General features: G+C 43.3%; 1 protein-coding gene across 4 annotated transcripts; it reads right to left on the bottom strand.

Moving 5' to 3' along the window:
* Positions 1-25046: 25046 nt before the first annotated feature.
* On the bottom strand, positions 25047-49622 carry Dctd (dCMP deaminase). Of its 4 annotated transcripts, none has more exons than XM_070016432.1 (7): positions 49514-49622; positions 48481-48690; positions 47322-47436; positions 46961-47096; positions 28085-28201; positions 26550-26646; positions 25047-25206 (listed from the first exon to the last, which is right to left on the bottom strand). In XM_070016432.1, the coding sequence occupies exons 3-7, from the start codon at positions 47427-47429 to the stop codon at positions 25140-25142; spliced, it is 525 nt and encodes a 174-aa protein (XP_069872533.1). In that variant the 5' UTR covers positions 47430-47436; positions 48481-48690; positions 49514-49622; the 3' UTR covers positions 25047-25139. The 4 variants fall into 4 exon arrangements, with proteins under 4 accessions (XP_069872533.1, XP_069872535.1, XP_069872534.1 ...); XM_070016434.1 differs by having other exon boundaries at positions 48564-48690; XM_070016433.1 differs by having other exon boundaries at positions 48568-48690.
* Between the last annotated feature and the right edge of the window lie 22467 nt (positions 49623-72089).

Here is a 72089-nt window from a genome sequence, read left to right as displayed (position 1 = left end):
AACTCAGGAGACTGAGATCTGAGGATTGTAGTTTGATACCAGCCCAGGCAGAAATATCCAGGTGGCACTTACCTACAATTAACCAGGAAAAATGTCAAAATTGAGATATGGCTCAAAGGGTAGAGCACCAGCCATGAGTGAAAAAGTTAAGCCAAGTGTGGAAGGCCCTGAGTTCAACCTCTGGTAATCATCACAAAAAAGGAGAGGAGGGAACAGGAAGAGAAAGTGTTAGGAAGATCAAGAAAGGAATCTTGGACCAGAGAGGGGATGAACAAGAGAAATGTAACTAGGAAATTTGAATAACTAAAAAAATGTAGCGCAACAAGAACAGCCATAATAAATTACTCATTTCTCTAAAATACCTTTTGAGAAGAATGCTAGCATTGACTTTTACAGGAATCCAGAAGCTATGTCAATTGAGATGGAGGCTAAACTTTGATAGGAATTGTTACTTCATCTTTATTTCCCTTAACCTCTTGCTGTAATCTAGCATTTCTTTAATTATAAATGTGAGCACAGAACCATGGTTGTGTTAGCAGTTCCTATGGTTCACTTATAGAGGAAATCATAGGCATTTTTCAAATCCCATTACCAAGTGCTACAAACATCATTTACCCTTCTTGCTACTTCAGAATGATAATGACTAAGGAGCTTTAAAAATATTTAGATAACTATATGTCAATATAATTGATTTCTATTATAATTTATGTACTTGATTCTACGCATTTAAGAGTATTATTCTGAGCTGGGTATGGTCACTCACACCTGTAAATCCAGTTACTTAGATGATACAAGTAGGAGGTTCCTGGCCAGTCTCTACAAGGTTAGTGAGGAGCTGTCTCAAAAAAATACCAAAAAGGGTCTTAGGGTTTAGCATCAGTGATAGAACAAGTGCAATGATCTGGATTCAATCCCTAATGTCTTTAAAAAAAAAAAAAAAAAGTCTGGGAAGGTGGCTCAGTAGTAGAGTGTGCTTGCCTTGCATGCATGAGGCCCTAGATTCAATTCTTCAGCACCACATACACAGAAAAACCTGGAAGTGGTGCTGTGGCTCAAGGGGTAGAGTGCTAGCCTTGAGCACAGAGAGGCTCAGGGACAGTGCCCACGCTCTGAGTTCAAGCCCCAGGACCAGCAAAAAAAAAAAAAAAAAGTTACATTCTAAAGAACATCATGTTTCTATGAGGACAGCAGGGCATAATGGCTAAAATAACATCATATGAGGTACGCTGGACCCAACCAACACACCCGGAGACACCGCAGACTACATGGTTTGGATCTTAGAGGTGAAACAGCCCTTCCTAGGTTTCACAAATGAACCTGCCACACCTTACCTTCTTAGAACTCAAGACACGCAAGTCCCAGAAAGGCCAAATCCTGCCCTTCTGGAAGAAGCTCAAGTACCGCCCGATGTCATGTCCCAGAAAGGACCTTGGGTAGCAGAAGGGTGTCTGAATGCCACCACACAGATACTGCCTCCTATCAGCCCTGTGACCTAACCAAACACAACTGTCAGCAATTTTACTCTCAACTTGGACCAGAAAAAAAAAAAATAGAGGCATACATGGAAGTGTAGAAGTCAGAAAGCTTGGTCCTTGCCAAACAACCCAATGTAGTCAGCCAGTGCATGAATTATCTACTAAACATAGCAATGCTGTATTAGTCTTATTCCATTTTCCCTCTTGAGGGAATAAGGGACATTTGTTGTTTGGGGAGGAGAGGGATGAGAAGCCTTTCCTCCCCCCCTCAGGGGGAGGTGGAAAGTCTTGGAAAGATGATAAACTTGGAAGAGAGACCCAGGCACTCCCTCCCTACAGGGATCTAGGGAGAGAGAATAAACATTCCAAATCCAGTGCCCTCAGCTGAGCAATAATGCGTGGCCTGGCAGAGGACAAAGTGTAACACAGCCCAGCAGAATTGGTCTCCTTGGCTTCTTTTATGATAAAACACTGGAATTCTTCAAGGAAGGCAATGAGAAATGACTTCTGAAGAGGGGAAAAAAAACCCTATAGAACTCATAAAAAATCAGGTGCTTGTTAGCAATGAAGCTGTTTTGTTTTTTCCCCTCCTTTGTCTGGCTTTTGTCAAATTTAAAGTTCCTGTTCAGACTGCCTGTGGCTCTCCTCATCCTGAAGCCTTTCACATTTTCTTGCGTTCAAATCAGTCAGTCCTTGGCGAACTGCTCTGTATTTGGCAACACCACAAGTAGAAAATGCATTGAACAAGCCTGAAGCAAGCAGGGATTCTGGTCTGAGTTCAGACACCAGAGTCCAAAGCAGGGCGAAGCCCAAAACCCTGGGTACTTTGCCATGCAGGGTGTGGACAAGCAAAAGTCCCCCCCAAAAAACTTAAGGCATCAGTGTGTGTGTGTGCACACACTGAGACAAAGACTCACCATCCCGACTCAGCCTCCTGAATTCTGGGAGTCAGGCAGGTCCCACTATGCCTGGTTAATGATGTGTTCTGAATTAATCATTCTGAACTCAGTTTTCTCATTATCTTCTCAAAGTATGAATTCATGGTAAGTATTTGAAAGGCCCTTAGCCTTCTTTATGTTTGTTTCTCATGCTCCATTGAAATGAAAATAATTTTCACAAACCTAATCGTTATCTCTCATCAGAAACCACTTGGCACTTTTCAAAATCCGTTTTCATTCCAAGGCTCTGATGGCATCTGTTCATCTCAGCTCAACTGTTCTGTATTTGTATTGGAAGAGCTGTTCTCAAATATCTAAAGCTCTGCCCGTGGAGCAGCAAGTCAACTGTTCCTAACACAGTTGTAGATGCTGATGAACTGTTCTGAGTCTCCTCTCAGTCTTGATGCTGATGAGTCCATGTTTCTTTACATTGCAGATCCTTGTAAAGCATCTTTGGTTGGTTTTATTTCCAACATATTTTTCCAAAAAGGACCTAGGGCCTCCTTGAATCTTGGTGGCATTGGTCCTTGGTCAGCTATCTATTGATGTTCATATTTCTACTCTGTCTGGGGAAAAAAAGCTTTGTTGCCCTATGGAACCCAGAGTCATTACCCTCTTTATGAATCAGGTTCTGGGTTTACTTAGACTTGAAGATGCTTGCGCTTTCGTGGGGAGCCTGTCATTTTGCTTCCCTCTGAGTTGCTAGAAGGAATGAAAATGATCAATCAGACTCAGTTGCTTCATCTTATCACTTTCTTATTTGATTATTTCTTACATTTTCTCCTTTTAAAAAGTCTTATCGAGATAGAAACTCCCATACCACAGACCTCCCTGACTTAAAGCACATAACCCAAAGCTTCTATTATATTTACGGAGTTGTATAATCATTGCAACCTTTAGTATCAGAACACTGTCCTCACTCGCTCCAGAAAGTTCTAACTGTTTTCCTTTCCACTCCTCCCTCCAGGCAAACACCCATCTACTTCAGTATCTGCAGATTTGAATATCTGGGGTTTTCATCTAAATGAAATCATTCCACAGAGGACTTTTCATACCTGGTTTCACTTGGTAAGATGTTTTTAAGGTTCATCCATAGCATAGCATATATCAGAACATCATTCCTTTTGGTTGCAGGGTAATATTTTAATGGACATATCACAATGTATTGACCCACTCATCAGTGATGGGCAGTTGAGTGCCCAACCTTTGGGCTGTTAGGTATAATGCTGAGGCAACATTCATAGACAACTTTTGTGTAGCCATACATTTTCCTTTGTCTTGAACATCTATGTAGGAATAGAACCGTTTCTAGAAATTATATTTCTCTGCAATCTTCATAAAGTTGTTTTTTACACCCATTGAGTAACCCCATTCAGTTTTTCTCAGGTCTTCTTTTTTTATTAAACAAGTACCTAAAGGTGGTTAAGAGATTATTAATTCACTATAGTAACAAATAAGCTCCAACATTTCAATGGTATGACATATTCAAAGTTGATCGCTCCCTGACTTAGCTGTGGATGGGGACTGGTTGGCAAGCAGTTTCCCAACAGGCAACTCAGAGTCCAAGCTTCTAGGGGGCCTAGGTTTTCTCATTAGTGAGAATTAGTCACCTGGCTCCAGCTCAATACAAGGGGGTCCTAGAAAATATTGTCTCTTATTTTTGCCAGTAACAGGACTTGAATTCAGGAGCTAGGTGCAGTCCTTTAGCTTCTTCTCCCAACACTGGTGCTCTACTACTTGAACCATAGTTCCAGTTCCAGCTTTTTGCTGGTAAATTAGAGATTACTAGTCTCACAAACTTTCCTGCCTGGGCTGGCTTAGAATTGGGATCTTTAGACCTCAGCCTCTTGAGTAGCTAGGATTACAGGTGTGAGCCACCGGCGCCTGGCAGAAAAGCCATCTCTGATGGGCACTAGTTTCCAGAAACAGCATCATGGTATAATAGAGAAATTACAGAATCCTGGCTGACTGCCACATGGGGGTTCAATAAATGTTGTGTGTTTACAGCTGGAGAGCAAAGAGTTAAAGGGATTTATGCCCGAAGCCCCACAAAGCCAAGAAAAGGGAAGTTCTGTCATTTTTCACATTTCTTCTTTTTTTGAAAGGCATTAGCCCTGTGTTCAAAGACTGAAATGCAAGTAAAGAACTGTTAAATATGGGAAGCAGTGAACCTGTGAGCACTGGACCACCCCACTTGACCCAAATAGTCCATCTCCTCCATGAATACTGCCTCCCAGGGGAAATCCAGCTGTGTAATTTTACATGCTTGTAAATTATCCAAATGCTCTTCTACTTGTAACCATATAGATCCTCCCCTTTCTCAGTAGGACTGCCAATCAAAGTGTTCTGTATGTACCCACGGGATGGACTCAGAATAGACCAGACTGACCCTTCTTCCCGGAGTTTGAGCCTAGAGCAAAATGACACAAAAACAAACATATACTGTCCAATTCCTTTTGGCCTCCCACATCTTTAAAGAAAGCAGCTCCTGGTGTTTCTGGAGGGTGGTGCCTTCGCTGTGACTTTGCAAGTCACCCCATATCCTTACAATAACGCCCTGTCTAATTAAGTCAGTATTGGCCTCTTATCACTTGCATAAAGAATCAATAAAGCTGAGCACTGGTGGCTCGTGCCTATCATCCTAGCTGTTCAGGAGGCTGAGATCTGAGGGTTGAGATTTATAGCCAGTCTCAGTCCATGAGACTCTTATTTCCAATTAATCACCAAAGAGCCGGAGTGGAGGTATGGCTCAAGTGATAGAGCGTGGGCCTTGAATGAAAAGGCTGGGCTCTCAGTTTCAAGCCCCAGCCCTGACACCAAAACAAAACCAAAATCCTAACCAATACACTTGCCTAGGGCAGAAACCTGAGTATGATTCTAATATGTCTTTCTACCTTTTGTTTGCAAATTCTCTTCTATGAATTGGACATCCGATATAGCTCTCAGCTCAGTCTTCCTTCTTTTCTTTTATAATAACGCCAGTGCTATAGTTCAGGCTCTTAGCATTGTGTACCTGAACTTCACAAGACCCCTTAACTGCTACCTCCCTGTCCCCATGGTAACTTTTCTAAAATGCAAATGCAGGCTTTAGAAATTACAATACCAACCCTGGTGCAGTGGAACTATGCACTCACATATTGCTGGCAGTTATCATTTTTACCACCTTTTTCAAAGGCAATTTGGCCATTCACATGGAGAGTCATTAGAAATACAATATAGCCTTTGACTCAACACTAGTCACCTAAAAGAATGTTTTTTCCTAAAGAAATAATCAGACATGCATACAAAGAGTAATGACTGACACATTTTCTGAAATTGATTTATTTACTCATTCAACAAATACCAAATGCCTACTATATCAGGTACTCCCATGATTAATTATAATAAAAAATTGGAGGGGCATAAAGTGGTATTTAGAGAGAATTTTAGTGGACTAAAGACCACAGATTTATTCTTTTACAATTCTGAAGTCAGAAGTCCCAAATGATCTTGCAAAACCTCAGAAGGGCTGGTGGGCACCAGTGGTTCGTGCCATTTGAACCCAGCAGCTCAAGAGGCTAAGACCCAGACGACTATGGTTCAAATCCAATCCAGGCAGAAATGTCCATGAGAATTGTCTCCCAAATAAACGCCAGGCTGATGAGGATCGTTTTACAAAAGACAATGAAATATCACATAATGTCTGTATTTCACTGTTTATTTGAGTACACCTTAGAAAACTGAATGTAACACAAACCCTGGACATTTGGGGGGGGGGGAATTATATACCCTCTAACAACTCTGTGAATTTTTACACAAGCATTGTTTTATGAGTTATTATGAAACATTGTAAAAAGTAGAAGGAAAAAAAAGCCAGGCTGGAAGCGTGGCTCAAGTGATAGAATACAAGTTGAAAAAGCAAGCTGAAGCAAGTATGGGACTGGATTCAAACACTATTACTGAATTAAAAAAAAGAAAGAAAGAAAAGTCATTGGGGAGGTGGGGAGGAAAGGAATGGTAGGGGAAAGGCTGTTTGGTATCCTCTCTTCAGCACGCATCCTGTGGTTGGGTCAAGCCTGTCCAGATAATACAGGGTGACACTCAGGAAATCTCAAGGTCTTTAACCATGTCGGTAAAGTCCATTTTGTCATACAAGGTAACAGAGGCACAGATTCGAGGGTTTGGACCATGGACCATGGCCACTCCTCAGCCTGCCCAGTGAGATGTCACCAGCAATATGCACTGTGGCCAAGGGAGAATCGATTGTCTGTTTCATGTGAGCCAGTCAGAGGAGGCCATACTGATCAGGTGACATTTGAGGGCAGATTCATCATGAAGTTATCCTGGGCTGGGAGGGAAGTGTTCATTGTCCAGCAGTTGGATCGGGTTTCCCTTCTCAGCAAAACCTGCTGTCTCTACCACACCCGGTGTTAGTATTGCTGTGGCCAAGACAATAACTATATGTCCCGTTGGCCTCACACTGGGTATCCTATGTGGTAATATTTTCCTTTCATATGGATTTTTCCCTGCTATTCATGAATTTCTTCTGGGCCAAATCAATGTATTTGTACTCCTCCCGCCCTTCCACACAATGCCAGGCATAGTAAATTCCCAGTGAATAGAGGCTAAGCATGTGAATAAATGAATGAGAGCTGGACGTAGAATCAGATGTAAAACTGACTTTACCCTTCCCACTTAGCAGTTACAGAATAACTGGCAAATTTTCAAATCCCTCCATGACTCTTTTCCCATCTATGAATGGGATGACAATAATGTCACTTGCCTTCTAGGATTAATTTGGGAATCTAATAAGGATAAAAATATGTAAAACTTCTAGCGTTTGGCTTACAGTGGGAATTTCATTAAATTACATAAAGTCATGTTTTGTAATATTGGGGGTGAAGAACAGTTCATAAAAAGGGAAGTTATTGAAAATGTGTCCCTCGTTACTTAAAATTAAGCTGAGGCTCAGGGCTGAGTGTGTACAAAATGTAGGCTCTGCTGCCCTGGCTTAGGCCCTGGGATCTTATTTGGCAGGAGTCCTGTCTTACTCTGCATCCCTGTGGGGTCTAAAACATATTTGTTTCACTCAACAAATATACATTGAATGCCTACTGTGTCCTAGAAACTGTACTGGGAGTTAGGGGTACACAATGGAAGAGACAGACTCAGAAAAGCTCCTCAGCCACAAATGCCTGCATTTCAAGTTTGGAGAGATGTTGAAAGAACACAGTACTCTTGTAATGCATTCCATGTTTTCCATGCAATGCCACTGTGAAATCTGCTAATGCTCTTTGTTAAAGAACATTCTTACCCTTCCCAGTGTGTGTGTGTGTGTGTGTGTGTGTGTGTGTGTGTGTGTGTGTGTGTGTGTGTGTGTGTGTGTGTGTGTGTGTTTAGGGGGAAGGGGTTGGGGAGAGATACAACTACACAGGAAAAGAGCAGTGAGATCCTTGAAATTTCCATTTGCTCTTCACTTGGTACTGCTAAGCATCAGGCTTGGTATCACCTGACTCCAAGATGCTATCCCAGCTGAGATTTCTCCTCTTCCTCCTTCTTTTGTTGGTACTGGGTGTTTGAACTCCTGTCCTTATTCTTACTACCACTGAGCTCCACCTCTAGCACTGGTTTTTGTTTTTTGGGGTTGTTTGTTTTCACTGGCTATTCTTAGGATAGGGTCTCCATTCTTGCCCAGGTGTACACCTGAAATGTGATCCACCTACTTTTCACAGGCACATGCCACTGTGGTCAGCTAACTTCTGTGGAGACAGAGTATCCTTCAACTTTGCCACCCCAGCTGGTCTGAAACTACAGTCCTGCCAATGCCAGCGTCCCATGTGCCTTAATGACAGGCATGTCACTGCACCCAGCCATGGGTTGAGGATGGGGGGGTCTCACAAGCATTTCTTCCAGGCTGTCCTGATACCACAGTCCTCCAGATCTCAGCATTCCAAGATCACAAGCATGAATACCAACGACCAGCCTAGTAAGAGACCACTGACAGGGCTGTGGCGCGCACACACACACACACACACACACACACACACACACACACACACACACACACACTGTCCTTCACTGTGAAGGCAGCAGAGACGGCTCTAGCACATACAGCACTGGTCAGGTGGCCACGGCAATGGGTGTGAGTGCCGGGAGCGCACCTGACAAATGCAAGCTCCGTCACTTCCTGGTCTTAGCTGCCTCTTTCCACCTGTTCTTGCCCTGAAGCTCAGAGGTTGGCTTTTCCACACGTACCTCTGGCCTCCTGCTTAAATATATCTTCTTTTCCTGCTATCAGCACATTTTCTCTGACATGCAGCTTGATTCTTCTTTCCTGCCTGTTTGTCCTGCATTGTGGGAAGAGTTCAGGATATGGTGGGAGGAGGAGATTCAGCCATGAGGTCAGTGAGGGCCAATTGGACCTATTTCGAATTTAAATTTGGTTTTAAGTCATAAAAGGGCCATAAAAACCTTCCACTAAGTAAGGGAAACGGTCCCATCCGGGGGCCTAAATCCATGTCCAGTTCTGCTTGACTTCTCTCGCTCATTACACTTGTATAATATAGTATGGTTTCTATTGAGTGTTTCCTTCCTGTTTTTACACTTATTCTTGCTTCACTGACTTTATTATGGGCAGAATTTTGTAGCTTTTTTTTTGCACCGCCATAAATACTATTCAATTCAACAAACGCGTACAAATGGTTTCCATTAGAATTTTAATCTACTCTCAAAATGAAAGAAAAGCTTCATATAAATCTTTTTTAAATTACCAGAACATAAATTCAGACAGGGACAGCTCCACCTGGATGACACCCAAGGGGTCACATCCCGCTGTCCCCGCTCATAAATTAATTGAGGTCTCTCGCCATTGTAAACGAACAGTACATCCCAGAAAGATCATATCTGTCAAGATTGCAGATTGGTTTCCCTCGGACTTTGTAAAAGTCACAGCTTACAATACCTTCATAATGCCGATGAGAATGCTGTCTCCCCAACTGGAAAGAAATAGGTGTTTTTGTTCTGTTGGACCAAGATTTACAGAAAGCAATTTTCCTCCATGTAGGAGATAGGACAAACCTGCTGGAAAAAAAAATGTCATTTCACAACTTCTTTCATTTTATCACCTTTTTTCCCCCCTGCTAGATGTAGATTCTCTCCCCTGTACAAACAGGCGGGCTGTAGTGACATTTAATGGCTAAGTGAGGCAGCACTAGTGGGCCAATGCACCTTTCGAAGACACTAAGCTGTAAAGAGTTCACATCCCTCTCTCTCTTGCCCACCCCCTACCTCTGAGAGAGTCTAGAAAGTTCCCAGCTTCTTCCAAATGAGGGAATGAGTCACGAACAGGAGAATGCACGGGACACTTCACAGTCATCCGCCATCATCTGAAAGTGGCCTCAGTTTCCCCCCTCGACTTCTGATCCCACAAACCCCAGGATACCCTCTCCGTCCTTGGTTGACAGCAGCAGACATTCTCAGGAGGACAACTGAAGGGCAGAGTCGGGGCTTATTTTTTTTTCCCATTTCCTCGTGTCATAACCTAATGCTGTTGTAGCAAAGATTCTGCATATTAAATCGCCTCTTAGCAACTGGGAAGCGGGTGGCGTGATCTATGGAGAAAGGGCCCTCATGTAAATGTATGATGGTTGACACTACCCCACTGAGGACAAAGGGCAAGAGAAACACAGAGAACGGGGCCAGCAAACCCCGGGAAACGTCACTCTTTGCTGTGACTTCGCTCTCCTTGAGTCAAGAGCCAGCGTTCTGGGCTCTTCACCCCCAGCTGCCCCATCCCAGACCTGTCACTGCCTGGTCTCAGGGTCTTGGTTGGCAAGGAGACTCAGGAAATCTAGGAGGGGCGCCTGGAGAGAGCATCTCTGAGCTCTGCATAGCAGAGAGAAACCCGCAGCAAAGACAGAAGGGAATTTTCTCCTGCCCAGGGGAGAGGCTGGCCTTAGACAGAAATGCCTGGGGCAGGAAGGCCTCCCACCTGAGTAATCCCTTAGCTGAGCCAGGCAGGGAAGGTGGGATAAGCCAGTGGAGCATTGATTCTACAGGCCACTGACATCTTTGTCTATCTTTCTCCAAATGATCATCTCGAGCCATGTAAAGTGGCATAATAGCATCTTGGCTTCACTGAGTGGTGCTGGCTGTTCAAGAGCCACTTTCTTGATTCTTAGCGCATTTATTTTCCATTAGCAGTAATCCCATGCCTGTAAAATTCCAATTACTAAGTGATAATAGAAAGACTGTTCTGCCTGGGATGCTCAGGTGCACAGGGTCCAGAGCAGGCCCTGTACCATGCACAGCCACAAACCATCATGTTCAGACCACAAGAGCCAGACACGTGGCCAGGCCCTGCATAAGACCCGTGGGAGCTGAATAGGCTTCCTCAAAGTGTGTCCTAAGAGACCAGAGGCTCCTGAGACAGTAAAAGGAGCTCATGGAGATCAGAACACAGGAATTTCTTTTGCCCATCCTGGGGCTTGAACTCAGAGCCTGGACACTGCCCCGGAGCTTTTGTTGTGTGACGCTAGCACTCTACCACTTGAGCCACAGCTCTAGCTTTTAAGGTTAATTGGAGGTAAGAGTCTCACAGAATTACCTGCCAGGGCTGCCTTGGAACCACCATCCTCAGATCTGGGTTTCCTGAGTAGTTAGGATTACAGATGTGGGCCACAGCACTCAGCAGTTTTGGTGGGAGGAAAGGATCTACCAAGTCCAGAGTCTAGAACTTCATGATCTGGCCCTGCTGCCACTAGTCTGTCCACAGCCCTACTCTAAGACAAGCTCTCAGAGGGCCACCCTGCGGTTCAACTAAAGGGTCATCCTGCACAGAGTATGCCATGAAATGATGTGCGCAGATGTTGTACAATTTGGCCTCCTGCCACACAGGTTTAGAGTGCCGCAGGTGGGCTCATAAGTGCCCTCTCCAGGAAGCACCTTGTAGATGAGCAGTCAGTTTGTATGCAGTTTGTCAATTAAGTCACTTAATATGTATTCATTGTTTAAGCACTAGGGAGTCCAGAGAGAATAAGACAGGCTTCTCTCCTGTTGTTTTGCGGGGGTGGAGGCATGTGAGCTATGGTTTGAATGTGTCCCCTAAAGTTTGTTGGAAATTTAATCCTCAAAGCAATAGCATTGAGAGACGGTTAGTGATTAACATCATGAGCAGTCCTCTCTTTTGATTGGATTACTGTCACTGTAGTGAAAGTAGGTTAATTTATACTGGTAAAATAATTTATCTTAATAAAAAGGAAGCTTTCAATTCACTTGCCAGTGGTCCAAATCCATAATCCTGGCTTCTCCAGAGGCTGAGATCTGGAGGATCAAGATTCAAAGCGCAGCTTGGATAGAAAAGTCTGCTAGACTCCAGCTCCAACATAAACCAACAAAAACCCAGGCTGGAGGCACTGCTTAAGTGGTAGAGCACCAGCCAAATTAGTGCTAGACCCTGAGTTCTTATTCTAATACTAGTGGAAAAAATAAAAAGGATGAGTTCAGCCTCTTTCTCTTATTGATCGCTTCTGCCCTCTCCTGCCCTTTGCCCTCTCACTGAGGAATGGTCCAGCCAGACGGTGCTCACCACAGGATGTCACCTTGCTCCAATCCCTGACCTACAGAATCATTACTTTTCCTCCTTCAAAAATGACAGAAAATGTGGTATATATACACAATGGAATTCTATGCCTCCATCAGAAAGAATGACATTGCCCCATTTGTTAGGAAATGGAAAGACTTGGAAAAAATTATATTAAGTGAAGTAAGCCAGGCCCAAAGAAACATAGGTCCCATGGGTTCCCTTATTTGCAATATCTAGTATATATCTGAGACAAGCAGAAAAGGTCAGATAATGTGATGTTAGGCGAAACGAACCCCAAGATAAGGACTCAAATGTTTTTTCTTTCATGCGATTGTTTCTAACACATTTATAAGATGATTTCTTTGTGGTTTTGTATGTCCCTCCCCCAGGGTATAACCCCTGCTTTCACTGTATTTGATGTTGGTTTAATTTGTGGAGGGGAAGGGGGAAAAAAAACAAATCGTTTACATAGGGATACAGCTGTACCCATTGCAACAATGAGATGTACAAGTCGTTATGTCGAAAACGAAGTTTACAACTTTGGCGCTGGGGTGAGGAGGGAAGGACGGGGGGAGGGGGGAGATGGGAAGGGATGGGAAGGGGAAACAAAGCAGGAGGCAACAATGCTTGACAAGAAATGTACTCATTACCTTGCCCATGTAATTGTAACCCCTCTGTACGGTATTTTCACAGTAATAGTAAAATAATGACTCTGTCTATGGTATTTTGATATGGCCACATAAAATGGGCTGTGACAGGAGAAATAGAAAATAAAGCAAAAACAAATGAAGGAGAAAGGCAAGGAAAAAGATTGGATGATATAATGGCCTCTGGGAGATGGACACTGAAGGGTAGGTAGTTAAGTATTCAGCCATGTGGGCCTCTGGAAAGAGTAAGCCTTGAGTTGAAATGGAGTTGTGAAGGAGTCAACTGTAGGACCAGCTGGGAAGGACTTTTTTTTTTAAATCCAGGAATGTGAAATCAAATCACAGCAGCCTTGATGTGAGAAGGAAATGTGGAGAAGTCCAACAGACCAGCCAGAGCAGAGTGTCAAAACCTGGAGGGTAAGGGGCTGGAAATGTTGCAATGAGTGGAAAGCTGCCAAACATGGCACCCTCCTGCCTGGTAATGTCAAGACGTGTCCCTCTGCTAAGGCTGCTCAGCGCAAGGTCCTGCTGTGGACATTAGCTTCAGAATGCAGAAGCCTGAGTTTCCAACTGGTTCTATCTGAAAGCTGCCACGGCCCAGGAAGTCCCTTACCTGCAAATCCTAAAACACAAGGTGAGAATTCAAGGCAGGGCACTAAACTGTAATATTCTCCTGGAATCGCCAGGAAGTACAGACTCACAGAGAACTCTGGGGGCCTAGATGCCAAGGTGCCTCGCTTTCCATTTCAAGAGCCTGGGATCTTCTTCCCCTGCTAGCCGGCTGCTGCTCCTCTGAGAGTGGAAACCTGCCAAGTCGCAGCCCAGGGATATAACAACTCACTTGGCCAGTGAACAATGTCACGGTCCTGTCCAAGAGAGGAGAGAGAGGCAGGAGGAGAGAGGTAACAGGCAGAGAGCCCACTCTGGGACAATGAGGCTCTTGAGTCCTGACTGAGCAGCCGTCTAAATTGAAACATCATCCCCACCGCACAGTGGAGTGATTGCACTGAAGTGAGTTGGCAAAACATCAGACAGCAGGTAACCCGGCTGCCTGCGCCCAGAGGCTTCAGCTGACTCTGTAATCGGGCCACAGCTCCTCCAGTGTTCTGAACTTCGCTGGCACCCCCACCAGCGGTTAGAACCACTAATCTTGACTCAATTAAACCATGTTTCCCAGGCAGCACTCCACCCCTCCCTGGAGCCCTGGACTTAGTCTTGTGATCAGTGCTGGCTCTGAGACTCACGGTCCAGGCTGTGACCCCAGGCAACTTGGAACCTGTACCCCAGCTCTGTGGGTGTGGCTAGCACAGTTGCCCCTCTCTACTTACAGCCTAACAGGACCTTGAACCTAAAGGGCTTTATCTTCTCTGTACCTATTCTGGCCTTTTACTCTGTGAGAATTCACTGTTGTCATGCTGGTTGATAAAAAGACTCATCAAGGGGCTGGGAAGGTGGCTCAGTGATAGAGTGCTTGCCTTGCATGCATGAGGCTGTGGGTTCGATTCCCCAGAACCACATAAGAAGAAAAAGCCAGAAGTAGACTGTGGCTTAAGTGATAGAGCACTAGCCTTGAGCCGAAGAGCTGAGGGACAGTGCCCAGGCCCAGAGTTCAGACTCCACAACCGACCAAAAAAAATAAAAAAGATCTAATAGTAGCTATTTAAATCAAATATGTTGGGGGAACTGATGTTCATATTAGGCAGAACAGGGCTGACTGATCTGTATGTGAATTTTTGTCAAACTTTTAAATTTATTTTTATTTTTTTGTCGGTCGTGGGGCTTGAACTCTGGGCTTGGGCGATATCCCTGGGTTCTTCAGCTCAAGTGCTCTACCACTTGAGCCACAGCGCCACTTCCGGTTTACTAGTGGTTTATTGGAGATAAGAGTCTCATGGACTTTACTGCCCGGGCTGGCTTTGAACCTCGATCCTCAGATCTCGGCCTCCTGTATAGTTAGGATTACAGGCGTGAGCCACCAGTGCCCGGCTATTTTTTTTTTTTTTTTTTTTTTTTTTTTGGTGGCTCTAGAGAATCCCCTTCCTCCCCTATATAGTAAATAGCTTTCCTTGCATTAAGTAGTTTTCAGATAAGTCTTGAGGTTTTGCTCCTAGCCATGCAGCCTCTGACCTTCATACCTATTGCTTTATTTTGCAGATAGGGTCTCATGCTTTTGCTCCAAACTGACTTCTAACCAGGATCTCCCAGTACCCGGGGGTGCAGATGAGCCACCGTGCCTGCCTGGACTGTTGGGAACTTTTCTTAAGTCAGTTTGTACCTTCCACCTGTGTGTCCTATGTGAGACTTGGGACCAGAGGGCTTCAGCCACCAATAGCAGGAAGAGAGGACAGACTTAAGTAGTTATTAGTTTGTGATGTTTGTGGAACTAAATGCAAACTCAGTTGAGCCCCTTCCTCATCCCCACCCTCTTTGAAGTTAACACTGCCCAGAAAGGCTGAAATCAGCCCCATTCCTCCTCCATCTCCATCCCCTCTAATGATTCAAAACTATGGTCACAAAACACACAGAGAACATGCTCACAACAGGGAGTTTCTTCTAAATAATACTTTTGATTCATTTTATTAAGAAATTAAACCATTAATCCATTTGAACTCTCAATAGATAATAAATGTTGCCTATTATAAAAGTGCTAATGAATCATTAGTTGTTTTTTTTTAATTAACCACCAAATACTAACAAATTAAATTTAAATCATTAAGTCTGATAGTCCTAGAAAGAGATCACAGGGGGTGGTGCACTAGAGAACATGGTTTTATTTTGTTTGGTTTAAAACACGAAGAGCCCCATGCTGACTCCTTTCCAGGCATCAGCGAGCATCTTTGAGCTTTGTGGCAACTGAAGGGTAGGGGCTGAAGTAGAGGGTGGTGAGCTACCTGGACTGCAGCTGAGTCTATGTCCACAGCTCACAGTCCTTGCTCTAATGAGCACTTACAGGTATTGCTCAAGTGTTGACTATTGTCTTGCTCATCACCTCTTTCAGGGCTGCCAATGGTAATTTAAAAGCTCTACCATAAGTTGGGAGCAGGTGGCTCATCCTCGTGATCGTAGGCACTCACGAGGTTGAGATCTAAGGATCAAGGTCTGAAGACATGTAGGGCAGAAAGGTCCAATTATCACAATTAACTAGCAAAAAGCCAGAAGTGAAGCTGTAGCTCAAATGGCAGGATGCTAGCCTTAAGCAAAAAAGCTAAGGGTCAGTATTGGCACATAAAAGAACCAAAGATAAGGATGAACATTATCAGTTGTATCTGTGCATAAGGAAAAAAAATAAAACTGTTGCTCACCCTCGCTCACCTTTCAATGAGAAGGAGGCAAGAAATACAGAACCCCATATATGGACATAGTTTTCATTAGAACCCAGGGCCCATCATTATGACAGTGTGCCCGGCTGAATATTTCATCCTCTTGAAATATACTGTGTAACTTGGCTCACTCTGGTCTCTTTATTAACATTTTAACATGGGAGCATTAAATAAAAGACTGTACTGTTCTAATTTGTAAAACTGTAAGTTTCATTTGTTCAGCTGCATCAAACCAAGTCTGGTATATATTAAGAGTTTGTCTATTTGTTTCCTAAAGCAATGATATCAATCACACTGTGCATACTCATTGTGTTATAAAGGAAACTACAGGTGAATATAATGATCAACTCCTGAAAAAATACATAGATACATACATGTTGCTCTCCTCAGGCAATGTCACCTGGGCCTAGTTGTTAAATGCCTAAGAGAATTGACTTCAAAAGATGTGAGGTCTATTTTAGCACATAGTTTTGGACATTTCAGCCTACTGTCAGCTGGTGTCATTGTTTTTGGGTTTGAGGAGAGGTAGTTCTCTGTGTCAGAAGCACATGGTGGAAAAAGCTGCTTACCTCATGGTGGTCAGGAAGCAGAGAGAGGAAGAAGGGACTGCATTCCTCTATCCCCTTGAAAGACATGACTCCAGAGCCTAATTTCCTCCTCCTCCACCTCCACTTCCTCCTTCATAGCAGTACCGGGGTTTAAACACAGGACCTCACACTTGCTAGGTGAGTGTTCTACCACTTGAGACACACACTCAGCCCTGTTTTGTTCTTAGCTACTTTTCAGATAAAGTTTCATGTTTTTTCTTGAGCTCACTTGGACCATGACTCTCCTACCTACAGCTGCCTATGGATCCATGAATAGGCACATGCCAGCCAACCAGATTTACTAAGTGGGAGAGTATCACTTTTTTGCATGGGGCTGTCCTCGAACTATGGACCCATGATCCTCCAGATCTCCTACCTTCTAAATAGCTGGGATGACAGCCATGAGCCACTGTGCTTACCTAGGCCCCTCTTCTTTTTTGTTTTGGTGGCACTGAGGAGTGAACTGAAAGCCTCATGCTTCCAAGGCATGCATTCTTACCATTTGAGCCACATCCCCAGCCCTTGGACTCCTTAAAGATCCCACTGCTTGCTTCTTAACAGCACAGTAGACTGAGGACCAAGTCTTTAACACTGGTACCTTTGGGGGACACTTCAGATCCAACCTAAGCACTAGAAATGTATAAGGAAAAGAGATAAAGGCATGTTCCAAATGCTTTTCAAGTTGGAACCACATTAAGGCACCCAGCATCTAAATACATGGTCTTGCATTCTCATGAGTGGCCACAGTGTCAAAGTATTTTCATGATTATATTAAGATCATGCACTGTGTTGATATCTGCACTCATGCAATAAATGTAAATGTGAATGAAAGTACTAGAGAGAGCATCAAGGTATGCTAGTACTCCTCACTGCCATACGCTCAAAGAGGAGAAAAGAAAGGCCAGCTTCTCTTAAACATCTCTCAAATAACCTAAGTGCTGGCTCACACTGTAATCCTATGCTGGAAGCTAAGACCTAGCACTCTACCACTTATGCTACAGCGCCACTTCCAGCTTTTTCTGTGTACGTGGTACTGAGGAATTGAACCCAGTGCTTCATGAACACTAGGCAAGCATTCTACCTACCACTAAGCCATATTCCCAGCCCCAGCAGAAAGATCAAGTATCCATCTCCAATTACACAGCAAAAAGCAGGTCTAAAGATGTGGCTTAAGTGGTAGAGCTCCAGCTGAGAAAGGAAGTAAAGCACACTCAAGGACCTGAGCAAACAAACCAAGCAAGCATGGGGTCCTGAAAACATTTTTTTTTAAATCTTTTCAGTGCTGCCTGGAAAAAGTAGTAGTTGTACTAAATCTTGACTGCTGAGAAGTCCTTTTATTTTTTAACATTCCCGGGGATATGATGGCAAAGTATACATAAAGCACTCTGCTGCATGCCAAAGTACAAAGACAGTCTTCAGGAAAAGCACTGTGCAATGGTTTGAGTTGCAAGCTAAACTAGCCACTTTGTTCCTAGAATGTCTGAACACATGGAGACATTTTCTTGAAAAATATATAATGTGAGTCCATGATTTCATGGGAAACACAGAGATAAAATGATGATAAAATACAGGTTTTCAAAATAAAATCATAATTCTTTAAAAGAAAATCTGTGATCTGTCACGCAGTTAGAAGTGTCTCAAACTGAAAAAAAATTCTGACAAGATCAGTGGTGATATTTACAAGTGATTTTTGGATAGCACATGATGAAATGTGTGAACACCTGAACAATCCATGTAGCTTTGGCTAGTATTTTTCAGATGATTAGCACGTGTGACTGTATCATTTATGTGTAAAATTCCAATTCAAAAGGCCAGGTGTCGATGGCTAATGCCTGTAATCCTAGCTACTCAGGAGGCTGAGATCTGAGGATTGTGCTTCAAAGCCAGCCCAGGCAGGAAAGTCCATGAGACTCTTATCCCCAATAAACCACCAGGAAACCAGAAGTGGCACTGTGGCTCAGGGGCAGCACTCAGGCCCACAGTTCAAGCCCCACAACTGACAATAAATAAATAAATAAATAAATAAATAGTTCCAATTCAAAATAAGATAGGTCAATGGATTCTACCATAAGGAAGCACTAAAATACTCCCTCAAGTGGTTTCCCATTGTAATTAACCTATATGAAGCTATCTCTTATCTAGTTGTGGTGTAGTATCTTCTATTAAAATATACTTCCTTTGGGTGGAAGTGTGTCTTGGCATTAAGAGCACCTGCCTTGCAAGCACAAGGCCCTGAGCTCAAATCTCAGTAGTACCAAAACAAAAGATTCATGCACCTCCATTTTCTAACTATGGATCCGTGCATTTCTGGTGTTTCAGCCCATCTTGTATTGCTTTAACAACCTTAAAAAGAAAGGTTTGTTTGGCATAATTCTAGTGGCTAGAAAGTCCAAATCATATATCACTAGCATCTGGCCCTATGGCTATGTCACAACATGACAAGAGAAACAGAAGGGAACCAGCTCTGTACAAAAGCATGTGGAGCAGGTTCACTTTATAGCAATTTTCTCTCTTGAGAACTAATCCAGTTACATGAGTCCTAACCCACATCTACAGACAATAATCAATCCTTTCCAGTGAAACCCTACCACGTGGGATCCATCACTTCACATTGAGAATCAAGCATAAGGATGTCTGGAGCACAAACTACATCTAACCATTGAAGCTTGGGGTTTTTCATGTTCCAGCAAAAACAACATCCCCACAGATAGAAGCCCAGCTGTTTGCTATGAAGCCTGAAATCTTAAAGAGTTGTCAAAATGTAACACAACGATATTTTTACTAATGTTTTGTTCTGAAATACGGGTTTTTTTTTAAATGCTCTCTGTATGTTAGCAAGTAACGGGCCATCATTATTTTAAATAAATTAAAATTTACAATTTTTTTTTTGGTCAGTTGTGGGGCTTGAACTCAGGGCTTGGGTGCTGTCCTTGAGGCTTTTATGCTCAAGGCTAGCTCTCTACCATTTGACCCTATAGCTCCACTTCAAGTTTTCTGGTGGTTAATTGGAACTAAGAGTCTCACAGACATTCCTGCCCAGGCTGGCTGATTTGTTTTTTTTTTGTTTGTTTGGTTGGGTTTTTTTTTTTTTTTGGGGGGGGGGTCTGGTCGTGGGGCCTGAACTCTGGGCCTGGGCGCTGTCCCTCAGCTCTTCAGCTCAAGGCTCTACCACTTGAGCCACAGCGCCACTTCCAGCTTTTTCCTTTTTGCTTATGTGGTGCTGAGGAATCGAACCCAGGGCCTCAGGCATGCAAGGCAAGTGCTCTACCACTGAGCCACCTTCCCAGCCCCTTGATTAATGTTTTAATGCAGTAAAGATCAATAGATATAGACTGTGTGAACAAAATTCTCTGGTATCTTCCATCTTTTTATGTGTGTGTGTGTGCGTTTGTGTGTGGTCCTGGGGCTTGAACAAGGGCCTGGGAGCTGTCCCTGAGCCTCTTTGAGCTCAAGGCTAGTGCTCTACCACTTGAGCCATAGTTCCACTTTGGCTTTTTCTGAATAGTTTTTGGAGATAAGAGTCTCATGGACTTTCTTGCCCAGGCTGGCTTTGAACTGCAATTCAGATCTCAGCTTCCTGAGTAGCTAGGATTACAGGCTTGAGCCACCAGCCCCCAGCTATCCTCAATCATTTTTATGAGTGTAAAGGAGACCAGAATCAAAAAGCTTGAAAATTACTGTTTCTAAGGCATCTCAGCAGCAGGCAGCAGGAGAGTGCTCTTTTAAGGACTAATAGTACTGTGGATGTGTTTCAGATTTTAAAAGCTAAGACGACATGATATCTGAAGGCCAAAGTTCTAGACCCAGTCTAGAACTGGGTCTAGAACTAGGTTTCTCAGAAAGAGATACAAAGAAAATTATTGATCAGTTGACAAAAGTGGACTATCAATAGCAGATTGAAACATTGTAGCAATGTGAACTCTATCAGTCTGTGTATATAGATATGTGTGTGTGTATGTCTACATATGTGTATTGTGTGTGTGTGTGTATAGCAGTGATACTTGAAGAAAATCTGAGCTGAAATATATAGATTGTTTTGTAATTTTCTGCCCAAGGAATATGCTGGAGGAATAGGAATAGGAAACAGCTATAACTACCTCTTCCTCTTTAGTTTCCACTGTAGAACTTGGGGTGCTATGTTTCTTGCCAGCTTCTCTTGCAGCTAAGGTTATCTACATGATCCAGCTATGGACTAAGAGATGGAAGAGGGTGTTGTCCACGAGTTTCCAGTTAAGTTTTTGTCTTCCTAATCAAAGGGACATGCAAGAGAGAAGCTTTACCCCACCCAACCTCCCATTTCCTTCTTGCATTTAGAATGATTGCATTTAATGCAAACAGAGCTTAGCAAAACAATCCTGAAGACATTAAACAAAAGATATAGTAAAATGAAGCTAAAGAAAAAAAGTCTAGCTCTTTCTGGAGATCCTTGAGCAACAGAACCAATCTCAGCTATGCTTACTGCTGTGCATCTTATTATTTAAATAATATATGTCCTTGTTGAAGCCACAATGTCAAGTGTTTGTTGGTTACAGCTGCACGCATTGCTGATGCTTGCTCAGTTAGGAAAGAGTACAAAACAGAGTAAGAACCAGGCCATGAAGCACTGTGCAGAGAAAGTAACTCTAAAGCAAAATGCCTATTTAAAACCTGGGCCAAATGGCGGCATGCTGAAGTTTTTAAACAATGCCAAGATGTGACAATTTTCCTTAACAAAAGTTAAAATAAAGAACTCCTACAGCAGTAAACATTCAGCAGTGATTTAAGACCTGAAAAGGTCAAGACAGCCCCTAATCAGATGGGTTTCAATGCAAACATCATTTCTGGGTATGCTGCCAAGAGCACACATTATTGCCAAATTCCTCATTGAAAGCCATATATAAAAAGGCGTTAGCTGAAACACAGAAGTTAAAAATAAGACATTTAAATAGTAATCTCCTTTCTCTCTCAAAGATAAATGTGTCCATTAACCCTGACTGCTAACAGGAAGATTTCTTTCTCTTAACATTCTGCATGACTTTCTTTTTCCAAACTGTTCATGAGCAAGTTGGCATGAAAAATAAATAATTTTAGTAAGTTGGCTCCTGATCAACTACTCCTCTGAATTTAAGCACAATCCAGTTCATAACTTTTAAGTGGCAATACTAAAAACATGGATAAAACTCCTCTGTGCTGGGCCCCCTGCAAACACGGGGGGCTGGATTCAGCCATATACAAGTCAACACATGTGCATCTGGTCTTCTAGTCAGAGTGGAATTATTAGAATGTGTGGGGTTTTCTTCCTAGTCAAGTAGGAAGAGCCCAATGTGAAAACTGAAATAAAGTGCTTCCATTAACATTTCTAGACAATACAGGAGATGTCATGAACAGCACGATTCGTTGCCACAAAGGTTGTGCTGGTGATAACACGAGTAACATTTTGAGGAAGGAAAAAAGTCAGTTCAAGTCAGGAAGGTCTGGGGAAGTATATAGAGAAGGCAGGTTCCCAGCTCAATCCTGAAAGATGCATGGCAACCTGTGGGTGATCAAAGGAAGCATACAGAAGAGCATCCTAGAAATACTGGTTTAAAACAAAAAGAGTGGCATATGTCTGTAATCCCAGATACACAGGAGGCCTAGGTAGGAGGATCTGGGTCTAGGTCTGGTCCAAGTAAAAGTTTAAGATTAACTCAAACTCAAATCAGAAGCAAAAGAGCTAAACATGAGGCTGAGTTTGAAACCAAAGACTACACTAACTCACTTCCCCCCCCTCACCCCCCTACCCCCGCCCCCCCCCAAAAAAGAGCTAGCTCTAGGTCTTTCTACAATCCTGGGGTAGGTATGGACACTGGAAGATTAAAAATGATACCTGGTCCACAGGAACTTCACCTCAGGAGGCATATGAGACTCAATTTTTTACTCGGGTGGCTTTCTGCTTTTATGCATATTCTTATTCAGTCTCATTTTTAATTAGGAAGAGATGCTAATGTATCAGATCACTTTCACTGATGTCTTGTTGGAGTTCACAAGTCTTTAAAGACTCAAAAAAAAATAAAGCATAAAATGTGTCAGGGAAAGGAGTCTCTATCATTTCACTCACAGATTCTGCCTTTTAAATGTAGTTCTTCTGCCAATGGTTCAGTGAAAGATGGCTTCCTATTGTCATTTATTAGCCATGACAGGCAGCAACCTGTCTCTCAGATACAGTTTCCCTTCACCACACAATTATCTAGTAATGCCTGCAAGGCAAAAAAGACTGCTCAAAACTTCTTCATTCTGGAATGTTTTCCCCCCAAAGGCAACAGTTCAAAGTGAACCTCTATTAACTGGAACACTGACATGTGCAGAATTCTCTGGACAGGACAATTCCACTGCTGCTAGAGAGACAGCGGAAACGAAGACATATAATTACCCATAGTCCGGACACCAGGAACTCAGGCTCGGTAGCAGTGTGGGGGTGAAGGCCCCGTATGCTGGCACTGACGGCATCGCCTCACCATAAACCACCCAGCCACAATCCATCAGCGTATATACATATGTCCCCATCAAGGACCCTTCCCTCAAAGGGGAAAATATGTTTCTTGCTTAACTCAATGGAACTAAGACAAAATATAAGACAGTATCAAGATTAAACCAATTAGATGCACCACTGGCTTATTAGCCAGTAGACATTACCTGCAGATATGACACGAAAATTATACACTCCAGCCCGGCGCCGGAGGCTCACGCCTGTAATCCTAGCTACTCAGGAGGCTGAGATCTGAGGATCGAGGTTCAAAGCCAGCCTGGGCAGGAAAGACCGTGAGACTCTTATCTCCAATAAACCACCAGAAAACAGGAAGTGGTGCTGGAGCTCAAGTGGTAGAGCGCTAGCTTTGAGCTGAAGAGCTGAGGGACAGTGTTCAGGCTCAAGTTCAAGCCCCACAACCGACAAAAAATAAAAATAGAGCATAGTTTCTACCTGTAAGTCTCTTTACTGGCTTCCTTCTTTTACCTTCCATTTGTCTTATGCATTGTGGAGCACAGAGAGGGTTAGGGGTAAGAAAAGAAACAGATTGAAGAAAAAAGAAGGGAGACTTAGAAATACAACAAGGTAAGGGGGCAGTCGAGGATGGGTTTGGAGACTGCAGCATGGTGGGAGGAAGAGACTGGGCCTCACTGAATGGCCAGACTCCAGATAGGAGCAGGGAACCCAGAAAAATGTGGGAAGAAGGCCCCTGAAATCTGGTTCAGAAAGCAGTATACAGCATTAATAGCTCAGATTGTTCTGAGCATTAAACCCACACAATGTGCCTCATGAACAATGCAGAAATGACAGAGAGTTAAACATATCATTATAACAATATAAAAAATAAACATACTTCAGTGTGATAGAGTTTAATAAGATTTTAATAATATTGGTAGGGAGCCAACTCACAAGATGCCCTGGAATACAGCATATAAAGAAACCTCAGAGACAAAAATAAAAACTCATGAAAATATAAGAGCACTCTAAAAAAGGTAATAATCTTTAGGATAAAGAAACCATTTTCTCAATAAAAGTACTGAACATGTTTAATAAAAATTAAATGAGATTAAAGATAAGACACGTGGCTTGTATTTTCCACTTACAGTGATCAGGCCAAAGCATTCAGGAAGCACCAATGAGCTCCAATCCCCAACAGTGTGGAGTAACAGCCTCTGGGAAGGGGTGGGGAGGGGGAGGGGTGACGGGGCGACGTGGAGAAGTTCTCACAACCCACTTACAGGACAGGAATGCATTTACTCTCTGGCTGTGGAGCGCCCTTGGAAATGGCCTACGTTGGCAAGTGGAGTAGAGACAGCACTTTTCCACCCAGTAGAAGGAGCAGTGGGGAAAGACGGTGCACCTCTCCCATCCACACAACTGCAACTGCAATCCCAGTGGGGGCGTGGCCTAGAGAAAGTGACAAGCTGCCTCCTCTGGGAACAACTCATTACTCAGATAGACTAAACCAAACAGTTCTATGTGACCAACAAACCAAAGATAAGAAGCCAAACCCCCGGGGTCTCCCCCCACCCCCAGAGATAATACGCCACTCCCTGGTGTGTGACAGGAGAGGCGGGAACAGAGAAGATATCCCTGGCTCAGTGGCACTGATCATCTGCCAGACCAGCTGTGCCATCTTATCCAGTTCTTCTGGGTGGGTGGATGGGGGGGGGTTCCCTCTACACTACTTTAATGCTACTGTCATTCGGGCTTGATTTTCTTTTTTTCCAAGGCCACTACATGCTATGCTTCATTTGGGCCAGATGTTCACATCAGCATGTCTGCTCATCCCCGCTAAGAACCAACTATTATTTACATGAGGAGTGACTACTGAAACCTAGTGGACAGCAGAGCCACCAGCCTCCCAGCCAGACGCATCATGAAGGAGGGGACACCCGAGATCCAGCCCCACAGCACAGGCCCTCATTTTCAATCCTAAATCAATAAACAGATGTGGACTGCATGCCATGAGAGGGTCCGAAGAGAGACTTGAGGCTGTGTCCTCTTTAGATGTCTACTTGGGCTGCACTGGCTATTAAAAAGTTATGTGCAACTTCCAGATGAAAGACATCAGCAACATCTTAGAGGAAAGTCCCAATTCCTGAAGATAAAACTCACTGAGGCTTCTAACTCTTCTGGCTGTTAATTGAATCAAAGTCAATGACAATCTTGTTGCACTTCGGTGAGAATTTCCTAAACATGAAAAAACAAAATGCATAAAGATATCATCCAATAAGTCATTAAAGCAATTTTGTTGACTTTGATTGAAGATGTATTTTTTTGTGCAGAAAGAAAAAATGTCCTGGGATTCACTTGATACTTTATCTTTACAGAAGCCAATTATAAGTGTACCACACTGAGAGGAACATGGACCTGAAAACAGTAAGACAAAAAAAGATGCATGGGGTAGCTTGGTTTATATGTTCTTCGGCAATCTGAGTTCATGAATTATCCGGGAGTCAAAGCATTTCTAACAAGTTAGCTGCACAACATGGTATCTGATTACTTGTTTTCCCACCAGAGTTATCACATTTTCTAGGAAATTTTTTCTGCCAACTTGGAGTTGCTCAAAGCAAAAGATAGTAAATTTTATTTTACTTCTTACACACACAAGAAAAAAGAAACTAGCTTTAGTAAGAAATAATCTTTAAGATGCATGTTCTAAAAGTACAAATGTAAACTAAACCCTCCTTATTTTTGTGCTCATTGTTTACCAATTAGTTCTACAACAATGACAGTGAAGATAGATATTTGGGGCTAAACATAGTCTTTTAAATAAAAATCAGACAGTCAGAGAGTCATGTACATAACTAGGATTTAAAATTTCACAAAGCACAATAAGGTAGCTCAAGAGATTCACTGCAAAAAAAAAAAAAAAAAAAAAGAGATTCACTGCATATAACCCATCCACCCTAATCATAGTGGACCCAGACAGGTTGGAGTAGGTTCCCTAATATGGAAGTCCTATACTGCTGGCCATGCCAATTTCAAAAGAATTTTCTGGACCAGAGTTGTGGTTCAAGTAGTAGAATACCTGTCTACCAAGTGTGAGACCCTGAGTTCAATACGCATACCACAAAAAAAAAAAGAGAGAAGAAAATATCAAAGAATGTTCTGCCATTGCCATTAATGAAAGGTGATTGATTGTTCTAAAATATTGTTCTAAAAAAGAATTCTTGGTAGCTTAACCTGGCAAACTGCTTTCAACCTAAACTGTCTGTGCCAGAATTTGTTACATTGAAAAATTAATAAAAGTTTGGCATTACCACTTTAAAATGTGTGAAATTTTAAAGTTCATACTATTGGAAGAGTTTAAATCCTGAAAAGCTACTAATATTAAAATATAATCATCAGACAGATAGTTATCAGATGCTTCTGTCACCACCCTTAAAAATCTACCACTAGATTTCTAGCATCTTCTTCCATCGTATCTCCAAGCACATTGCCAAGTCAGACATCACTAGGAAAAACTAGATATCAAACAAGATCTCATGTGTTCCTCCATCAGCCACTGCCCCCAAGTTCTCTGGCCTCACCTGAACTTAACCCCGGCCATCTCAAACATGAGCCTTGCAGCTCTTGTCTCATCACTGTCATGGTATTTATCAGACATGAAAATCACTTCTTTTATACCTAAAAGGTAACAACAAAAGTCCCATTAGTACAAGCACATACAGATACAAGAGAAGACCAACAGGAACAGATGGAGACCTTGTAGCATCTATGATTAATTACCTTTTCCAAGTGAACTTGCAGACAATGTCCAGTTGCTGAAATATATATATATATACACACACACACACACACACACACACACACACACACACAAACACACACATATGCATGTATAATCTGCCATTTTCTAATACAGTAGAGGCAGCCTTTATGGATTTTTTTAAACAAATGCAAAGTAAAAACATCAGGCAGACAAGTCTGATCCAATTAACAAATCTCCCTTATTGCAGGTAAGCAAATATTCTTTATTCACCGGCAACTACTCTGAAGCCAAGAGGCTGATGAGGAGGCAGTGGAGGGTACTGGCCAATTCAGGGATTAGAATCCCTGGGCTTCCAAGAATGGCTCCGTACACATCAATGCAGCCCAGCTTTGTGCAGGAAAATCTGCTTCTTTTTCCTCATCTCACAGGCAGGCATAATCCGAGAGAATTCTTAAGACTCTGCACTAAAGGCTGCTCCTCTACCAGCTTCAGAAAGGGTAAGAAAGCTGGCCACATGGTGCCTCTCTACCCAGTGCATACACCTGCTACCTCTGTGGACAGCACAGGGAATATCCAAAGGATGGAGAATCAGCAACAGCATGGGAGCCTCAGTGTTCCTTAACGTGGCTCTGATTCACTATCAGCAGACTTCTTCTGTTCTGAGATTCATGGGGTTCCTGATAAACAGTCCCTTTAACCCACACATCTGGCTAAACATGCTAAGTCTTTAAATCTCAAGCTGAGAGCTTTATGGAGATAAAGTGTAGCTGAATCTGAGATGTGACAGCTTGAAAAAGGTGAAATATTCAGAATACAATGTGGTAAAATCATGGAAACAGTAATATAAGAAAAATGTAGGCTTGTAGTACCATTTGAGTCTCATGACATTTATATGCAAAGATATGCTTAGGTCCTCAGATATCTACCATGTATTAGATACAAATTAAAATTTGATATACAGATTCCCAGCTGACCTTGTTTCTGACAAAAGTTCATTCCCCTCCCTCCCCCTTAATCTGTGCACAATATGTCAGAGAACGGTAAATTGACAGTAATTATATGCAATGCCTGTTTAGGTTGGTTTTGGTTTTTGTTGTTGTTGTTGTTTTGGCAGCTCGCAGCTTAAAAAGTTGCAAACTAAATTAAAAACATGCTAAGAATCACAGAGGATGCAATTAGTCTGGGGATACCTGGCACCACTCAAAAACAAAACACAGGAAATATCTTGCAACGCTGATAGTGCAATTAATTTAGATCTACACAATAACAATTTAAGATCCAGCACCTCTGCAAGGAGCTGCTGATGAGCAGGTAGCAATGCAAATGTGACGACTGAAAAGACCTGGCTCCTACCTGCCTGGATGATGAGTTTAGCACATTCATTACATGGGAACAGAGCAACATAGATAGTACAGCCCTTCACGTCCGCCGAGTTCTTGTTCATGATGGCATTCAGCTCAGCGTGACACACTGTGGGTTCGGAAGAGGAAGAAAAACTTAGACTGCAGCTCGTGAAGAATTTACTAAGTGTTAAACATCCCATTCCCCCCTCTGAAATAACATATAACAGACTCAATAAAAATAAATTGATTAGAAACAGCAAGAACTGAAAGTAGCAAATGAGGGGCTGGTGATTAGCAGGGAAATCTGCTCGCTGCGGCAGCCCTCAGTCTGGAAGCACCTACAGCAGCCAGGGAGGGCTTAGGTCAAGTGCCCTCGCCCACCCTAAGCAGAGCAATAGCTCACCGCTCCATAAGACCCTGGGGTATTGAATTGCCCACATAAAATGGCTCATTTGTGTGTTGATATGCACACACAGGGACATTCAGTATGGCCATTAAGAGGGCAGGGAGCAATAAGACAAGAGAACCAAGAAGTGAAACTGAGCATTCCAATGCTGAGGGACTCATTTTATCTCATCGTTCTCAGCCACAGACCCACAAGAAAAAAAAAAAAAAAAAAAAAAAGAATGTCAGCAGACAGCCATTTGTCTTAGGTAAGAGAAACATTCATCCACTTAAGGCAACGTTCTTTGTATACCAACCCATTCCTCTAATGATCCTGAAGTGAGCGCCCAGTGTCATCCCAAGTTCAAGGTCAAAAAGAATGCTTTTCTCTCCCCCCACACCTGTCAAACTGGTCCCTAGAGGTGTTCCCAAATTTGTCATTATCTGTGCTCCATACCTGGTGAGCATGATGGTCTGGGGTGCTGTCTAAGCCTGGCTATTTTAACAGACTGTCTGGGTGATTCAAATGTGCAGGCGAGTTTAGGAAGCACTGCCTTAATGGATTCCCTGGTGTCCCTAGCACACACCATGCATGCCAGTGGTAAGTCTTGGTTGAATAAATTCATGAGTGAAAGTCATATAAAACTCCTACAACAGACATATGGGGACCTTCAAGGAGCTTTTCTACCCTCTTCAGCTACTAGCCTTCTATAGATAACATCTCTTTTGGAGTTTTAGGCCTCAAATGAATAGTGGACTAAACTCATGGCCCTGTATATTTCAGTCACATCTTGTTCAGTTAATTCACATTGAGAATCTCTTCTGGGTCACACAGAGAATGGCCCCAACTCACCTTCCTCTGACAGCCTCCTGTTTTGGAGAAGGAGCTACAACTACCCCTGTGAGCGCATGTCCTATAGATTGTCAGTGTTGCAGCAGAGCTGACCTGGAGCTCTCTCAGAAAATGAGTGCTTATGTCCTCATTTTAGGAGTCTCCAGTTTCAGAGAGGCCTTGGCCATCAGTGAGAATGAAGAGTTTCTGGTAGCACAGGGCAATTTAAAGAAATAAGCTGACAGTAACAGATGCTGGTGTGGATGTGGGCCAAAAGGAACCCTAGTATACTGTTGGTGGGAATGTATACTTGTTCAACCTCTCTGGAAATCAGTATGGAGGTTCCTCAAAAAACTAAACATAAGCCTGGTACCAGTGGCTGTAATCCTAGCTACTCAGAAGACTGATCTGAGAATCACTGTTCGAAACCAGCCTGCACAGGAAAGTTTGTGAGACTCTTATCTTCAATTAACCACCACAAAAGCTGGAAGTGGAGCTTGGCTCAAGTTGAAGAGCTCTAGCCTTGAACAAAAAGCTCAGGGACAGCACCCAAGCCCTGAGTTCAAGCACTAGGACTGGCACAGAATAAACAAACAAACAACAAAAAAAAAACCTAAATATAAAACTACCCTATAATCCAGCAATTCCATTCTTGGGCATTTGTCCAAAAGATTACAAAATAGGATATAGTAAAGCCACCAACACAATCATGTTCACTGCAGCACTACTGACCACAGCCAAGGTACGGAATCAGCCCAGATGCCCCTCAAACAGTTCAAGAAAATGTGGTATATGTACACAATGGAATTTTACTCATCCATTAGAAAGAATGATACTGCATCATTTACAAAGAAATGGAAGGTCTAGAAAAACTCACGTTAAATGAAGTCAAGCCAAGAGAGACAAAGGATACATGTTTTCTTTCATATGTGTAAGCTAGAATTAATTTATAAATATATAAGTAAACACTTTGGGATGGTATACAAGAGTACACAAATGTATTAACTGAAAGATGGTAGATTCAAAGGAAGAACTCAAAAATTCCTCACACTTCAACAAAATAAATATCAGCATACGGGTCCTTGAGAGGGGAGGAAAGCATCATGGGAGAGGGGAGGAAGGTGTCAATGGGAAAAGAGGGTAGACAAATGAAGAGAGGAAGGGAGATGCGAATGCAATCACAAAATTCAATGCATATCCTACAGATTTATGAAAAATGAGGGCAGTTTGGGAGAGATGGGAGAATGATGAAAAGGATGACATCAGTCACGATTCATTGTATTCATAAACTGCTTTGTTTATTGGCAACTCCTTTGTACAACTACTTACAGATAATAAAAAAAGTATTAAAAAAAAAAAAAAAGCGAAGCCTTATCAGATCCCAGTCCTACTGTGGCTAGTCCTCTCTGTGCACTAAGGAACCTGTGACCCGCCCCCTGAGGCTCACTGACCTAATGAACCGCTAGGCCAGCCAAACAGAAATGCCCAGGATGGGGTAGCATGGACACGTGAGCAGCACTGGCCACCAGGAGACTATTGGTCACTTTCTCCTCCTACTGACCAAAAGGTTCAGAAGCTGGCATTAACACTGCTCAGTGGTTAAAAAAAAAAAAAAAACAATTAGATGTAATTGTTTCTTTTATTTCCCCCTTGAGGGCAGAGCCCAGCCTTCTAGGTTCTTTTTAACCTCCCCAGAGTCTAATGGGATGCCAAGAACATAATGGGTGTAAAGTATTTATTGAGTAAATAAAGGAGAAAATGCAGAATCTAATTATTGATGGTGACATTGGGAAATATCAAAAGTCCTTTTAAATTCAAATATCAAAAATAGGCTTTCCCATTAATAAATATTTTTTGATGGTGCTGGTATTAAGATTCAGAACTGGAACCTCGAAATGTGTTGTGAAATACTATTACGTTATCTCCTTTGTAAGAGGTGTCATGGTGACTAGCAGCTACCTTTGTGTAATTCATCTGAGGCAGACTGGGGCAAATTTAACATTATAGGTCTGGATACAGCAGTAAAAAATTATCATATGGAATAGATTCCCTTGGGTCTTGAGCAGTGTCTGATGTGCTTGTATAAAGATGGTTTACAGAAGATATAGGATTATAAGCAAACTTTCTCTCAATTAAAAAAGAAATCACAGGATTAAAAAATACATGCAGGAAGCTGAAGTTCAAGGATCAAGGTTTGAGGCTAGGCTGGGCAAGGAAATCTATGAGACTCTTATCATCAATGAATCACCAAAACCCCAGAAGTAAAGCTGTGGCTCAAGTGGTAGAATGCTAGCCTTGAGCCCTTAGTGCAAGCCCCAGGACAGGCACAGACAGGCACAGACACAGACAGACACACACTGACACAGACACACTGAAACAGACACACACACAGACACACACAGACACACAGACACACAGACACACAGACACACACACAGACACACACACAGACACATACAGACACACACACACACACAGACACACAGACACACAGACACACAGACAGACACACAGACACACACAGACACACACACACACACACACAGACACACACACACACACACACACACACACACACACACACACACACACACACACACACACACACACACACACACACACACACACACACACACACACACACACACACACACCTTGCTAAAAGACAATAAAGGTATGTTCTGAGCAACAGAAGTGCACCACTGCTTCCTCCCCAGAGCTCCTTGGTCCCTCAAGGTCTGACTGATTAAAAACGGCTTCCTGACCAGGCCTGTGTGGGGTGCAGAGGAAAACCCTCAACCCAGTGGCACTCTGAACCCCCCATCAGGATCTGCTTACCTCACTCCCACCTGGAGGCTATTAATGGCCTACCCTGAAATAATGCCTTCACCTCTGTGGCCTGGCATGTTCTTCTCAGGCCCAAGTCCCCCTAATATATAGTGTGCTCCGGTCTTCAGCTGCCCTCCGGAACCTCCATGGAGGCCCCTTTCATTGTTCCATCTAATAAATGATCACCTCAGGCCCAGGCCCCCATACACTTCTTAAAGAGGAAAATGGGTACAGCATTGGTGGCTCATGCCTGTAATCTTAGCTACTCAGGAGGCGGAGATCTGAGGATCTCAGTTGAAAGCCGCCAGTCCAGGCAGGAAAGTCCGTGAGACTCTCCAATTAACCCACCAGAAAACCAGAAGTGGCTCTGTGGTTCAAGTGGTAGAGCATTATCCTTGAGCACAAAGAAGCTTAGAGAGCAGTGCCCAGACCCTGAGTTCAAGCCCCTCAACCGACAAAAAGGAAAATGGGCTCATCACAGGTCAGTCAGAGTGGACTGTGTGAGTTCATACTTGGACTGGCATCTACACCAATCAAATAATAAATAGGTATCCACTTCAGACCATAAAGAATGCTCCGAATCTCTGTGTCTGGACTATGCCGAGCCTTACCAGTGCCAAGCACCTCTCCTCTTTGCCTGCTCCCCCTGGTGGGTAACCTGCCAACAGCACTCAGCACCAGCATCCAAGGCCCAGTCTGTCACTGAGAAGGACTACGACCTTCAGTGTGCTTTTACACGTCAAGATGAACAACAGCATGAAGAGAATTTACTCCCAAGGAATTAGATGTTAAGTCATTTTTAAGATAGCAAGTAGTATCTATTTGGGGCTTTTTCTTAATGTTTCCAGTTCCAGTCCATTCCCAGGACAGTCAGTTCTCTGTAAGACAAGTTGCATTTACAAACCCCAGCTCGCTCCTGCCAGGTCTGACAGCACTACGTTTCCTTGGTCCTTAAACAAGTGCACTTAGTCCTTGTTCTGTACAGTTCAGATGCTCAGCATGTTAAGTCTCTTTTCCTCTTTTCAAAGTTGTCATTCCAGCAACTGCTAATCACTTTTTAAAGTAATTGTCTCACAATGCACACCAGTGGCTCAAACCTATAATAATAGCGCCTTGGGAGGCTGAGACCAAAGGGATCACAAGTTAAGGTCAACTGGGCAGAATAGCTCATGTGATTCCATCACATGATCCATCAGGTGATACCTATACCCATTCACTTTAAGAATTCATCAATTCATAGTCTCTGAGACCAGACATATTTTGTAAAACCCTGAAATCAACATTTCTAATCCTAGTTTTCTACCTGTTCCTGGGGCTTCTCTGTACCTTTTCCCACCACAATAAATATTCCACATATATTTGACAAACTAAATAATAAATTTATCTCTAGTACTAACACCTTATCAAGTTACTAAAAAACTATACCAAGAGCCAAAATATACGTGGAAAAAAGAAGCCAAAGTTTGGTTCTGTTAGCTGTAAGCCCCATTTTGTACATGTATAGCTGGAAGAAAAGTATTTAAAAGATGCATTGTGTTTATAAAGCATTCATAAGACATTTTAAATTAAAAAAGAATGAATTTTCCAACTATTTACCTAGACTTACATATCTACAGCTAAGCAATAAGCAAGAGAAATTTCCAAATAATACCTGTATTTGATAAGCACAAAAAGTGACACAAAACCCTTTAATTATTCCCCACATTGTTTAAAAGGAAAAGAATCAAAGGCGGAAAATACCAGATTAATGCTTATAAATTCTTGATTGCCAGAAGAGAACCTCTGTTTCAGGTAATTATAAGACAATTCATACACTCTGGTCTTTTCTTCTCTTCCTTCTTCTTTTTTTTTTTTTTTTTTTTTTTGTCCTATTACTGTCAGAATTCAAAACTACATTAACCTTGGACCACTGAGAAGAAATTGTATAATTAGAAAACTGTATTTTTCAAATTCTCTCTTACTGGGGCTTGATTAATCCTTACTGTCTCATGTAGGCAGTGCTTTAGAAGTTTGACAAATGAACAGGATATATTCCGTCCTTCACTATGTGGAATAGATTTTCAACATTTTATAGGTTTGACTTCCATCTCATTTAATATAAGATGAGTACAATACTTATTTTAGACATGAGTATTAAGGTTAGTCAAATAGGTTTAAAAACAAAAACACCTGAGCAGTGCTAAACATATTCTAAGTGTTACACAAAAATAACTTACTCGGGGCTGGGATGTAGCTCAGTGGCAAAGTGCTTGCCTAGCAAGTGCAACGTCCTGGGTTCGATCCCCAGTACCAAAAAAGAAAAGACAAAAAAATAATAATAACTTAGTGTTCATGCTATCACTCCACCCTTAAGTGATCTTCTAACAGGAAACACCAGGGCATCAGATAAGATGGGCACAGAAAATTTAAGTTCTGTTTCAGTTAGAGAAATTCAAGCATGTTTAAAAGTATTCATCTTCAGTGGTACAAGATTCTTTTTGTGTATATGCCAGTACTGTGGCTTGAACTCAGGGCCTCAGTACTATTCCTTAGCTTTTTGGCCCAAGGCTGGTGCTCAGTTACCACATGAGCCACAGCTCTGCTTCCAGCTTTTGGGGTGGTTAACTGAAGGTAAGAGTCTCGTGAACTTTCCTGCCTTGGCTGGCTTTGAATCAGGATCCTCAGATAACAGCCTCCCAAGTAGCTAGGATTACAGGCAGGAGCCACAGACGCCCAGCAAAGAAAACAACTTCTTAGGCCTGAGGAGAATTCTGAAAAGATCAGCAACCTGGTGGGCAGCTCTTCCTAGGGTCAGGTGTAGAAAGCAGACACAGTTCACCTGTGGCCACGCAAAACATCCTTCTGCCTCCTGCCACCCCTCCAGACTAGACTGTTCAACTTGAGGACCGCTGGGGTCACCCAGAAAACAAGAGTCAGGCTCAGCTCACAGCCTGTTTCCCATCATCGATTCTTCCTTGCAGTTCTCACTCTGCAATTAATAACTGACATGAACTGGGATACTCAAACCAAAACTGAGGTGCACATTGTTTTTAAAGAACTCGAGGTTACTTTAGAAGAGATCCTGCCTCTATTGTGGTGGCCAAGTTTGTTGTCATTACTTCTCCAAATGAAAACTGAAGTGACTTCACCTCTGGAGTTCCACAGCTGTGGGTCACAAAGTCTGGTCTCATGTCTGGGAGCGTGGGTGCTCATCCCAGCCCTCGCTGCCAGACTCACACCGGGGCAAACTTCAGCGGAGGGGTGGGACCCACACTTGTTCCTCTACAAGACTCATTTAGGGAACTGCTTTACACCTTCTGAAACTAAAATGGAATTTTAACTACTTATTTCTTAATTATTGAAAGATACCCTGACAGGGTCTCATATGTCACTGTCAGCCTCCGAAGTACCTATCCTTCAAGTCAATAATTTAATAACAGACTCATCTCTAAATGTAAGCCCCCAAACCTACTACTACCCCAAGAAGTCTTTCCCCCCGCCGCCCCCCGCCCCACCACCAAAGGTTATAAAGTATTCACTTTCATGACTACCCCAAAATGCAAAAGAGACATTTCTAGAATGTGGTCCCAAACAATGTCACTCTTGGCCTCATCTACCCCTGCACAGAGTTTTCTCTATGTGTACAGCAGCAGGCTGATTAACTGTCAGAGCTCTCAAATGATCTGAAATATATGGGAGCTTGGGGAAGGGAGAGACAACTTGGAAACGGGTAATCACATTACTTCTCTAAGACAACTGGACCAAGGAGGCCCCACTGGCTACATCTCACTCTTCTTGTCCTCTGCTCCCCATTCTCTCCCAAGCCCATGCCCCTTCCCTTCTTCTGTACCCACTTATGAGAGCTTTACAGAGTCCCTCTCTATCGCCAGTCCTACGCCCCATTCTATCCCCATGATACTAGGCTACCACAGAAGCAGAGACAAGTTTAACTCTCATCAGACCCTTCCTGTGTACATTCTGGTCAGTTCTGGCTGTAAATACTGAGCATCCAAGCCAAGTTCCCAGCTAGGAACTGGATGCCAGGGTTCGAGGAACACAGTCTCCACAGAGTTCACACCCTCAGGGCCAGAAGACGCCCAGGCACAGAAACAACCAGAGGATTAAACAAAAGCTACCAGCACGACAGAAGCAGGACTACGGAAGTGTTGAGAAAATTCAGCACGTGAGGGGTTAAGTGCACTGTGTACAAGTAGATAGGGGAGGTAGTTTTGTTTCTGTGGGGGGAAAAATGTATTTGGATTACAAATGCCTTTTCAGAACAAAGGAGGCTGAACTCAGGGATTTGCCTGCATGAAGGTAAAGCACGTTCAAGCCCAAGCCTCTCTCTGCTACAAACCAGAATAATATGCTCCCTTCCCATGCTCGGGGTTACAGGAAGAGCACAGGAAGGGACCAGGTGGGGAAAAGCCTTCTGAAAGAGAAAGACTTATGCAAATGAAGCCTTTGTTTCTACCAGTCAGAAGGAGACTTGTTTCCTGAGACAGGACAGCCTCAGCCCTACTCCGGGGAGGTGGGGGCCAGGGTCAGGGTCTTCCTGAGCAGAAATGACTGGTGACAGCACCAATCCACTCTGTGCACATCGAATGGAGACCCTAGTGCCCCGCCCCATGCAGTTACTCAGGAGATGGAGTAAGTAGCCTCAACCTTCCTGGCACGAAGGGGCACTCAACTGTGCGTGAAAAGCAAAGCAGGAAATAAAGAGATAATGCAGAGAAACCGAGGCCCATACCTGGGAAACGTCTAGTCATCTCTTACCAGCCTGGGCCAGAGACGAGGGATCTGTTGGAAGAAAAGGACGGTGGCATGGGAGACCAGGCCAGGTCTGAGCCAAAGGGATGAGCCACTCACTCAGAAGGCCGCTGAGTCCTGGGTGAAGCAGCAGAGTCCCTACAAACAGCGGGCCCAGGCCTTGCTGTGCACCGCGTGAGCTTCCTGGGTCCATCTGCTCTTTTCTGCCTTTTCTCTTCCACACTGCATCCCCCACCTCCAAGTCCTTGGACCTTCGGTGTCTTTCAGCCTCAGCCTGTTGACCACTGAAATGGAGAGAATGGATACCCCCCTCTCCTCGCACCCCTGAACCCTCTGAGAGACTAGAATCTATTAAGAACACAGTGTGTAAAACCCATTTGGAAAACAAACACTGCTACTTCCTACCCTCTCCACACTGCCCACCTGAGGCTTGGCAGTCCGGGGCTGCACCGACCAGCCTGACCACAGAAAAATTATCCATCTCTTTTCCTTCTCCCCTGCTCTGCTCCCTGTTGCCTGCCCCCCTTCCTTACTGCTTCCTGCTAAAGCTGCTGGCCAGAACTCATGGCACCCAGGGGAGCCACTTAGCCCCAATGGTAGTGCTTAGGGCTAAAGACGTTTCTGACTGTGGTGTTTCCATTATTGATAATAAAGCCCCCAGAACTCTAATTACACTGCTTCCCTATGTGCTAAGGGCACACAATCAGGTCAGGAGGAGGGGGCCGTGAAAATAACTGCATTTCATCCATGGCTGAGCCGGGCCGCCTCCCTTCCTACTGCTCATGTGAGTACATGGGTGATGCTTAAAAGCTTCTGAGAAACGGAGCACTAATCATCCTTCCGTAGTGTTCTGGCATAAATATATACCACAAGGCTTAAAAGCTCCCTGAACCCCCATGGTCATGGTTTTTAGAGGGTAAAGTGGGATTGTGCGCTGGAGTTCTGGAGTCAGGATCCATCTGTGGGTGCTAATTAATTCCAGCTCCACAAGGCTGGCCTCAAGCAACTCACTGTAGGGAAGAAGGGGACTCGATGATCTAACTAGGGGTACACTTGACACTGCCCTACTTCCTAGGAATTCTCCAAGCCCACAGCTCCACCTCCTCCCACCCCCATGACTCACTCTTCTAGCTGGTAACCTCCCTCCAACCTCACAGCCGTCCATCCTCTCCCACCTGCGACTCCAGGAACACGGTGTCTGCTGTCACTCTCCATTCCCTACTTCTCTGTTCCTAGTGTCCCTCTTCCTGTTACAAACCAGGGTGCCGGTGCCGGGGAGGCTACTTCTGCTCACATCCACAAACATGTTGCCTCTTTCTCCCTTCCTTGATTCCTATCATTCTATGGAATGAGACCACTGACTCCCATGTCTCAGGCAAAAACAGTATCAAACCCAGCAAACAAAAATGCCCAAGAAGCTAAAAGCAAATTTTCCCATCCCGCACACAATATGAAGCTTTTTCCTGGCCCCATCTCCTTTCTGCTCCAGAAACCACATCTAAACCACGTTCTGTTCTTCCTTCAACTGGCTGCACTTGGGCTCCCAATCCCACCACTATGTTGAAACTGCTCTCGGGAACATCGACAACCACCTCCATGTTAAACTCCAGAGGCATGCTTAGTTTTCTTAAAGTATCTTGGACACACTACGCCATGGCCCCTTACTCCTTAAACCACTGTTTCCTCAGCCCCTGACGGCACAGACCTGCTCTGCAGGTCTAATCTCAGAGGTGAGGGCAGGGCTGCTTCCTGCCTTTATACACACTACCTTTACACCTCTCTTCCATGAGGCAACCAACTGCCCACCATGCTTACACTGACATTGCAGGCCTGGAGTTCTCCTCTGCTCCCACACTCACCTGCCTGCCCACACCGTTTCTGGATGCTTTCACAACCATCTCAATCTTTCTGATAGGATTACATCTTTCTGATCTTCAATTTCAGATAGAACTGCTTGAGGGTGGCGGGGTCCAACTTCTCTCCCTTACCCCACATCACCCCATTCTCTTGGTGTTTCCTTCATATTATGCATCAAGCCACTTTTCTCTGATCCAGCACTACTAACCCCCCAAGGCCTCTTCCCTAGTCTACTGCAATCACCTCACAGATGGGCTCCCACTCACTCTTGCCCCTGAACATGAATTTCATATAATACCTGTCATAGTCCATTTGGGCTGTCCAAATACCACACACTGGTAGCTTCTAAACAGCAGAAACCCATGTTCCACAGTTCTGGATGCCTGGTAGTCCAAGACTGAGCTCCAGCAGATTCAGTTCCTCTTCCTAGGTCACCCACAGTTCTGTGTGTCCTCCACACAGTACCAGGTACCTAGCTCCCTTAGGGACTCTTTCTTACAAGTCCACTCATCCTACCCATGAGGGCTTTGTTAATGACCTTGTGATCTAATCATACTTCAACACCATCACTTTGGGTGAAGTGTTCTAACATGAACTCAGTTCACAGGAACATAGCTAAAGTTATCTTTTTAATCCAAACTCCTTAACCTACAAGGCCCACAACCTCACCTCGTCACTCCATCCTTCACTCACTAAGCCTGGGCAAATTCTGACCTTGGCACACATAATGATTGCTCCAAGAGTGTTCCCACCTTGGGGCCTGGCCCTCTGCTCAGAATACTCTCACCCCCAAATACCAACTTGCCCATCTTTACCTCATGAACTCATTGGATCCTTCAAATTTCAACTTAAAAGTCACTTCCCAGAAAGGAGTATTTGACAAATATCTGTTGATTTTACTAATTGTCAACCTCTTCCACAATCAGTCTACAAACTCCCTAAAAAGAGTCCAGACCAGACCATGAACCTTGCACTGAGGACGGCAGTGTCTGGCGCCTAATATATAGCACAGGTGCCCTGGATTTTTGAATGAATGAGAATAGGTGTGAAAGTACTAAAAAAAAAAAAAAAAAAGACAACCAAAAACACAACAGCCAATCCCTTACAAAATACAGTTATAATCTCTCAAAGTAAGCCGACTCAAGAGAACACTCTCATCACCAACCGACAACTCCAACTGGGAAGAGAACTGTGACTCATTAGTATTTATTTCAACTCCTACAGTGATAACTCACTTGCAGAAGGAAAAAAAAAAAACGACAAAAGAGGAATTCTGCTTCCCTCTTTTCACCTAAACTCAAAAAATTAATGGCATTTTGAGCAAAGTCTTTTAATTGCAGAATTTAAAAATTCATGCTCAGTTATCATATTCAATATTTTAAATTTACAATGGCATCTATCATTTGAAAGAAGCACAGAGATAAAATTTACACCTCTGCTAATTACCTAGCACCAGCCCTTGAGCCAGCGCAGAACGGAAGCCTGTATGCCTCCTCTGCTTTAACTCCCTCGTGTCCATCAATATCCTGCCTTTATCACAGGACTTCCCAATGCCAGGCAAGTATCTGGGTCTCATTAAATACATCGAGTTGCTTCACTCACAAAAGAATTTTTAAAGTTCTTTTCTTTTGGTCTTAGATTAACCTCTCCTTAAGATGTTCTCATATGTTCACAGGTCCTTGGCACTTGGTTACTGGAATTCTTCCTCTATTGTTATCCAATCTTTCTTCCCGTGTCTTTTAATCTCAGGTTTGTGGAGTAACCTTTTTACTTTTTAAGCATTCTCTCTTATTTGTTTGTGCATACGCTTCAGCCCATTTCTGGTCATCACCTTTTAAAACCACTACCTTAAATTTTTATTTCAAACTTCTATGTGGCAAATTGACCTCAAAAATCACATTTTTACCAAAAAAAAAAAAAAAAAAGAGGCATATGCAGGTATGTTCTCTAGGGATAAGTATTTTAGCTGTTCCTATGACTGCTCTTTAGAACAGGGGGTTATTCTGTTACTACCCAATCGTTTGTAGATATTCATAGTAAAACCACCATTAATGCTTTAAAATATAATTAGCCTTGTATCTATAAAAATACATATTTATTTGATAAAAGTTAAATCAATTAGCAAAAAAAAAAGCTATTCTTTCCTGAAGACTGTTTATAAACAATCATAACCTAAAGTGAAATGTTCTTAACTCAAGCTGGTTAATTTTAGGGGGTGTGAAAAAGGACTCAAACATATACCACTGAGTTCCTGCTAATCTAAAACACCATACAATCAAACCTGGCTTGCCCTTCATTCATAAAAATAATCTACTTAATTTCTTTTCTGAACAAGTGCTTAAAGGTTTTCCATTGATTCCATTACCTAGTTTGTACAAAAGTCCCTAATTAGACCTGCTGTCAGGCCACAACTTCTAGATGGCCAGGTTGGGAAGAACTCACAGGAAGCTAGAAGTGAAATTAAATTCTGCAAAAAAGAAACAGCAAGTCATCAAATCCACAGACCTGCCTAACAAAACCAGAGGGCATTCCATTTCAACAGGCTGAAAGAACAAATTTGATCTTAATTACTAAGAAGCTCTTACAACTTGTGAGGAAGTCACAGCTTAAGAAGGATCAGCCTCCTAACTTCTTGATAAATTAGTTTCTCAAGACTAACCTTTTGGATGCCAAAGAAATACATCACAGGCCTGGCAGTCAGGAAAATGTCAGTGTTCGAGGGGGTACAGTAAATGGCTAAGTAATCACTAAAATGACACCTATGCATGCTTAATGATATGCTAAGTGTGAAAAATAAAGATTACATTTAAATACTGATTTAAAGAAGAACTGTCACATGCCAGCCAAAGTATTTTCAGTGGCCATGTTGATCTCCTGCCTTAATTAAATTCCAGGCTTTTCTGCATTGTTTCCTTCCCAGCATCATCTCCTTTTTAGGATATGCAAAATACATATTGAAAAACACATATATATATCGTTGCAAAAATAGGAAAAAATTCTAGAAAGGGTCCATGTCCCTACTTCCTTTTTTTTTTCCCCTCTTCTTCTTCTTTTTTTTTTTTTTTTTTGCCAGTCCTGGACCTTGAACGCTGGGCCTGGGCACTGTCTCTAAGCTCCTTTTTGCTTAAGAATCTACCACTTGAGCCACAGCACCACTTCCAGTATTCTGGTGGTTAACTGGAGTTAAGAGTCTCATGGACTTTCCTGCCTGGGCTGACTTTGAACCATGATCCTCAGATCTCAGTCTCCTGAGTAGCTAGGATTACAGTTGTGAGCCACCGCTGCCCAGCTACTTCCTGCTTTTTCTGTGATTAATTGGAGACAACAATCTCACTGACTTTCCAGCGAAGGCTGGCTTTGAACCTCAATCCTCAGATCACAGTCTCCTAAGTAGCAAGGATTAGGGGTGTGAGCCACCGGAGCCCATCCTTACTTCTGCACAATACATTCAGAGTCACTACTATTGACTCTAGAAATAGCAATACCATTCACTCCAGAAACAGCTCCCTATAGTGAGCATGTGATGATGGGGGAGACACATCAACCCCTGCCTTCTTGATAGCTGAAGATGGAAAGAGGAAGCCAAATCAACAGGCATGCCATGCACCAAGCCCATCGCCAAGAGAAAACAGCAAGGCCACAAATCTAGGACAGTGTGATGAGGTGAAGGTGCACTGTTCAAAATTCTCTGAAGGCTGGGAAGGTGGCTCAGTGGTAGAAGCTTGCCTTGCATGAAGCCCTGGGTTCAATTCCTCAATACCACATAAACACAAAAAGCCGGAAGTGGCACTGTAGCTCAAGTGGTAGAGTGCTATCCTTGAGCAAAAGAAGCTTAGGGACAGTGCCCAGGCCCTGAGTTCAAGCGCCAGGACTAGGGGTGGGGGCGGGGGGTGGGGAGGGAAGAGGCGGGAGAAAGAAACAAAATTCTCTGAAGCTTAACAATGCAGAGAAGTTGATTCTACTCTGACTCTGCAGTCTATAAAGTGTATCATCAAAACTGATTACCGCAACTCAAGGAAGGAGCCTTATCTGAATTACTGAGTGTATTTTACCTCCATTTTATAAAATTGGTATTTTGATTAAATGTGATTCACCGTAATGAATTTCACAAAGAAGAAACCAAAAATGTCAACTGAATACTTACTTCATCATGAATTTAGCAAACCCACCTCCTCATAAAAAATACAAGCCTTCCATAGTCTTTTGATAAGGCAAATTAGATACACTAGCTGCTTCCTGGCTTTTAATTGCCATTCATCTGAAAAGGTCTCACTGTAACAACACCACCTCCTTCCTGCCACTGCGACTCTCTTTGCACTGTCTTTTGGATTTTTTTTTTTTTCAGGGAAAAAACACGAACTAGAAGCAGTTTCTTTTGCAGGGAGAATTTTCATTTTCCATTATTAATATTTCATTATAATCAAATAGTTTCATGAAGTTTTGATCCTAAGGCTGAAAGAACAAAAACACCCTTTACAAAAAAATTCCTCTCCAGAGACACAGCCTAGAAAAAAGCTCTGTCTTCCGATTACAAGGATTTTGTGCTTTCCTCCTCCCCACAAGTGCCAATCAAGCCAAATGACATCAAGCTTACAGAATTCATCAAGTAGAATTAAATTGTAGGTTATTTAGTAAACTCAAATTTACATGGGCTTCATGGTCCCTGGCTTAATCACTTTGGGCTGCTATAACAAAGCACTGTATTTCTCCTGTTTAGTTATGGAGGCTGAAGTCCAAGATCCAAGTATCAGGATGTGGGGTTCTGATGAGGGCCCTCTGGTAGGTTTACAAATTGCAGTCTTCTCCTTTTCTCCTCAATTGGTGAACAGCAAGTACTTTCTGGAGTCTCTGTTCTCTGGGGTCCTTCCTATAAGGCACTAATTCCAGGGGCTCTACCTTCTTCATGTCCTAATTACCTTCCACAAGCCCCATCTCCAAACACCATCACCTTGGGACCAGGGTTTTTAGATGAATTTTAGGGTGAATGGGGACACAAACATTTAGTTCATTGCACTCTCTTTTGAAGGAATGTTAAAGTAAGTTGTGCACAAGTGGCTTTCTAATGCTAGGCACAGGCCACCTCTCACAGCTGACCTCTTCATCTCTGAGGAATTATTGCATCTGACCTGCCGTCTACTGAAATGCAAACTAAGATCAGCATTTCAGAAAAGCTGAATTCCTGTGCCCCCAAGGAGAAACGCAGATTGGCATAGCAGACAGAGCACTCAGGAGATGCCCCGATGTATATTGGGATGTATGTAGTGAGGAATTACCAAGAGCCTAGCATGGTCCACGGCTGAATAAATGCTATGTCTACCATGTCAAACCCTTTCCAAGCACATATAAACTAATAAAGGTGGAACCCATGTATGAATGATAGGAAGTAATTTTTTGTCATCATGGATTTTCTTACTCAAAAGATACCTGGTTTTTGTTTGTTTGTTTTTTAACAATAGGGTCCTCTTTATTTAAAAGTGTCTACACTTTAGGTAGTCTCTAAAAGTCCTTCACAGGGATTGGCACACAACCTACGACCCGATCCTTCTTCATATGGCAATCTAGTCACCACTAACATAAATAGAAAGAGGGCTATGTCTAAGCGATTCTAGAGAGTATCAACTTATTTTTTAATTGATCTTTAACATCTTCAAACAGAAGCAAAAAAAAAAAAATCACATTACAGTTTAGTTATCACTAAGCATTTCTACCACATGCCAGCCAATCCACATAATTACTTCACTCTTGTCTGAAAGGTCTTGAGAAATAGAGTTGAGTGTATAGTACACACAATCACCATTACTTACATTGAGAGCCCATCTTTATGTGCATTAGAAACACCTTTTTAAAGATCATTTAATACCTACTGCAACTTTTATGGTACATCAAATTACAAACTTACTACTATGAAAGAAAACTGTATCTTCTAACATAGCTACATGAACAATGAATAATAGATTAAGTGAAGGCAAAGACCTCTACAATCCTAGAGATAGCCTATGGATAATTAAAAAAAAAAAAAAAAAGTAATGCAGGCAGACAGTCAGTGCTCCGCAACTCAGCAGCCATTCAGTCATTAACAATCAGTGCAGCCTGACTCATGCCTGTAACCCTACCTATTCATGTGGCTGAGATCTGAGGATAGACATTTGAAGCCAGCCTGGGCAGGAAACTGTGAAGCTCTCATCTCCAATGAACTTCCAAAAAGCCAGAACTGGTGCTGTGGTTCAAGTGGTAGACTACTAGCCTTGAGCAAAAAAACTCATGGGCATATGCAGTAGGAAGTCTTCGCTTCTCCACCACTGTTATAAATCCCCTGGGGTGCACAGTGAGCTGCTTAGTAACCACAGAGGGTCTCTCTACCACGGTCCATCCACTAGCATCTTTCGCAACTAGCCTGAGTGGGAAAGACTGACATCTCTTAAGAATTCCTCTATATTGGAGTTCAGCACCAAGACTAATATTTCACTGTCTTGACTCAGTGAAATATTGACCGCAGCAGTCATACATTTCAATGCAGATCTTTAAGTTATCGACCCTTTTGCTTTTCCCTGTTTTTATATGGGACATTGAACTGCACAGTGAAAAATTATTTTTGCATAGACCTGAAAACAACTCATCATTTCCCTACTTTCTTCCCATCAAAAGCTTACAGAATCAAAACCAGAATGACAAAAAGTTGCTAAAATATGGAAGCAAATTCTTCACATAACCACTACTGTCAGCTATAAAGCTCTGTCGGAGAAGACACTTTTACGTTCTCCCAATTCTGATCCTGCTCTTCCAACTCCGACCAGAGAGAGTAAAGTTAAATTGACTCTTTATTAAATCCCCTTAATCACAGAACTATTTTTTTTATACCCTGAAAACCCTGAATGCTTTGTAGTTGGCCCTCATTGCTCAATTCATTCTCTACTTCCAAGCGTCTTTCTTCTTTCTCATTCAAACATGGAGGATTTGCCCTAAAGCAGTTTAGAAAAAATGACAGAACTTATTTAACATGATTAAGAACAAGAACATTATTTTTTTAATGCATAAATTACACTAAACGGAGACTTGGAATTCTTCATTAAAAAAAAAACTATCAAGGAGCTAGGCGCTGGTGGCTCATGACTGTAATCCTAGCTACTCAGGAGGCTGAGATCTGAAGACTGAGGTTCGAAATCAGCCTAGGTAGGAAAGTCTATGAGACTTTTATCTCCAATAATCACCTAAAAACTAGAAGTGGAGCTGTGACTCAAAGTAGTAGAGCACTAGCCTTGACAGTATCCAGGCCCTGAGTTCAAGCCCCATGACCAAACAAAACAAAAACAAAAACAAAAAACTACCAGAGTCAACAAAGGTGGTCTCTGAACTTGGTATCTATAAGATATAATCTATTCCACTTCAATGACCTTATCTACTTTTTCTTCCAAAGCCATTCTGTTCATTTTCAGGCCTAAGTACAGAGTCTAACATGTTGGAAAATTAGCACCCAACATAGGTGGACCCAATTTGCCTCTTTCATGGTATGAACTACATCTCCTGTAGGAAACAAAAGTGAAGCTGTAGCAGATAAGGTCGAAAGCAATTTCCCCTGGGACCCAGACAATAACGTTCTAAGAAGCATCCTTCTCTAATTCTAAGGGGATTTGTATCCTGTCAACCAAGCCAAAAGGCTCCACTTCCATCTTTCTGGGGTGCGGGACTGCAGAAGTCCCTGTGACCGGAAGAAGGACCATCTCATCCATCTCCTGGCATCCAACTCACAGTCTAGTCTCTGCTTCCCAGAGAGAAGGACACAGGTGTCCTCACCAGGCAGAGGGTCTGGAGGCAGCCTGCTTCTCCTGACAGCAAAGCCCCAGGCAGTGCTTAGAAAGCTGACCCTATTTCCCAGGAGTAAAGAAACAACCTGCAGAGCCACCGTATGTGTCCCCCAGCTGTCTCTGCAAGGGACTGAAGTCTCCCATCAAAGCTCTGGTGCCCACAGGCTGGCAGGCCATCAATGAAGTGTACTAGGTCCCTACAGGCAGTGGAGCTCCAGACCTCAGAGCCAGGTTGCATTACCACTACTGTGCTTCTACTGCTTGCCCTCTTTGAACCTTAAGGGATGGGGATGGGAAACTGGAGTCTTCCAATGGGACTTGTCTTCTTATTAGCTGCTCATGACTGAAAAGGAAGGCAATTCCTCCAGATTTTTGAGTCAAACACCTGGCCAGGTTCTTTCACTAGAAAGTATGGAATGTAAATGCACCTTACCATAAGGGTATTTGGTATCCAACTTATTCTCCGCTGTCCTACTCCAAGGCAACTGGTCATCGCTGCACCCATTGGGCATTCCATTGTACCCTATCCCAACGATCTTATTTTCAGCATTCACAATGCAGGCTCCAACCTACAGGGAGACAGAGACGAAGGCTGGGTGACTCCAAATAGGTGAACTGCCATGAGGGCAGGGATGGGGAGACAATGAAGTGGGGCAGGAAAATGTAAGCACATGACCACAGCACCAAGGATAACAGGTTTGCATTTTTTAAAGTTGATAACTGCTCCTTTTGTAAAATCTGCTCATGTGTGGACATGCATTTATGAGTCTGAAACATTCTCCTCTGAAACTCACCTGGGAATTTGGATCTTTGCTTCTCTGTGCTGACAAAAAGGCCACCGCCATGAAATACTCGGGCCACTCCAAATAGTCATCCCGTTTTTTGCAGGAAACTTCGCTCATGTTGAGTCTAGAAAAGGAAAAAAGAAAAACACCATATAATGTTGTGACAAAAAAATAAAAACAACAGACATATTTTAACTTTTTGTGTATGTGCCGGTCCTGGGACTTGAACTGAGAGACTAGGAACTGTCTTTAAGCTCTACCAACTTCTGGGGTTTAATGGTTAATTGGAGATAAGAGTCTCACAAACTTTCCTGCTTGGGCTAGCTTTGAACCACAATCCTCAGATCTCAGTCTCCTGTACAACTAGGATTACAGGCGTGAGCCACTACTGTCCCCCACATTATGACATTTTGATCCACTTTTCAACTCAATCCAACCACTCCAATCTCTGGGTCTTTAAACAGAGGTGACTTTGGCTACTATCAGTCAGAAACCCCAGCTCCTACACAATCTCTGATGTTAAGAAAAACATTTAAGTTTGCATTTGAACCTACACCTTCACATTCTCCAATATCTCATCTCCTTACTGCATTTTCCTAAGATGCTTTTCTAAGTTAATATATACAGTTGGGCTATACACCATTCCTACATTCCTTCCACATTGGAGTCTGCATAGGTGGGAGAGCAGAGAACCATTTGTTGGTCACCAAATAGGTTCCTTAAGTTTTTATACTTCAGATTCCTTGTTTATATAGAATAACTTACTCAAGCCTCACTTCTAGCTGAAGTAGGCAGTGACACACATAGAGGCTTTAGGAAACGTGCCCTCAAGTCACACCAGAGTTATCTGTGCCAGGATTTCAAGGGAAACAGCTAAAGGTGCACCGATCCTAACATTAACACACTCATTTGTCTTTTCCCCTTAGCTGTCCCAAGTAGAACAGTTACCAACTCCAGGGACTGCATCAAAGGTTCAGTAACATGGGCTTTCCTGAGGGCAGGCACAGACACTCTACAATAGGAACAGCCCTTGAAGTGAGGCCCACAACTTCAGCTCAGAGGATCCTTAGAAAAGGGATGAAAGGAGGGGAACTCAAGACCATTCAGTTGCTCCTGCCACTGAGAAATCTGGATGCCCATCCTAAAAGAAGAGGAGAATTCCAGAAACCTCCTTTAGGCGGATGCTGTTGAGCCCTGCGGAAGAGCCTGGTAGGATGAGGTGAATAGGTAGACACCAGGAGCCACGGTTACCCACAGATTCTGTTCCCCGAAGTCGGAGTAGCCTGCAGGAAGGGATGTGCTGGATTGGCCTGTTTTTCCCACCAGGTTAAAGAAGAGCTTCCACAACGGCTGTAGGGTGCCAGGTAGTAAGTACCTACTAAACAAAGGGGGAGGAAGGAGGTGTTAAGAAAGGAACACATTATACCAGGCACCAGCGGCTCCCTCCTGTCATCCTAACTACCCAGGAGCCTGAGATCCGAGGATGGCAGTCCAAAGCCAGTCCAGGCAGAAAAATTCCATGAGACTCTTATCTCCAATTAACCACCAGAAAACTGCCAGGGGTGCTGTGGTTCAAAGTGATCGAGGGCTAGCCTTGAGCAAATAAAAAGCTCAGGGACAGGGCCCAGGCCCTGAGTTCAAGCCTCACAACCCACTGTCAATAGAAATAAAAATAAATTAAAATAAAAAAAGTCCTGTGCACAGAAGAGCACAGGATTTAATCACCGCAGGAGCGGGGTGCCAAGCACTGCCAGAGCTGGAGATACCAAGTCCAAACGAGGAAGTCAAATCTGGAGCAGACCGGGGTGACGGTTTCAATGGCTCCAGGGTGGTCAATGGCTCGGGGGGGGGGGGGTGCAGTGGGCCACGGAGGCCGCGGCCTGGGGTGCTGAGAACCAGGCAGATCCAGTAAGGACTGTCACCCCGCTGGAGACACAGGAGGAAATGAGGCTGGGAGCAACGAGACCCGGCCCACGCTCCTCCCAGGCCCGCTCGGCTCGGGTCCCGGATCCGAATCCCAGCACCCAATCCGCACCAAGGGGAAAGCCACGGGCGCTCCGGCCCGGAGCCCGGGCCGCCGGCCGCCCACCCTCCCGCGCCAGCCCCGCGGGCCCACGTGCGGGCTGGGAGAGGAAGGGACGTCCCCTCCGGGGCCGCCGAGCCGGGGCCCCCGGCGGCCCCACGGGGCGCGCGGCGCGTACCCGGCGGCCCGGCTGACGCCCGCCACCCGCCGGGGCCCGATCCGCGGGCCTGCAGGCCGGTGCCCGTCCCCGCCGCCGTCCCGGCCGCCGCCGCCGTCCCGAGCCCGAGAAGGAAGTCGGCGGAGGAGGCGGGGCCGGAAGGGGGCCCGGGCCGGGGCCGGCCGGCGCGCGGGCGGGCCGGCGCGCGCTCGAGGCGGGGGTGTCGGGGCCACCGTCGGGATCGCAGGGGCCCCGCCGCCCCGCCGCGGACCCGGCGCGCTCAGCCCGCCGTGCGGCTCGAGAGTCTCAGCCCCGGGCGCCAGCCCTCCGTTTGGGGTCACCAACAGACCCAGTTTGGGGCGCCAAGGCGCCATGAGGTCGTCTGCTGCCACGCGCGGCCCGCGATCCCGGGCCTGGGCACGGCCTGGATTGGCGCCCCTCGCGGGGACCGTGCTTAGACACGGCCGGGGGTGGGGGTGGGGGTCTCACGTCATCCCCTCCTGAGAGCTAGGCGGGTCTCTTTACAGACAGAGCTACCGTCCAAGTATTTATACCTTACATGCAATATATAATTGTATGTAACATCATTGTATGTCATATAGAATACTGTGAGTATGTGTGCATAAAGGTAATATAGACCTATTACACATACACTAGGCTCTGAACTCTGACCCTCGCCAGTTGCTAGACAGGCCCCCTACGACTTGGTTTTGTTTTGCTGGGCCTGAGGCTTGAACGCAGGGCCTGGGCACTATCCCTGAGCTTTTTGAACTCAGGGCCTGGGCACTATCCCTGAGCTCCTCAGCACAAGCCTAGAGCTCTACCACTTGAGCCACAGCGCCACTTGCAGTTTTCTGGTGGTTAATTGGAGATAGAATCTCATGGACTTTCCTGCTGGGGCTGGATTTGAACTGCAATCCTCAGATCTCAGCCTCCTGAGTAGCCAGGATTACAGGCGTGAGCCACTGGCACCCAGCTTCTTCTATGACTTGGGTCACTCTCCCCTCCCCCCGCCCCCAGCCGTGATTAAATTGCCAGTGACTAAAAGTCCAAAGAATTTGGTGGTGTGCAACTGAAAAGGGTGGGAAGGGAAGAAAACTAACTGGTTGGGCTTCTGGAATGAGCCCTGCAGTGTCCTCCTGGGGACTACTGACCACTGATTACTTTCATCTAGAGGGGTTGTTAGGGTTGGGGTGCTGTACCTAGAGAGAGGCCCAGTACCTGGAAGATGCATTTGCATTTGCGTTTTGCTTGACTGGCTTCACGGTTTCTACTTATTATGTAGAAAGGCCAGAAGTGTTTACTGAAGGCGGACACCCTTTCCCAGCCCCCTGTCTCCACAAGTCCACCACATACTCGTCTTGGTATTACCGGTTGACTACTTCCCAGACCCCATGCCTCTGTTTCCCTATAAGAAGTCACAATCTTTTCTTGGCAGAGGAGGTAGGAGCCACTAGTGGCATCAAAGCCCCATGCAGAGATGGTCCCAGAAGAATCTTACCTGACTTTTGTCCTTTTAATCTGGGTCCCCAATTTCTGAGATATGCAAATATACTCAAAAATATGCCACAGATCAGTCAGAGATAGATAACCCCAGCCTTGTAAATAGAAGACACTAGTCCTGATGAATGCATTGATGGTGTTCATCCTTCTCTGAGACCCGGTTACTGTATTCAGGCATCAGACCCCTGTGTCTCTTGGGACATTAGTTCCACCCCAGAGAATGACAAAAGAGATCCTTTTCTTTGTTACACATGGGGCTTGCAGATACTGCCAGCACTCTCCATAAATAATAGCTGTTGTAATAATCATGAGTTCTGATCTGCACATCCCAGATCGGAATGGCTAATCCAAACAAAAGCTTGTTAACCGTATTAATTTAGCCTAACGGAAGAAGAATGATGGGAATAAACAGTTGGTTCTATCTAATTTCTCACTGCGGCAGACATCATTCTTCATCTCTGTGGTCCAGCTTGCAGATTTCATAATTAAATTATGTACTGTTCTTGGTGCATGCCAGGAAAGCAAAGGAGAAAAATACTTTTATTGTTTAACTACAGATTTTTTTTTGCCTTGATAAAATTCAGACTTGAAAGAGCCACATAAAGATGATGATACGTAATATCAAGTTGACTGTCTTGTTGCCACTAAAATGTATTCTGTCCCTGAGCCTCAGGTATCCTTCCTCCGCCTGCTGTTTGGTCATACTCCTCTATAGTCTTTAGGCCTTCATAGATCCATTTCTCTTCTTACCAACCTACAACCAATACATCACCAGTTGCTGCTGGCCCTTCAACCACAACATCATTAAGCTTTCTTCCTTCCTCTGCCCTATAAAGACTGTCATACATAATTTAGTTACTTCTCATCATTCTCCATTTTGGTCAACTCACACACTCCGCTCTGCCATAAATTCAAGATCCTGCTTGCTACAAACACATTACCTTGAATGCTGCAGCATTTCTCTGAAAGGCCCTCATCTTAAAGATGGCATAATTCATAACACAGGAAATTCTCCTGATTCATGATTTCACAACTTGAGGCTTCAAATATTCTACATTCACAGTAAAACCAGACAGCTAAGTGGGAAAAATACATTCCTTGGTATGTCTTGCTCATTAACACCTTGTAACTCCAAGTGTGACTGTGGGTGTTAAAGCTCTCTTGCTAATACCTTGTATTTTGGTTTATAATTGAGGATCTTTCTTCACCTACCACAGATACAGAGGTTTGCTAGGCTTTCCACCATATATAGATTTCCTCTCCCTGAGAAAAGAGCCAGGCATTACACAGAGGAGTTCAACATGTTCATAAAGACCATTGTCTTTTTCTATTTACAGGACTATAAGTTTTCTGTGACTCGTCTGTTACATAATTTAGAATATAGTTGAGGATCTCAAAAGTAGAGAAAGTAGGGGTGACATGGTCCAAAAAGAAATGTATTTTTACCTGACTTATGTAACTGTAACCTCTCTATATATCAACTTTATAATAACAATTAAAATATTAAAAATCCAGGGGTTGCCAGGAGCCAGTGGCATACACCTGTAATCCTAGCTACTCAGGAGGCTGAGATCTGAGGATCATGGTTCAAAACCACTGGGCAGGAAAGTCCATGAGATTCTTATCTCTAATAAACCACTCCAAAAACCAGAAGTGGCACTGTGGTTCAAGTGGTAGAGTGCTACCTTGAACTGAAGAGCTGAGGGATAGCATCCAGGCCCAGAGTTCAAGACGCATGACTGACAAAAAAAAAAAAAATTGAAAAACTTGAATATAAATTTGCAGATTTAAGGAGGAGAGGAGAGGATCTAGATTAAAATTAAAAAGACAAAAGTCAGGTAAGATTCTTCAGGGACCATCTTTGCAGGAGTTTTCATGGCACTGATGGACAGTCTGCCTTACCAAGAGCCATATAGCAATCTCCTACCTCCTCTATTTACCAAGAAAAGGATCTCACCTCTAACTAGGGAATTGGAGGCAGGAAGTCTGGAAAATAGCCAGTCTGTTCTGTACATCAAAGTTTTTTTGTTTTCTTTTGTTTGAGGGGAGGTTGTTTTTTGCCTTACTGGGGTTTGAACTCAAGGCCTCATGTTAACCTGGCAAACACTCACTCAATTGAGCCATGTCCCAACCTTTTTTGATATATATATATATATATATATATATATATATATATATATACATATATGTGTGTGTGTGTGTGTGTGTGTGTGTGTGTGTGTGTGTATTAGTCTCATGTTTTTGCCTGTCATGCATGAGCCATGATTCTCCTAGTCAAGCTTCCTGTGCAGCTAGCTGGGTGATAGGTGTATACTATCACGCCTCAGTTTGTGTCTTTGAGATGGAGTTTTGCTAACATTTTGCCCAGCATGGCCTTGAAACATGATCCTCTCAATATTCACAGCCTGAGTACCTGAGGTTGGTATTACGTTTGCCATAGAAAAAGATCACAGGCTTTTGAGTTAGGCTAGACTTTGAATCCTAACTTGACTTTTCCTACCCAAGTGATCTTCAAAAGGTACTTGTTTTGCCGGGTGCTGGTGGCTCACGCCTGTAATCCTAGCTACTCAGGAGGCTGAGATCTGAGGATCGCGGTTCAAAGCCAGCCTGGGCAGGAGAGACCATGAGACTCCTATCTCCAATAAACCACCAGAAAACCGGAAGTGGCGCTGTAGCTCAAGTGGTAGAGCGCTCGCCTTGAGCTGAAGAGCTGAGGGACAGCGCCCAGGCCCAGAGTTCAAGCCCCACGACCAACAAAAAAAAAAAAAGGTACTTGTCTTCTTGGAGTCTGTAAATATCAATAACACTCATTCAATCTTTTTTTTTTCCCCTGTTGTGGGTCTTGAACTCTAGGCCTGAGCGCTGTCCCTCAGCTTAAGGCTAATGCTCTACTACTTGAGCCACAGCACCAAGGAGAGTCTCACGGACTTTCCCGCCCCGGGTGGCTTTGAACCATGATCCTCAGATCTCAGCCTCCTGAGTAGCTAGGATTACAGGTATGAGCCACCAGCACCCAACTTCAGTCGGTCATGTTAACATTAATTCTCTACTTTGTGTCAGTGCTGCAGATACCACAGTAAATAAAAGAGAAACCTGTTCTTGCTTCTCCTCTAATAAATGTAGAGTAAATGAACTTCATTGCCAGCCCAACAACATAATAAACTGTTCTAAGTCACTTGGTGGAAGGTCTTTGTTTTAAGCTGGTTGGTCATCAGGACCATGAGATCTTATTTATGTTGTTTAACAGTTGTGCGTACAAATAAAATGCCATTTTTCCTTCTTTTCAAAGAAAGAGCTATTTTATGTTTATAAGTTGGAATCCAAACTAGAGGGAAGTATTTAAGCCTTAAAAAAAAGGGAGGCTGAGGTTGGGAATGTGGCTGAGTGGTAGAGCGCTTGTTTAGGGACAGTGCCCAGGCCCTGAGTTCAAGACCCAGGATGGGCAAAAAAAAAAGAAAAAAAAGAGGATTGCTTAAAACACAAACAGACACACACACACACACACACACACACACACACACACACACACACACACACACACACACACACACACAATGATAATCCCAGAAAACAAATTTGATATATAATTTTGTCCATATAGACATTTTATTATGCATGCTCAAGGCATGAGGTCAGTTGTTCGTGTTCAATGAAATGCATAGACCATGAATTGGTATGACAGGAAATTCTTACCAGGAAAAAAATTCAAGTTTCTAAATAGGATTTTTTTTTGATTGGTTGTAGGGTTTGAACTCTGGACCTGGGTGCTATCCTGGAGCTCTTCAGTGCAAGGCGAGCACTCTACCACTTGAGCCACAGCGCCACTTCTGGTTTTCTGATGGTTAATTGGAGCTAGAAGTCTCACAGACTTTCCTGCTTGGCTGGCTTTGAACCACAATCCTCAGATCTCAGCCTCCTGAGTAGCTAGGATTACAGGCTCAAGCCACCAGCACATGGCCTAAATAGGATTTTTATGAGATGAGGCTACCAAAGATCTTTATCTTCACACAGGTTCAAAAGAAGGTCAATGAGGAAATCATAATTGTGCATATGTAAAAAAGCTGGGTACTATGCTATTGTACATCAGTAAAGTATTTGTTGATTGAATAAGCGAATTAGTAGAAAAAAACTTGCTTTATGACCAATTATTTGGAGTGTCCAACACTTAGAAGTTTGTGTAAACTGCAATTCTACCCCTCTCTCTGCCTCCTTTTTTCTCCTTGAATTTAAAAGATTAGAGTGACATTTGGTAGGTGAAACATTGGAGCTGTGGACCAGGCAACCGAAGGCAACAATAATTGTTTTCAAGAGGAAAAGATCTGGCTCTAAGGATTTGGGTCATGGCCTGAAAATGACCATTGACAGGGCTGGAAGAGAAGGCAGCGAGGAGGGTTGTCTGCTTTTCTCGTGGTATGTTAGTTCTCCATATGACTTGATTTTTCTCGACAGAGCTGAACTTGCAGTGTCTCTCATACATAACTGGTTGAAGTTGATGGAAATTACATGTCTTATCACTTCTTAAAAGGAAAAAAAATACAGAAAATGTAAATCTAAAAGAAATGGGCAATTTTCTTGTACCACTTTATATTTCTGTGTAAGTTACCAAGTGTCAATCAGTCCTACTTTTTAAAATTCACATTTGTCAAGCAGCATGTAAGCTTTCAATGTTGTACAAGGAAAGATAATGCTTCATGTGGAACCGTCACTTAATGCTAGTTCTGTAGAAGTGCGTACCTGAAAAGAATTTATCAGATTTCTGGGTTTATAGAAATATTAACGATCTCATTAAATCAGACCCTTTACTTTCAGGTCACCATGGAATCTCCTGGAGCAGAATGGACAAGGTTTTATGGTTCTTGCTACAGAATTTTTTTATTGACCTTGGAATCATCACTCGTGTTGTAGGATGTATTTTAAATGGTGTAATAAGGTGAATGAATGCCCTCAGATTCATCACAAATGAGAGCCCCTGTTAGATTTTTTTTTTTTTTATTTGAAAGTTAATGGCTATCATCACCTGCCTGACATGTTGCCTTTCCTCCGCTCACTAGAGAGCTCACCGGGGGCAAACTTCTTGAAAGGAGAAGGCCAGAGTCAAATGAATGTTTTAGTATGGCAACTCAGCATGGCTGTGTATATGGAAGATGACATCTGGGATCTCGCCATGACAACAACAGTCTGCTATTACTGCCACAAAGTGCAAACGCATCTACAAGCATAAAGGAACGAAAGAAGGAAGGAGACTGGTCCTCTGTGAGCAGCCATTTCCTGTTCACAGTCAGCGGGGCTAAGCTTTAATGGAGAAAGTGAGCAAGCCCATCTCAGTGACAAGGCCAGGTCCTGTCCTTAACCACCTCTTCTTACTGCAGTGTTTGATAGACAACTCTAAAGGGAGGAAAGGGAGAAAGCTGTCAGCCAGGAAGCATTTTAAGATACTGTGATCTTAGACACGCTACCTTCAAATTAGCCCTGGATTGAGTTAAATATCAACCGGAGGAAGTAGAAGGGCACTCGTGGAATCATCCCTACGAAAACGAGAGAGATTTAATAGTTTGGTGGTTAGAGAAACCACTATCCTGCAAGAAAAAATCAATATCTACACAGTGCTAGAATCACACCAAGGGCTCCTGGAGCCGAGCCATTTCAGTGAAGAATAAACCCAGATTCATTAGAGTAGAAAGTCACAATGTGGTAGGAGGTCAAACATAAATACACCCTGGGCTCTATTGTCCGGAAACCCAAGATGTTCTGCTTTCAGGATCCCAGCATTTTTTTTTAAAGCATAGAATTTACAGAACTAGAAGTGACCTTAGTAATCATAGAGTCCAGCCCTGTCTTTTTACAGATGAGGAAATAGTGGCCCAAGAAGACTACTTGGCTTGCTTCCATTCACACAGCTCATCCAAGAAGATTTCCTCCCTGCCACACTGCTCATAGCCAAACTTAGGCTCTATGAATCAAACCACAACTGTTTACTAGGAACCTCTTCAAAACGCATGCTAGCAAGTGTTCGAGGAACATAAAGCAAGCCAAACCAGCCTTCTCCCTATCTCTCTTCCCTAGAGAGAAAACTACATAACGAGGTCATGCAATACGTAGTGGCTACGTAGTGGCTAAGCAGTAATGTACGATAACAATGAAAAAGCTATTCCAAAGCAGCCTATGGTTATTTGTATGTGTGTTCCACCTTAAAAAAAAAAGACAAGCTGCCCTTTCTGCCCACCTAGGAAGTAGCTGAGGGACACAGACCTGCATCTTTGTTGTGACGTTTTCTTAGCATCATATTCAGTTTAGTTTCCATCTTTCCTTGTCTCCAACTTTCTTTTTTCTTCCTTTTCCTTTTTGAGAAAGTGCAGGACATACGTGACACAAAAAATAACTTACACAAGCATATAGAATTATTTTTTTATCACCACTGAAAGTAGTAGAATGTCCTATCATGTAGTGCATACCTGTAATACCAAAACTCTGGAAACTGAGGCAGAGGATTGTGAACTTGAGACCAGTGGGGTCACACTGTGAGTTCAAGGTCAACCTGGGCCACATAGTGAAACTTTTACTGAAAAAGAAAGAGAAGAAAGAGGAGGAAGAGAAGAAAGGGCATAAAGAGGGAGAGAAGGAAGGGAGAGAAGGAAAGCAGAAGAAGAAGAGGGAACAGGGAACAGAGAAGAGGAAGGAGAAGAAGGAGAAAGAGAAAGAGGACAAAGAAAAGAAGGAGGAGGAGGAGAGGAGGAGGAGGAAGAGGAGGAGGAAGAAGAGGAGGAAGAGCAGGAAGAGGAGGAGGAGGAAGAAGAAGAAGAAGAAGACGAGGAGGAGGAGGAAGAAGAAGAGAAAGAGGAGGAGGAGGAGGAAGAGGAGGAAGTTTCTCTATCAAACTCAGGGAAAAGATTATATCCGAAGAAATCTGGGAGCTGGGAATGTGGCTTAGCATGCATGAAGCCCTGCGTTCAACTCCTCAGTACCACATAAACAGAAAAAGCCAAAAGTGGCACTGTGGCTCAAGTGGAAGAGTGCTAGCCTTGAGCAAAAGAAGCTCAGGTACAGTACCCAGGCCCTGAGTTCAAGCCTCAAGCCTGGCAAAAAGAAAAAAAGAAAAAGAAAAGAAGAAGAAATTTATATATTTGTTTCTAGAGCAAAGTCCTGCCCCCCCCCCAAAAAAAAAGAGTATCATGTCTTTGTATTCTCTATACAGGGAGTGTTCATATGTGCTGAACATAATTATAGTACTGGAGAATCAGGGAGGTAAACATACATAGATACATCATATATCACCCTCTCATTGTGTAGTCTTTCATTTGATCTTTGTTAAGATTCCAGAACTTACATTACCCTTTAGGTAAATGCCTACTCTCTTGTCACCCACACAACAAGCTTCCAATGAAATAAAGAAATGGGATGGGTGGAAAAGGTGGCTCTGTGGTAGAGTGCTTGCCTTGCATGCATGAGGCCCTGGGTTCAATTCCTCAGCACCACATAACAGGAAAAGCCAGAAGTGGCGCTGTGGCTCAAGTGGTAGAGCGCTAGCCTTGAGCTGAAGAGCTGAGGGACAGAGCCCAAGCCTAGAGTTCAAGCCCCACGACTGACCAAAAAAAACTAGTAAAAAAAGAAATAGAGCATGCAGCATACCTTTCAGGGCTGGTAGAGGAGGAGGTTGATATCTAAGAATTAAGTCTAGCTGCTAAAAAACCAACAGTATTTGCATAACAAGGCATATATCCAATGTAAACGCTTCTCGAACTTTCCATTCCTTGTGTGTTTTCCTATACCTGGCAACCTGGGAAACCCAGAGGAGTATATTTCTTGAAAGTCTTTGTTAATCTACTACTCACCTGTCTTTATTCTCTTTGTCATGGTATAAATGACATGTGTTGGCAAAAGGTGATATCTTAGAGTGTGATTTCACTTCAGGGCAATGCATTCGTTTTTGTTTGCAACAACCCGCCACTATTGTAACCAGCTTCCCTGAGCCAGGCACCCATACAGAGCAAAGAGTTTCATTTGATAAAAATGATGGCAAATCTATTAGTGACTTTCACGGCACTATTAAGCAGGTTATTATTAGACAGAATTGACATTTCACATGCAGAAATATTCTTTTCTTGAAAGTCAAGTGTCATTCAAAAAAGGGAGAAGTTATTTAAAATTTTTTAAACACACATACACATCAAAGAAATCCCCTGAAAATCTCTCCTAATAAATGCCTCCATCCGTTGAGGAATCAGAGCTAGGACTGATGCCTTTGATTTCCCTTTGATGCAAACAATATCACCAGAATGGAATCGCTTTGGGAAATGCTTGTAAGCAGTGGCCAGGAAAACAGAATCTTGTTCCATGGCCACAGCTAGATCCTGGTCTTGATGGGCTAAAACCCAGCTGAAGGTCATAGTATTCATTCACAAAGCATGCCACAAAGAACCACCCCGCCCCACTCCCGCCCCTTGCTCCATCCAAACATAAGCTCAAACTCCTGCTGTATATATAGAGAGAGAGATTGCAACAGCAACCAGGATGCTTGAAGAGATTTTCACTGCGTTTGCCTTTGGAGGTACCCATTTGGCTCAGCAGAAGCTAAACATTTTTAAGAGCACAGTAAGAAATAGGCCAGAAAACATCAAAGCTTTATAGCTTTTGAGAAAACTTGATGGTCTTGCTGGTACAACTCCCTATGATATGGTTCAGTTGTAATAACAATGGAAAGTGTATCAGTGAAAACTGCTGATGAAACATCAGAAAAATGTAGCCAAGGGTCTTTTAAACACATTTAAGAACTGTTCTTTTGAACTGTGCCTCTTAGCTTTAGAAAACCTCTTCAAGATTTTAAACAGGGCTTTGGCTGAACTGCAGAGTGAGAACCTGAAATTATCTTGTGCGCTGGAATCAATATCAAGCAATATTTTCTCTTGGAGAGAAATTCAATCTGACAGAAAAGAGTAGGAGCCATAAGGAAACTGGTACCCTGGCCAAAAAAAAAAAAAAAAAAGCTTGCCTTAGAAAGATGCTGTAAAGCAGTACAAATTAGGTGATGTCACTGCAGGCACAAAACCTTCGTGACAGAATAAAATGTTATCTGCACGTCAGAATACTTCATTATCACTAATACAGGTCACTAAGCTTCACAAAACGCATCCATCAACCTTCATGGCTATTTGTGAGGCACTGCTGGTAGCTAGATGGGGCAACAACAAAATGCACCACCCCTCAATCACAAGAGAGCAGGGTTCAAGCGGAGGCCTTGGTACACAGACCATCCTTTGTTAGTCTCGAAGTGCTCTCTAGTGGCCAGAAGAACACAGGATTATCCAAGGCGCACTGGAGTCACTTAGGAAAGGATTCAGAATCCAGTTGTCTTGTAAAAAGAAAGATAGCTATGCTTCTTCCTGCAATTGGAGTCTCCTGTGTTCATGAAAATCGTTTATGAACAGACCTCCCTTTCCCAGAGATTATATAGCCACCCTTCAGTCATTAATTCAGTGTGTAATTCTAGGCCAGGCATCAAAGGTTGATTGAATTAATGGGGAATGGTCTCCTTTTGAATTCATCCTCGAGCATGGCTAAGAGGCTCATTGGTGAAAGGGATTTCTAAGTAGAACATGAAGTACTTTTAGCAGTGTGTACAGTGTCCATCTGTGTGACTATGCAAACAATCTATGCTGTGCCCCAAAGCCATATTGGAAGAAAAAGAAGCTGGGATAAGATCAACCCCAGAAGTACTGGCATTTTCCAGAAATTAAATCAATGTTCTATTCCTAGTATTAATATCCCCCCCCACACACACACACAAATCCCATCCTGGTAAGGCATGGTGGTGCACCCTTGTAATCACAGCTACTTGGAAGGTAGAAATGGTGATACTGCAAGTTCAAGAACAACCCTGATCTGAGTGAGTGCCAGTGGCTCATGCCTAGCTACTCAGGAGGCTGAGATTGGTCTTTTGAGTTATAGCAACAGAGACAGCAGTCCAACCCTCCTAACTGGTACCCGTGTTCAACTGAGTAGCACAGCTGGCATCTCAATTTCTAGTGCATCAAACGTGCTCCTGCCACTAACACTAGGTGTTTTTTGTTCTGGTAAACAAACAAACAAAAAAAGACAGTTCAAAAGAGAACATCTCGCTAGACGCTGGTCGCTCATGCCTATAATCCTAGCTACTTAGGAGGCTGAGATCTGAGGCTCACAGTTCAAAGCCAGCCAGGATAGGAAAGTCCATGAGACTCTTATCTCAAATAAATTTCTCAGAAAACACCAAAAGTGGCATTTTGACTCAAGTGGTAGAACACTAGCCTTGAGAAAAAGAATCTCAGGGACAGTGCCCAGGCCCTGAGTTCAAGCCCCAGGACTATCACACAGAGCGAGAAAGAGAGGGGGGAAGGGAGGAAGGGAGGGCAGAAGAGTGGGAGAGAGAGAGAACTTCTCTAGTAAGAACAAGTCAAAGAGAGACAAAGGAATTTTTAAAAAGAATTGGGAGGTGGCAGGAGTCAACCAGGCATTAAAAAATACATCCAATGGCTTCTCAGGAAAACCACTGTGTGAGACTTTTTTGAGATTGAGACAGATGGAAAAGCCAGTTGCTGAATTCAAAAGGAAGGCTATGATATGGGGAACACATTAGAAATGCATGGAAACATAAACAAAAAACTTGCAGGTGAGCATCTAGTCGCCTTTAGCGGTGGGGGAACCCTCATAACAGGAGTCCCCTGCGGGAGGAGGGCCTCCAGGACGCTCTCCAAGGTGTCAGCAATGAATAATTCTGTGTAGGCTGCACAACACGCTGAAGTCACAATGCCTAAGCAAACAAATGGAAAAGCAAACTTTCTTATTTTCCTAGAATTGATACTGCCTTCTATTTTGAGCTGTTAGGCTGTCTGATAAAAGAAATGTAGACTTTGTCATTTTGTCATTGGCGGCAAGTGAGGGTTTTTGAAGTTTTCCTTTAAAAGTAGGGACTCTTGGGGGCTAGGAATGTGGCTTAGTGGTAGAGTGCTTGCCTAGCATGCATGAAGTCCTGGGTTCGATTCCTCAGTACCACATAAACAGAAGAAGTCAGAAGTGGCACTATGGCTCAAGTGGTAGAGTGTTAGACTTGAGCAAAGCTCAGGCCCTGAGTTCAAGCCCTAGGACTGGCAAAAAAAAAAGGCAAAAAATGAGGATTCTGGGCTGGGAAGGTGGCTCAGTGGTAGAGCGCTTGCCTTGAATGCCTAAAGCCCTGGGTTCGATTCCTCAGCACCACATAAGCAAAAAGAAAAAAGCCGGAAGTAGCACTGTGGCTCAAGTGGTAGAGCGCTAGCCTTGAGCTGAAGAGCTGAGGGACAGCGCCCAGGCCCAGAGTTCAGGCCTCACGACCAGACCCCCCCCCCCCAAAAAAATGGGGATTCTTAGGGCCCTTGACTTTGATCACAGAATAAGCATTTCTGGATAAGTTATAATGGTAAGAAAACTTAGTGGAGCTTTATTGAGCAACTAAGCAAGCAGGCAAGCAGACATTCAAACAGCCATACAAAAAGTCAGGGGGAAGCCGGGCGCTGGTGGCTTATGCCTGTAATCCTAGCTACTCAGGAAGCTGAGATCTGAGGATTATGGTTCAAAGCCAACCAGGGCAGGAAAATCTGTGAGACTCTCATTTCCAACAAACTACCAGAAAACTGGAAGTGGTGCTGTGGCTCAAGTGGTAGAGCTCTTGCCTTGAGCTGAAGAGCTCACTGACAGGCCCAGAGTTCAAGCCCTCCACAACTGACAAAACAAAACAAAACAAGTCAGAGGGTGCTCTAAGGGAGAGATACACTGGGCTCTTCATATGATAAAGACAGAATCTGACTTAAAGTTATGCAGATAGGTATTTATCTTTGCCCCTAACTACTCTTGGTATTATATTTTTACTATTTGAACACAGGATCCCTGAGACTGACCTATACTTGAAATATATGACAATGGACTGGGAAAGTGGCTCAATGGTAGAGTGCTTGCCTTGCATACATGAGGCCCTGAGTTCAATTCCTCAGTACCACATAAGCAGAAAAAGCCAGGAGTATTGCTGTGGCTTAAGTGGTAGAGCGCTAGCCTTGAACTGAAGTGCTGAGGGACAGCACCCAGGGCAGAGTCCAAGCCCCATGACAGACAAAAAAAAAAGACATACATGACCATTATGTCTGAGCATTGCTTTAAGGAAAGAATGCATTCTGCCATATATTTTAACTGTATTTGCTTTTTTTGGTACTGGGGATGGAACCCAGGACATTGCATTTGCTAGGCAAGCACTTAGACACTGAGCTATATTGCAGCCCTGCCATCTATTTTAAAACTGTTGCATATCCCTGAATTAGAATGTATCCTGCCACAAAGGTTCATCCTTTGAGATTAGCGCTTGGTGGCAGAAGGAGCCATTTTGCTAAGTATTTGCTTCTCCAGGACACATGTCTTTTTTATGATGTCCTTTCTCAGTTTTTAAAGCACACTAATTGTTTGGGGCCAGCACGCAAGGTCAGATGGAGAAAGCTGCTCTTGCTCTTTTTCTCTCCCTTGTATTAATACTGCAGCTCCTGACACAGTGCAAGGATTAAAATTAAAAAAGATAGTGCTACGTTTCTGAATACACCATCTCCAAATTCCTGGCTGCCATTCACCTTATTGTCCCTCGTCTATCCTGCCTCAACTTGAAATCATTCAGGTTACGTTTTGCTCTTCTCTTTCCTATCCAGGAAGGAACCTCCACTTCCCCTCCTAAATTTTAGGGTATGAGACCACATCATTTCCTCAGAGAGGAGTTTATTCTCAGGATCTGCATACAGAGACACTGCCCTGTCTTCGTCTCCTTTGTGGACATCCATCCTCACTGTCAACCTCTGACCACCAGGAATGTTGAAGAACTCCCCCCACCTGGCAGCCACTGACACTTCCACGCTTGGCTGGCCTGTCTCAGGCCTCCTCTGCACGGCTACAGCAGGCAATTCCAGATGCCCTGTTGCTGCCTCTCTCCTCAGCCACCATGCTCTCTCTCTCTACACAGGAAAATCCAGATCCTTGCTCCCATTGGTGACCCCAATCAGGCAAGATCCCTTCAGACAGCAGCCCCTCAGTTTGCCAAGAATTGCAAACATGTTCAGGAGAAACTACAAGGAACCCTGTTTATTGAGTTGCAGTTAGAGATACCAACATAAACTTTCCGACACAGAAATAAGGACAATTAGAGACTAGAATTTGGTGCTTGCTTCAACTGGGGTGTCCTTAACACACCCCAAATTCCCTGATGATTGAGACCTTAAACGTACAACATTCACATTTACATTTCTATTCATTTCTATATTCAACCAAATCTGTAACAATTTGACCAATAAATAATGAGAGCAACAGCCTGTTGAGCAAAATAGGGAACTATCAGTCCAATCAGATAGAAGCAAATAAATACACATTGAAAGCATTGGAGACAGAGAGTATCCACATAATTCCAAAGCATCTTCCCTAAGAATATTAAATCCAATGTCAGGATAAAGAAACCTGGAAGAGCTGGGCGCCGATGGCTCACGCCTGTAATACTAGCTAGTCAGGAGGCTGAGAGCTGAGGATCATGATTCAAAGCCAGCCCAGGCAGGAAAGTCTGTGAGACTCTTATCTCCAGTTAACCACCAGAAAAGCAGAAGTGGTGCTGTGGCTCAAGTGATAGAGCACTAGCCTTGGGCTGAAGAGTTCAGGGGCAGAGCCCAGCCCCAGAGTTCAAGCCCTACAACCGACAAAAAAAGAAAAAGAGAGAAAGAAAGAAAGAGAAAAAGAAAGAAAGAAAGAAAGAAAGAAAGAAAGAGAGAAAGAAAGAAAGAAAGAAAGAAAGAAAGAAAGAAAGAAAGAAAGAAAGAAAGAAAGGAAGAAAGAAAGAAAGAAAGGCAGAAACAGGAAGGAAGGGAAGAAGGAAGGGAGAGAGGGAGGAAAGAAGGAAGGAAGGAAGGAAGGAAGGAAGGAAGGAAGGAAGGAAGGAAGGAAGGAAGGAAGGAAGGAAGGAAAGAAAAGAAAAGAAAAGAAAAAAACCTGGAAGGCACCACCTTAATCAAATTTTGAACACTCCTATGACTGGCAATGATGCAAATCAAAATCACCTAACGATGGAAGGGGTGATATTTTACCAAAAACATATTGAATTAGCCGGGCGCTGGTGGCTGATGCCTGTAATCCTCGCTACTCGGGAGGCTGAAATCTGAGGATTGTGGTTCAAAGCTAGCCCAGGCAGGAAAGTCCATGAGACTCTAATCTCCAATAAACCACTAGAAAACCAGAAGTGGCGCTGTGGCTCAAGTGATAGGGCACTGGCCTGGAGCTGAAGAGTGCAGGGACAGGGCCCAGGCCCAGAGTTCAAGCCCCAAACACAACAACAACAAATAGGACTGTTGCAGATTGATGCAGACTAAAGAGATATATGCTAAAGGCAATGTGTAGTCTGGGACTGAGTCTGTCTGTGGGGTAGGACTCAAATGGTGTCTCCAGACTAGAAGGCAATAGAGAGCCAGAGGTCATTTCCTGATTTAAATGGCTGCACCCTATGCAGAAGATGACCTTGTTTGTAGAAATAACTCGAAGTGTTCTGAAATAATGGGGTAAATTACTCCCAAATGACTCCAAAAAGAATAGTTCGTTGTTGTGTTTGAAACTTTTTCATATGAGTTTGGAAGGGTGTCAAAAAAAACCCATTCTTTTAATAAAATAAAAATGTCCGTAGACGTTTAAAAGTCCAAGAACAGCCAAGGATTAGGTGAAGGAAAAGAAGTTTCGGAGGAACTACTTTACCAAATGTCAAGATGAATTTTGAAGGGATGGTAATTAAGGCCATGTGGTACTGATTGCAGAAGGGTGGAGAAACGGACTAATGGGGCCAGAGAGAACCCATAAACAAGCCCACTTATAAAGGGAGACTTCATAAATTACGAAGTTAGTGCTGCAGAACAGTGGGAAGGAGAATGAATTGTGCTGCATTAATTAGCGATCCATATGGAAAAAATTAAAACTCACTGCTACCAAACACAAGCGCGCAATTAATTCCAGGTGGATTACAGATCCAAATGTGAAAAATAAACACTAAAACGGCTAGATGAGTGTTGTTGTAAAGGCCTCCTAAGATGGTAGAAATGTTCTGTAATTCTAACCTGTCAAATACATCGGCCAGTAGTCACATTTGGCTTTTAAGTATTTGAAATATGGCTAGGCCATATTTCCTACTCAGGAGGCTGAGATCTGAGGATCATGGTTCAAAGCCAGCCCGGGCAGGGAAAGTCCGTGAGACGCTTATCTCCAATAAACCACTAGAAAACCAGAAGTGGTGCTGTGGCTCAAGCGGCAGAGCGCTTGCCTTGAGCTGAAGAGCTGAGGGATAGCGCCCAAGCCCAGAGTTCAAGCCCCACAACCAACTAAAAAAAGAAAGAAAGAAAGAAGGAAAGAAAGAAAGAAAGAAAGAAATATGGCTAGTATAATCATAAAACTGTGCATTGAAATTACCTCAAATTACATTAAATATATTTTTTGTACATGTCTGCAGCTGGAGTTTGAACTCAGATTCTTGTATTTCCTAGGTAGGGACTCTACCAGTTGACCATTCTCCCAGCCCTACTTTAAGTTTAACTAATCATACATATATGATTATTTAACACCAGTGACTATTGGTTGGTCAATGCAAATCTAAAAGATAATTTAAGATCCGCTGTATTCATAAACTGGCTTGTACAACTACTTACAAATAATACATTTTCTTTTCATTATTAAATGCTATCCTAACCTTGTCGCGAAAATTTGCTAGGCATTTGAGCCTCACCCCTAGCCTCTTTTTTTGGCTTTTTTTTTAAGGTAGGATCTAAAGTTTTTTGCCCAAGCCAGCATATGCCTCTACATGGCTTGGATTATAGACATTAGCCATCACATATCACCAGGAAAGGATTTCTTAAACAAGACATGTGGTTTGAATTTATGCTAGTATTTAGGAGAAAAGGATACATTTTACTTCATTAAAATTTAGAATTTCTAGGCTGGGAAGGTGGCTCAGTGGTAGAGTGCTTGCCTTGCATGCATGAGGCCTTGGGTTTGATTCCTTAGCACCACATAAATAGAAAAAAACAAAAGTGGTCCTGTGGCTCAAGTGGCAGAGCGCTAGCCTCAAGATGAAGAGCTGAGGGACAACGCCCAGGCCCAGAGTTCAAGCCCCACAACTGACAAAAAAAGAAAAAAAAGAATTTCTAGCTGGGCTCTGGTGGCTTATACCTGTAATCCTGGCTACTCAGGAGGCTGAGATCTGAGGACCACAGTTCAAAGCCAGCCTAGGCAGGAATGTCAGTGAGACTCTCATTTCCAATTAAACACTAGAAAACTGGAAGTGGAGTTGTGGCTCAAGGGTAGAGTGCTTGCCTTGAGCTGAAGAGCTCAGGGACAGTGCCTAGTCCCAGAGTTCAAGCCCCATGACTGACCAAAAAAAAAATAGAATTTCTGGTCTTTATGAAGAGAGTGGAATGGAAGAAGACAAATTATAACAAAGACAAAATATATTATATAATTGATATGAGTCATATATACAAAGAATTCCTCTGAAACAGTAAGGGAAATATATTTAGTAGAAAAACATGCAAGAGACTTGAGCTTAGGCTTTACAAAATAATAAATAGCCTAATGAAAATGAATGAAAATCCATATATAAATATACTCAGTGGTATTTGAAGCTAAGTAAACTGGAACTAGTTACAGTCAGACAATGTATCACAGAACTATATAATCCCAGCTATGTGTGAGGTAAAGAAAATGAGAATCAAAGTTCAAGGCCAGCCCAAGCAAAAAAGATAAATGAGTTACCATCTCAACTATTAAAGCTGGGCAGACTAGCATAAATCTATAATCCAGCTATGTAGGGGTTTAGGTAGGAAGATTACAATCAAAGCTGGCCCCAGGAATATGAGAGGCTCTGAGTTCAAACCCCAGACCAACAACAACAAAAACTCAACCGATAATCACATATTGTGATGATTAGACTTGATGGGCTAAAATTTAAAAGGTAACATCAAGAGTTACCTTGGATGAGTAGAAACTTGCCACTCTCATATATCACAGTGAGAATGAACATCGTTAGATCCATTTTGGGAAACTCTGACCTTGCCTAATATATTGGATAGTGAATCCTCTGTGACCAGCAATCTTGCTCCTCAGCACATGCCCACAGAAACATATGCACCAGGAAACATGTTTGAGAACATCCATCTCATTATGATTCATAACAGTCAAGAAATAAAAGCAACGTAAGTGTTCATCAATAATAAAATAGTAACAAATTACGGTATATTAACACAACAGAATATTATGTAGCAATAAAAGGAAATGAATTACTGATGCATGCAATATGCATCAGTATAATAAATGGCTTAGGAAATATTGAGCTTAGGAAACTGCCAGTTATTTATCTGTTGTCTGTCAGCTTCAAGCCTATCTTTTCCGTTTGCAGTGTTGAGACCAGGACTTTAAAGCACATTATTGCTTTTCTCCCTTCCTGCTAGGTTCTACCAGCCGTGGACACTAGAGGGCGACTATAAGGTGTCAGGAGGAGGACTTGACCTCCTGTAGTATCAGTATCAGTGGTTGCCCATTTTTAAATTGTCCTCCATTATAGAAAAAGCATCATTGCCGGGCGCTGGCGCTGGTGGCTCATGCCTGTAATCCTAGCTACTCAGGAGGCTGAGATCTGAGGATCGCAGTTCAAAGCCAGCCTGGGCAGGAAAGTCCATGAGACTTTTATCTCCAATTAACCACCAGAAAACTAGAAGTGGTGCTGTGGCTCAGGTGGTAGTGAGCTAGCCTTGAGCTGAAGAGCTCAGGGATGGAGCCCTGGGCCCAGAGTTCAAGCCCCATAACGGACCAAAAAAAAAGCATCATTGCATTCTGTGATCTGAGTTCATCTTTACTGCATCCCTCCTCTTGTTCTTCTAAACTTTAATAATCCTAGCTTCCTCCCTTGGTTTCCCCTGCCCCAGAGGTGGTCATTGCATCTGGCAATTGCTTCCCGTCCCCGTCTCCCCACCCCTCCCCCCCAGTTAGCAGTTCAGTATATTAAATGATCGCTGGGACTGGGGTGTATGTGTGGTGGAACCTTGGTTGGCATGCATAAAGCTGTGGATTCAACTCACAGTATTGACAAACAAAAAACAAAGCAACAACAATAATTTTTTTTAAATTCTGCCAGGTGCTGATGGCTCACGACTATAATCTAAACTACTCAGGCGGCTGGGTGTATCACTGTTCAAAGCCAGCCTGAGCAAGAAATTCCATGAGACCCTTATCTGCAAATCATCACCAAAAAAGCTGGAAGTAGAGCTCTGGCTCACATGGTAGAGCAGTAGCCTTGAGCAACAAAGCTCAGGAACAGTGCCCAACCTTGAGTTTAAGGCCCAGGACAGGCACCCGCCCCCCCAAAAAATTTGCTAATATAACTGGCATAACCCCTATAATCTGATGCTACCAGACTTAAAATTACAGCATGCTTCCATTTATATAAAATTCAAAAGCAGGCAAGGCTAGTGGTACTTTTAGTGGGAACTTTAGAGAAAATGGGAGAATACAGAGCGTGCCGTCTCCTAGGAAGCTAGCGTTGTTCAATTTGCTGATGCACTTGGTGAAGATATCATGTGTCCCCACATGATTCTTTCATGGAGTGCATTTTTAATTAATTCACACTGTGCATTTTTCTGCCTTTTTCCCCACACAGCTGGGGCTTGAACTCAGGCCTGGGTGCTGTCTCTGAGCCTCTTTGCACAAAGCAAACACTCTCCCACGTAATCCACAGCACCACTTCCAGCTTTTTCTGAGTAGTTTATAGGAAATAAGAGTTTTACAGACTTTCCTACCCTGGCAAGAAAGCCTTCTGAAAAGCTAGGATTACTTGGCTTCATGTGATTTTTACCTTAGCAATTAAAAAAAAAATTAAACCTATGGGTAAGAGAGACTTCTAAAATGGAGATTTTTGTACTCCTGTGTAGTATTTCCCCCCACTATGTAGTGTACAGGCATCTTTGGCAAGGATGATTTCAATGCAGATGACAAAAGCCTACCCCATAGCTCCCAGGCCATAGGGCTGCAATGGGGCCCATGAATTGGAAGCTTTAGCAGGTTCCTTAGAACTTCTCACACCTACTGAAGTTGGAGCATCACTGATATTAACTGCCCTGAGCCTCCTCCTGTTAGGACAGTACCTCCATTACCACAGTGATTCCTGCCATAACCCTTTGTCTATCTCCACATTTCTACTAACTAGAAATTCCTCACGTATTTGTTTTAATAAAATTCTGGTGTAAAGAAACATATCATTTAGTTGAAATAGTGGGATTTTTGCATAGTCTTATATCTCCTGTTGGAGAAAAGAAATCTAGAAACATTAGGAAATTTTCCATATAAGAGAGACCTCAGTAATAGCTCTTAGCATTTGATGGACTATTGGGGAGCAATGGTCTTCAGTTATGGGGGTTCGTTAAACTATAGAAAGGTGTAAAGACACACCATTTTCCTACGATTCTAGAGAATTCTCAGTCTTGCAACTACAAACTTTCCAATATCCAGGGACCTCTACTGTGGAGGTTCAGATTCTATGTTTAGTGTGAACTGCATTCCAGAAGCAGGTAGAAGGGGTTGGGAAGGTGGCTCAGTGGTAGAGTGCTTGCCTTGCATGCATGAGGCCCTGGGTTCAATTCCTCAGTACCACATAAGCAGAAAAAGGCTGAAGTGGTGCCGTGGCTCAAGTGGTAGAGTGCTAGCCTTGAGCTGAGGAGCTGAGGGACAGCACCCAGGCCTAGAGTTCAAGCCCCACAACTGACAAAAAAAATAAAAAATAAAAATAAATAAATAAACAGAAGCAGGTAGGACCCTTGATGTTTCTGGAAGAGAGCGGTAGGCCCTCCACACTGGCTGATCTGTTTAGGAGGCCTCAGAGTGAGGAGAGCTGGCAAAAGAGAAGTCAAAAGTTTCCAATTCTATTTCTATCCTTAACATCTGTGGGAATTGGTCCTGCTTCTTCATTCCTGTGCCATTTTCTTCTCCTGAATGTTGGTATCAAGGATGACCTGCTTTCTTCCCAGTTGCAAGGCCCAAGAAAGACCTGAAAGTGCTGTCAATTGAGAAGAGTAAGGCACGATATATGTGCAGGCAACAACCACTGTCTAATTGGGAACAAACCCAACACAGGTCATGGATGCACACATGTACCATATATCCACCATTCACCACAGGGGAGAAGACAGCCGGCCTTCAATCGTGATAATAGATGAAACAAGTGAAATCAATAAATATGGAACAACAGAGTTTTTGTTTGTTTGTTTTTTAAGCAGGATCTCATTATATAGATAGGTCTGGGCTTGAAGTTGTGATTCTCTTGCCTTAGCCTCTTTAGGGCAGGGATTACAGGCAAATACTACCAGGACCCACTTGGAAGACCTGAGATTGTTTTCAAAAGGGGGAAGGGGGGATGAAAAAAATAATAAAGCTAAAACATAGACATGGGAGTCAAAAAGAGCTACTGATGCAAGGAACGGCTAGTTCAAGGTCATTTAAACTTGCCCAAGGACTTTGCAGACAAGAGCTGAGTAGGAAACCAACTACCAACAGTGGTCCAGGCCCTCAGCCTTTTTTAGACGCCATCCTCCTGAGCTATAGCTGTTCTCTTCATACTCATATACTTCTTCTTTCACCTGGGAGCATGATCATTTGAGTGAAAGTTATTAAAGGATCATCATTGCAAGTGATGTTTTTACTACTTTAGGTTATTGTAAACCATGATCTGCAAATGTGAAAAATTAAATCCAATTCCTCACCACCCTCCCTCATTAGCACAAATCCTTTGCCCTAATGTTTCTGTCAGCCCACGCCATCCATTTATCACCAACACAGTAGCTCCTCTGGCATTTTCCCCCTAGTATATACTATTGGTGACTGTATGATACTGCACAGTGTCAGGTTAATATACCCAATGTTAATTGTTTCATCAAGGACAGGAGACAAAACAAACAAATCTCACACAGCTGCAAAAGAATTTGGATTACATTTTTGATTTAGACTTGTATCATCAACTGAGATAATAACTAAAAATGAACCAGGATTTTCTCTG

The sequence above is a fragment of the Dipodomys merriami genome, unplaced genomic scaffold (genome assembly GCF_024711535.1).
Source record: "Dipodomys merriami isolate MVZ:Mamm:240054 unplaced genomic scaffold, mDipMer1.0.p SCAF_12, whole genome shotgun sequence".
NCBI lineage: Eukaryota > Metazoa > Chordata > Mammalia > Rodentia > Heteromyidae > Dipodomys > Dipodomys merriami.
This window is presented reverse-complemented; position numbering and strand designations above follow the sequence as displayed.

Bases quoted from the DNA above. Each gene is read 5' to 3' on its own strand.
- Dctd (XM_070016432.1), bottom strand. From the start codon at position 47,429: ATGAGCGAAGTTTCCTGCAAAAAACGGGATGACTATTTGGAGTGGCCC. The intron at 47,097-47,321 runs GTGAGTTTCAGA...GTCTCCCTGTAG, and splicing joins GCAAAGATCCAAATTCCCAG to GTTGGAGCCTGCATTGTGAA. The intron at 25,207-26,549 runs GTGAGGCCAGAG...TTTCATGTTTAG, and splicing joins ATGGCCGGGGTTAAGTTCAG to GAAATTCTCACCGAAGTGCA.